At 48.9% G+C, this 55,761-nt stretch overlaps 1 protein-coding gene across 1 annotated transcript; it reads right to left on the reverse strand.

Annotated features, from left to right (window-relative positions):
- Nucleotides 1-28,182: 28,182 nt before the first annotated feature.
- LOC142258970 (uncharacterized) lies at nt 28,183-47,070 on the reverse strand. The gene is made up of 6 exons (XM_075331513.1): nt 46,747-47,070; nt 46,566-46,663; nt 44,154-44,303; nt 43,845-44,024; nt 43,443-43,578; nt 28,183-32,197 (listed from the first exon to the last, which is right to left on the reverse strand). The coding sequence occupies exons 1-6, from the start codon at nt 46,877-46,879 to the stop codon at nt 30,522-30,524; spliced, it is 2,373 nt and encodes a 790-aa protein (XP_075187628.1). The 5' UTR covers nt 46,880-47,070; the 3' UTR covers nt 28,183-30,521.
- Between the last annotated feature and the right edge of the window lie 8,691 nt (nt 47,071-55,761).

The following is a 55,761-nucleotide window of genomic DNA, read 5'->3' on the forward strand; positions in this document are numbered from 1 at the left end:
CCTTGCTCAACATTTCGCCTGCTACTATGCGCCCTTGTCGATCCCTGTCCCCCATGGTCCCATGCCTGCTGCGTTGGTGATGATGAACGTCTGGACCTTGGTGATGTTGTTGTCCCTTGCGCATATGAATCCTCCTGTAGTTCCTCCCCTTCATGTTGTCCCACCCCCTGACTCCGAATAGTGTTTAGCGTGTGCTCCAGCATGTAAATGACTGGAATCGTCATGCTGATAATGGCATTGTCAGCGCTAAACATATTCGTCGCCATGTCGAAACTGTGCAGAAGGGTGCATAGGTCCTTGATCTGAGACCACTCCATCAGGGTGATCTGCCCCACCTCTGCATCTCGTTGGCCCAGGCTATACGTCATGACGTATTGCACCAGGGCTCTGCGGTGCTGCCACAGTCGCTGTAACATGTGGAGAGTTGAATTCCAGCGTGTCGCCACATCGCATTTCAGGCGATGAACCGGCAGGCCGAAAGACTTCTGGAGCGATGCAAGTCGCTCTGCTGCGGCGCTTGAACGGCGGAAGTGAGCTGACAGTTTTCGTGCCCTGTTCAGAAGGCCATCTAGGCCGGGATAGTGTGTTAAAAATTGCTGCACGACAAGGTTCAACACGTGAGCCATACAAGGTACGTGTGTCACCTTGCCCAGGCGAAGTGCCGCACCCAGGTTTGCAGCATTGTCGCACACGGCCTTACCAGGCTGCAGTTTGAGTGGAGACAACCATTTATTAAACTCGGACCGCAAAGCTGACCACAACTCCTCAGCTGTGTGACTCTTATTACCAAGACATGTCAAGCTAAAGACCGCCTGATGCCGTTGCGCTCTGCTGCCAGCATAGTAATGAGGGGTGCGTGATTCCTTCTGCGCAGTGAGAACGCTGGTGGCCTGACCAGGCAGGCTTGGGGCGGAGGTGGAGGACCCAGATGAGGTGGAGGATGCAGAAGCAGTGGCGGAACTTGGACAGACAGAGGATTGACACACAAGTCGTGGGGACGGCAAGACTTGTGCAGCAGACCCTTCACCATCTATCACCATAGTTACCCAGTGCCCAGTCAGCGACATGTAACGTCCCTGTCCATGCTTACTGGTCCAAGTATCGGTGGTGAAATGCACCCGTTCACACACAGAGTTTCTCAAGGAAGCGGTGATGTTGTGTGCGACATGCTGGTGTAGCGCGGGCACACCTTTCTTAGAGAAGTAGTGGCGACTAGGCATCTGGTACTGGGGCACAGCGACAGACATAAGGTCTCTAAAATCCTGTGTGTCCACTAGGCGGAAAGGCAGCATTTCGGTAGCCAACAGCTTACAGAGGGATAGAGTCAACCTCTTAGCTTTGTCATGGGTCGGAGGAAGTGGCCTTTTATTTGACCACATCTGAGGGACAGAGATCTGGCTGCTGTGTGTAGACGGTGTTGAGTAGGGTGTCCCTGGAAAAATGCAGGTTTGTGAGGAAAGTGCAGGCGGAGACATGATGTTGCCTTCATCCAACGTTGGTGCTATCGATGTCTGAGAGAGCTGTACACACTCACTTGTTTCCCCTTCCAAACCAACTGACGACCTTACAAGCAAACTGCCTGTTGCGGTTACAGTGGTGGAAGTTTTGCGTGGAAAAACAGGTGTGGCAGCTGTCCCCACAGTCCTAGAAGATGAAGAGCGCGCGGATGCAGTGGAAGGGGCGGGCGGTGGATGGTTCGCTCCGCTAGGCCGCATTGCAGCACGGTGAGCTTCCCACCGGGACTTATGATATTTATTCATGTGACGATTCATGGAAGAAGTTGTCAAACTGCTGAGCTTTTGACCTCTACTAAGAGAATCATGACAAATGTTACATATCACATGAGTTGGGCGATCTTTTTCGATGTGAAAAAAGGACCAGGCTAGGCAAGGCTTAGAGGCCATGCGACCTGTTGATCCACCCCGAATAATGCTCATAGGCAGAGTGGTGGCTGAGGATGCAGTTGTAGACGTGCTACCAGTGCTCCGACTCTGTCCAGGAAGGCGCAAGGTAACTTCGTCGTCGGTTGCATCCTCCTCCACCGCCTCTGTTGACCTCCTCGAGTGCCTGACTGGGGGTTGACAGTAGGTGGGATCTAGAACGTCATCATCAATTGTTGTGTTTGCACTCCCCTCCCCCTCAGACCGAGCCTCTTCTTGCCCTGACGGAATATTTAAGTTGTCATCCCAATCGGGTATCTGCGTCTCATCTTCATCAGTATGTTCCTCATTGTCTATAACCACAGGTGTTACAGTTTGTGACAAAGGGTCAACATTATGCTCAGAAACTTGGTCCTCACGGCCTGAATCTGAGTCACAAAGGTTCTGGGCATCACTGCAGACCATTTCCTGTTCTGTACTCACTGTAGCTTGGGAGCAGACCTCTGATTCCCAGGCTATAGTGTGACTGAACAGCTCTGCAGACTCAGCCATCTCAGTTCCACCATACTGTGCAGGGCTGATGGAGACTTCAGAGCTGGGAGAAATCAAGTGTGATTGGGATGACAACTCAGAGGACTGGTGTTTTTTGGATGCGGTACTTGAAGTGGCTGAGAGGGCACTTGTTGGACCACTTGAGATCCATTCAAGCATTTTCCTTTTTTGCCCATCATCTACCTTTCTTCCTGTTGTTCGTGTCCGTAAAAAAGGGAGCACATCGGATTGTCCACGGTAAGTAGTAGACATCTTACTTTTGCTGGTAGATGGTCTATCTTCAGCAGATGATAATGGAGCTTTGCCACCTTCCCCACGGACAAAACCTTTTTTGCCTTTTCCACCACGCCTCTTCCCCTTTCCACCAGCATCTGTCATTTTGCCACTCATGTTGATTGCGACAAGATTGTGGACTGAAAATGTGGTAGTAAAAATTGAGAGGTGGTGAAGATTGCAGTGGTGGTCTAGCTTTATTAACAGCAGAATAATAAAGAATAAATATCCCTGACAATGCAACTTAGTTATAATTAGTTGGAGTGTGCAACGCAGGCAGACGTGCTGCAAATGTCTTTGCACTAGTGGGACTATAGCAAAGTCCAATAGCCACGTATAGGATGCCACTAGGTACACTGAGTGTTTGCTAGTATAATGGCTTGGTTAGAATGAGTTGTAGTGTGCAACGCAGGCAGACGCGCTCTGCAAATGTCTTTGCACTAGTGGGACTATAGCAAAGTCCAATAGCCACGTATAGGATGCCACTAGGTACACTGAGTGTTTGCTAGTATAATGGCTTGGTTAGAATGAGTTGTAGTGTGCAACGCAGGCAGACGCGCTCTGCAAATGTCTTTGCACTAGTGGGACTATAGCAAAGTCCAATAGCCACGTATAGGATGCCACTAGGTACACTGAGTGTTTGCTAGTATAATGGCTTGGTTAGAATGAGTTGTAGTGTGCAACGCAGGCAGACGCGCTCTGCAAATGTCTTTGCACTAGTGGGACTATAGCAAAGTCCAATAGCCACGTATAGGATGCCACTAGGTACACTGAGTGTTTGCTAGTATAATGGCTTGGTTAGAATGAGTTGTAGTGTGCAACGCAGGCAGACGCGCTCTGCAAATGTCTTTGCACTAGTGGGACTATAGCAAAGTCCAATAGCCACGTATAGGATGCCACTAGGTACACTGAGTGTTTGCTAGTATAATGGCTTGGTTAGAATGAGTTGTAGTGTGCAACGCAGGCAGACGCGCTCTGCAAATGTCTTTGCACTAGTGGGACTATAGCAAAGTCCAATAGCCACGTATAGGATGCCACTAGGTACACTGAGTGTTTGCTAGTATAATGGCTTGGTTAGAATGAGTTGTAGTGTGCAACGCAGGCAGACGCGCTCTGCAAATGTCTTTGCACTAGTGGGACTATAGCAAAGTCCAATAGCCACGTATAGGATGCCACTAGGTACACTGAGTGTTTGCTAGTATAATGGCTTGGTTAGAATGAGTTGTAGTGTGCAACGCAGGCAGACGCGCTCTGCAAATGTCTTTGCACTAGTGGGACTATAGCAAAGTCCAATAGCCACGTATAGGATGCCACTAGGTACACTGAGTGTTTGCTAGTATAATGGCTTGGTTAGAATGAGTTGTAGTGTGCAACGCAGGCAGACGCGCTCTGCAAATGTCTTTGCACTAGTGGGACTATAGCAAAGTCCAATAGCCACGTATAGGATGCCACTAGGTACACTGAGTGTTTGCTAGTATAATGGCTTGGTTAGAATGAGTTGTAGTGTGCAACGCAGGCAGACGCGCTCTGCAAATGTCTTTGCACTAGTGGGACTATAGCAAAGTCCAATAGCCACGTATAGGATGCCACTAGGTACACTGAGTGTTTGCTAGTATAATGGCTTGGTTAGAATGAGTTGTAGTGTGCAACGCAGGCAGACGCGCTCTGCAAATGTCTTTGCACTAGTGGGACTATAGCAAAGTCCAATAGCCACGTATAGGATGCCACTAGGTACACTGAGTGTTTGCTAGTATAATGGCTTGGTTAGAATGAGTTGTAGTGTGCAACGCAGGCAGACGCGCTCTGCAAATGTCTTTGCACTAGTGGGACTATAGCAAAGTCCAATAGCCACGTATAGGATGCCACTAGGTACACTGAGTGTTTGCTAGTATAATGGCTTGGTTAGAATGAGTTGTAGTGTGCAACGCAGGCAGACGCGCTCTGCAAATGTCTTTGCACTAGTGGGACTATAGCAAAGTCCAATAGCCACGTATAGGATGCCACTAGGTACACTGAGTGTTTGCTAGTATAATGGCTTGGTTAGAATGAGTTGTAGTGTGCAACGCAGGCAGACGCGCTCTGCAAATGTCTTTGCACTAGTGGGACTATAGCAAAGTCCAATAGCCACGTATAGGATGCCACTAGGTACACTGAGTGTTTGCTAGTATAATGGCTTGGTTAGAATGAGTTGTAGTGTGCAACGCAGGCAGACGCGCTCTGCAAATGTCTTTGCACTAGTGGGACTATAGCAAAGTCCAATAGCCACGTATAGGATGCCACTAGGTACACTGAGTGTTTGCTAGTATAATGGCTTGGTTAGAATGAGTTGTAGTGTGCAACGCAGGCAGACGCGCTCTGCAAATGTCTTTGCACTAGTGGGACTATAGCAAAGTCCAATAGCCACGTATAGGATGCCACTAGGTACACTGAGTGTTTGCTAGTATAATGGCTTGGTTAGAATGAGTTGTAGTGTGCAACGCAGGCAGACGCGCTCTGCAAATGTCTTTGCACTAGTGGGACTATAGCAAAGTCCAATAGCCACGTATAGGATGCCACTAGGTACACTGAGTGTTTGCTAGTATAATGGCTTGGTTAGAATGAGTTGTAGTGTGCAACGCAGGCAGACGCGCTCTGCAAATGTCTTTGCACTAGTGGGACTATAGCAAAGTCCAATAGCCACGTATAGGATGCCACTAGGTACACTGAGTGTTTGCTAGTATAATGGCTTGGTTAGAATGAGTTGTAGTGTGCAACGCAGGCAGACGCGCTCTGCAAATGTCTTTGCACTAGTGGGACTATAGCAAAGTCCAATAGCCACGTATAGGATGCCACTAGGTACACTGAGTGTTTGCTAGTATAATGGCTTGGTTAGAATGAGTTGTAGTGTGCAACGCAGGCAGACGCGCTCTGCAAATGTCTTTGCACTAGTGGGACTATAGCAAAGTCCAATAGCCACGTATAGGATGCCACTAGGTACACTGAGTGTTTGCTAGTATAATGGCTTGGTTAGAATGAGTTGTAGTGTGCAATGCAGGCAGACGCGCTCTGCAAATGTCTTTGCACTAGTGGGACTATAGCAAAGTCCAATAGCCACGTATAGGATGCCACTAGGTACACTGAGTGTTTGCTAGTATAATGGCTTAGTTATCAGTTGGAGTGTGCAGAGGACAAGAGGGTACAGTGGCAGGATTGTGGTGCTCTGGGTAGAGGAATGGAAGACTGCCTTTCTATTCCCTCCTAATGGTGAAATGCAGGTAGGAAATCCCTGACCTGGGCTACACAGACGCTGTTGCTGTTTGCAGGACCTGTCACCTATGGCTCTCTGACCCTGCCGGTTGGAGCCCTTAAAAGGACTGCTATAAAGTGCTCTCCCTAAGCTGTCTAACGCTGTGTATGCAGCGCATACAGCTGTATCGGCTATAGGACTCAGGAAGACGGAGCTGCGACAGTGATGTCTGACACCAAAGACGCAGAAGGCAGATAATGGCGTCCGTGAAGAAAATGTCCGGTTTTATAATGCAGGGACATGTGACATGCAGATCCTATCACACATGCCGTTGCTTCTCTGGCTCAAAGTCCACTTAGCTGTGTGTGTGTCTGGGATTGGCTGACATGCTGGCCCGCCCCACAAGACGCGCGCGCTTAGGGAAGGAAGACAAGAAAAAAAAAAAAAAAAAATGGCGATCGCCATTATAGAAACAGCAGTGATCTGAAGGCGCTGTTCACGCACACTATACACTGAAATGTGATAATAGTTTGATTCACAGAGTGACTTACACTATTACAGCAGAAACCAAGCTATGATTTAGCTGTTTTTTGGCTGCTAGAACCGTTCTCGAACGTTTCTAGAACTACCGAGCTTTTGCAAAAAGCTCGAGTTCTAGTTCGATCTAGAACATGCCCCAAAATCACTCGAGCCGCGAACTGGAGAACCACGAACCACGAACCGCGCTCAACTCTACTCACCAGTCCTGAGGTATAGGTCCATAATTTTACCTGAAAAACGGGGTAAACATCAACTGTTCAACGGGTAGCCGGGAACCACTACCAACTTATTCTTTCTTTTCTTCTGCAGGTGACGGTGCAGGGGGGTGGAGACATGGCTGCCCATCGACCACCATCCATTTCTTAATGTCCAGGGCAAACCACTCCTGCTCTCCACAGTCTCGGGTTTAACTCACCATTAGTGTTGAGCCACCCCCCTAGTGTTCGAGTTCGATTCAGTTCGTCGAACGGCAGCTCCGTTCAGTGAACGTTCGACGAACACCTTCGAACCCCATTGAAAACAATGGCAGGCAAACACAAACACATACAAACACATAGAAAACACCTTCTAAGGTGTCCAAAAGGTGACAAACAACTCACAAGACACCACAAACACATGGAAAAGTGACAATGACATATACTCATGCGAAAACAAAACAGCTGGACGAGTAAAAGTAGGAGAAGACAGTTGCAAACTTGACAGGTTGATTTGCATCAAGCACATTCAAAAATACGCCAGCCTTAACTCTCCCCAGGATGACACAGGGGTAGCAAAGTCCTTGCTGAACCATCAGAGCGATAAAAGAGAAAAAAACATCAGGCACTCACCAGTTGTTGCTTGTGCAAGTTTTGTTGTTTTATTCGTGCAGGTTACAAGTGCATGGAGTGGAGGGGAGGGAGCGGACGCTACACACGTCCAAAGACGACGGCGGCCGTTTCGCACCTGTCTGGTGCTTCAGCTGGTCAAGCACCAGACCAGCTGAAGCACCAGACAGGTGCGAAACGGCCGCCGTCGTCTTTGGACGTGTGTAGCGTCCGCTCCCTCCCCTCCACTCCATGCACTTGTAACCTGCACGAATAAAACAACAAAACTTGCACAAGCAACAACTGGTGAGTGCCTGATGTTTTTTTCTCTTTTATCGCTCTGATGTTCATATGTCTATTCACATCAACGGCACCGCAGAGCATGTGCACCTTTTTCGGCCCAGTATAGGATGTTCTGAAAGTCTTTTGGTGTTGGGGCAGTGCCCTGAACTTTTCTCCTTTTTCGCATGAACAAGTCCTTGCTGAACCATGACTTGTTCATCTTGGTGAACGTTAGTCTGTCCACATTGTCACTGAACAGACGCGTGCGCTTATCTGTCAGCACACACCCAGCAGCATTGAAGACACGTTCCAAAAGAACGCTGGCTGTGGGACACGACAAGATCTCCAAGGCGTAAGTGGCGAGCTCAGGCCATTTTTCCAGATTGGGAGCCCAAAATGAGCAAGGCTCCAGTTGCAGAGTCATGGCATCTATATTCACTTGGAGATACTCCTGTATCATCCTCTCCAGCCATTGACTATGTGTCAGACTTCTTGTCTCTTGTGGCCTTGCAAAGGATGGTCTAAAAAAAATCATGAAACGATTCCATAAAATAGCTGTTATCACCACATACGGTGTTGCTGGTACGGTTTGACTGATGATGACTCGACAGTCCCATGGTTGCCAAGTTACAACTGTGAGATTCACTCTGTGCACCACTGGTGTTTAGTGGAAAAGCCGATCTAAGATTGCATAACAGCTTCTGCAGATACTCCTGCATACGTGCGTCCCTTTTTATGGCTGGAATTATTTCGGCAAATTTTGACTTGTGTTGGGGATCTAAGAGTGTGGCAACCCAGTAGTCAGCATCTTACCCCAACCTCGAACAACCGAAATTTGACCAAGGTCTCCCTCATCTGCTGAGTCTTTCATGCCCATTGCCAGTTGGTCCTCCATTTCTTCCTGGGCTCCTACACCTTCCTCAACAGTTTGGCTGCTACCATGCACCCTTGATAATCCCTCTCCCCCACAGTCCCATGCCTGCCGCCTTGGTGATGCTGAACGCCTGGACCTTGTAGATCTTGGTATCCCTTCCACATAGGAATCCTCCTGTACTTCCTCCCCTTCCTCTTGTCCCACCACCTGACTCTGAATACTGTTTAGAGTGTGCTCCAGCATGTAAATGACTGGAATTGTCATGCTGATAATGGCATTGTCAGCGCTAAACATATTCGTCACCATGTCGAAACTGTGCAGAAGGGTGCATAGGTCCTTGATCTGAGACCACTCCATCAGCGTGATCTGTCCCACCTCTGCATCTCGTTGGCCCAGGCTATACGTCATAACGTATTGCACCAAGGCTCTGCGGTGCTGCCACAGTCGCTGCAACATGTGGAGAGTCGAATTCCAGCATGTCGACACATCGCATTTCTAGCGGTGAACCGGCAGTCCGAAAGACTTCTGTAGCAATGCAAGTCGGTCAGCGCCACCGTTTGGACTGCGGAAGTGAGCAGATAGTGACCGTGCCCTGTGCAGAAGCCCATCTAGACCGGCACAGTGGGTTAAAAATTGCTGGACAACAAGGTTCAACAAGTGAGCCATACAAGGCACGTGTGTGACCTTGCCCCGGCGAAGGGCCGCACCCAGGCTTGCAGCATTGTCGCACACGGCCTTCCCTGGCTGCAGGTTGAGTGGAGACAACCATTTACTAAACTCGGTCTCCAGAGCTGACCACAACTCCTCAGCTGTGTGACTCTTATTTCCCAGACATTTCAACGTTAAGACCACCTGATGCCGTTGAGCTCTGCTGCCAGCATCGTAAGGAGGTGTGCGGGATTCCTTGTGCGCAGTTACAACGCAGGTGGCCTGACCAGACATGCTTTGGGAGGAGGTGGAGGACTCAGACGAGGTTGAGGAGGCAGAAGCAGTAGAGTAACTTCTACATACAGAGGATTGACGCACAACTCGTGGGGACGGCAAGACTTGTACAGCAGACCCTTCTCCATCTCTCACCATAGTTACCCAGTGCCCAGTCAGCGACATGTAACGCCCCAGTCCATGCTTACTGGTCCAAGTATCGGTGGTGAAATGCACCCTGTCACACACATGGTTTCTCAAGGAAGCAGTGATGTTGTGTGCGACATGCTGGTGTAGCGCAGGCACACCTTTCTTGGAGAAGTAGTGGCGACTGGGCATCTGGTACTGGGGCACTGCGACGGACATAAGGTCTTGAAAATCCTCTGTGTCCACCAGGCTGAAAGGCAGCATTTCTGTAGCCAATAGCTTACAGAGGGTGAAAGTCAACCTCTTAGCTTTGTCATGGCTAGGAGGAATTGGCCTTTTACTTGTCTACATCTGAGGGACCGAGGGCTGGCTGCTGTGCTGAGATAGCGTTGAGTAGGGTGTCCCATGAAAACTGCTCGTCTTTGAGGAAAGTGCAGGTGGAGACATAATGTTGCCTACATCCAAAGTTGGTGCTCTCGATGTCTGAGAGACCTCTACACCAGCAGCTATTTCCCCTTCCAAAACAACTGACGACCTGCCAATCACACTGCCTCTTGCGGTTAAAGAGGTGGAAGGTCTGCGTCGTAAAGCATGTGTGACTGCTGTCCCCACGGTCATAGAGGGTGAAGAGCGTGCGGATGCACTAGAAGGGGAAGACGGTGGTTGGCCCACTCCGCTATGCCGCATTGTAGCACAGTGAGCTTCCCACTGGGACTTATGCTTGTTATCCATGTGACGGTTCATGGACGAAGTAGTCAAACTAGCGAGTTTTTGGCCTCTACTTATAGATTGGTGACAAATCTTACAGCTGACATAAGTTGGGAGATCCTTTGCGATGTCAAAAAAGGACCAGGCTAGGCAAGGCTTAGAGCCCATGTGACCTGCAGAGCCATCACGACTTGTGCTCAGAGGCAGAGTGGTGGCTGAGGATGCAGTTGTTGACGTGATTCCAGTACTCCATTTCTGTCCAGGAAGGCGCAAGCTAACCTCGTCATCAGTCACATCCTCCTCCACCGCCTCTGCTGACCTTCTCGAGTGCCTGACTGTGGGTTGACAGTAAGTTGGATCTACAATCTCATCATCAACCTGTGTGTTTGCACTCCCCTCATCCTTAGACCTAACCTCTTCCGGCCCTGACTGAATAGTTAAGTTGTCATTCCAATCAGGTATCTGAGTCTCATCATCATCAGTATGTTTCTCATTGTCTCCACCAAGAGGAGTTACAGTTTGGGAATGAGGGTCTACATTATGCTCAGAAACGTCTTCATCAGGGCCTGAATCTGACTAACAAAGTTTCTGGGCATCACTGCAGATCATTTCCTGGTCTGGACTCACTGTAGCTTTGGAGCAGACCTCTGATTCCCAGGCTATAGTGTTACTGAACAGCTCTGCAGACTCATCCATCTCTGTTACCCCATACTCTGCTGCGCAGGTGGAGACTTGAGAGCTGGTAGAAAGCAAGTGCGATTGGGGTGACAAATCAGAAGACTGTAGTTTTTTGGATGTTTAAGTTGAGGTGGAGGAGAGGCCACTGGATGGAGCACTTGAGATCCATTCAAGCATGTGCTTTTTTGTGCATCATCTACCTTTGGTAGAGTTGTTCAGTTCCGTATAAAAGGGATCACATCTGATTGTCCATGGAAAGTAGTAGACATCTTACTTTTGCTGGAAGATGGCCTTTCTTCAGCAGATGTTACTGTAGCTTTACCACCTACCCCACGGACACAAACTTTTTTTCCCTTTCCAACACGCCTGTTCTCCTTTCCACCATTCCACCAATTGGACACTTAAAATCTCGTAGCAAAAATGGACAGGTGGTGTAGATTGCAGAGGTGGTCTAGCTTTATTGACAGCTGAAGAACCAACACTGACTATCCCAGACAATGAAAATATGGCCCAAAAAATGGCAGCACTTTTTGCAATTAAAATTGCGTAGCAAAAATGGACAGGTGGTGTACAATGCACAGTTGGTGTACCTTACTTGACAACAGAGGAACCCTAAGTTAGTATCCCAGACAATTTTAGTATGCCCCTAAAAGTGTCAGCACTTTTTGCAATTAAAATTGCATAGCTAAAATGGATAGGTGTGTAGAATGCACGGGTGCTGTAGCTAGCTTGTCAGCAGAGGAAGCCTCACTTTCTATCCCTGAAAATAAAACAATGCCCCATGGAATTGCCTGAGCTGATTTAGCCAGATGCTGTGATATAAACAAACCCCTGCACAGCGCTGGCACAGACCTGCCTAGCAAAAATGGCTATGAACAGCTGTAATGTAGCCCTGAAAAGGGCTGAAATTACAAGTAGTCTCTAATCCCTAAAGCGATGTGTAGCTTGCACTGTATGTCTATAGCGCACACAGCAGCAGCGGGAGCGGTGACTGTCACCCACTCGCAGCAGAGAGATAATGGCGGCAACGGGGAAAATGGTTGGGTATTATAGGGCAAAGACATGTGACATACTGTCACGCTCCCCGTGTCCCAGCACCGCTCCTTGCCCACTGATCCAGTCCATGTGTTCACCAGTCATGGCTGCCGCTCCCGCTCATGCTCTCCTGTGTCCTGCTCCTGGTCTTATGAGTCTGACTGTGAGTCTTAGCCACATCGTTCTGTATAGGACCAGGCCGCGCCCACTCTCCTGGTCTGATAGGCCCAGCACACCTGCAGCAGGAAATGACATGAGGCTGTGCTGGGTATATAAGACTGGCCTTTCCATGTGGGCGGGGCCTGATCAACGTGTCTTGTAGCTAGTCTTATGAGCTAGGTGCTCAGGTCCCCTGGTACCGTGTCCTACTGACTTTTTGTCCTTGCACTCTGGTACCTGTGCCTGTTTACATTACTGTCCGAAAGAACTCTGTGACTTTGGTGACCTGCTTATACTTGTCCCTGCCACGTCAGTGCTCCGGCTGCCGTGTGCCCTGCCCTCCGGTGGGGTGCAAGGTCCAGTGGATCCACCTCCTGGGCCCACCAGTACTCCCGGCCCTGACAGATTGATCAGGCCATGGATCTCGCTGGAGCACAAACATCGGAGCTGGCTGAGCTGCGCCAGGAGCTGGCACAACAGCGGGAAACCCTGAACCGGATGCTGAAATTCATGACGTCCGTGGACCACCGGTTGTATACGCTGCAGACTGCCGTCTCGTCCACGCAGCAACCAGTCTCCAGGTCCGAACCAGTTTCTTCCACGGCCTCGCAACTTCGCCTCGCTGCTCCGCCTCGCTATGCAGGGGATCCCAAGTCCTGCCGCGGTTTCCTGAACCAGTGCTCTCTGCACTTCCAGTTGCTCCCGCACTTGTTTGCCTCAGACCAGGCCAAGGTGGCGTTCCTGATGTCACACCTGGAAGGCGAAGCCCTGGCCTGGGTTAACCCCCTGTGGGAAAACGAGGATCCAATGATCACCGACATCCAGGAGTTCCTGCGAGCCTTCAGAGGCACCTTCGACGAACCCGGACGAACTACCGCAGTGACCTCTACACTCCTCCGGCTACGCCAAGGGACCCAAACAGTCGGCCAATACGCCATCCAGTTCCGCACGCTCGCTTCGGAGCTGGGCTGGAACAATGAGGCCTTAACAGCGGCCTTTTGGGAGGGTCTCTCTGGTCGTATTAAAGACGAACTAGCCGGCAGTGATGTCCCTCACACCCTGGACGCTTTGATTTCCCTGGCCACCTGGATTGATCTTCGCTTTCAGGAGCGTACCAAAGAGAGAGTCCGGGAGAAGCGACCACCTTGCCATGCCTTGCCCTCGCAAAGACCTACCGTTCCCTCGTCCCTGCCTTTCCGTGACTTATCGCCAGAACCCATGCAGGTGGACCGTCTGACCCAGGCCAAGCAACGCCGTGCAGAACGGCTCGCCCGGGGCCTGTACTTCTATTGCGGAGACGGGTCACATATGCTACGTTCTTGTCCGGAGAAACCTGGTAGACCCGAGGTCCAAGGGGAGGTGGGAACCGCCACCCTTGGCACCGGAATCCCCTCCGTTCCAGTTACACAGACTGTCCAGGTGACGACGGAGAAGATCAGGTTCACAGCAGAGGCCCACATTGATTCTGGGGCAGCGGGTAATTTCATACACCAGTCTGCAGTGAACCGATACCAGGTACCTGTGATCCCGCTTGCCAAGCCCCTCTGGTTCGCCTCCGTGGATGGTAAACCACTATACGAACCTGTCCGGTATACCACTGAACCCGTGAGACTCCAGGTTGGCACGTTGCATACTGAGACCATTGCCTTCTATGTCATCCCAAGAATGGCTCCTGAGCTCCTGCTGGGTCTGCCCTGGCTTCAACTCCATGACCCTGCCATTAGTTGGAGCTCTGGCGCTATTACTCGCTGGGGGCCCTTGTGTCATGACCACTGCCTACAGCCCGTTCCTCGGCCCCTGTCACCTGAACCTGTTATGCCGCAGGAAGAGGAAGAGGTGACGACGCAGTCCAGTGCCGTACCACAACTCCTGTCACTTGTACCTGTGGTGCCACCGGAACCAGAGGAGGCGACGCACTCCAGCGATGTTCCACCGTCCCTGACAACTGAGACTGTGATGCCACCGGCTACCGAGGAAGAGACATTGTCCTGTATCCGGTCCGAGGCGCCCGATCCGGTCGTCCAGGACTCCAGTCCTGCTTCTGACTGTCTCCCCCCACTTCCCGTTGCCCCCGTTGCCACTGCTGGTAGATCGGCTAGGCGTCGTGTGGCCAGGAAGGCGGTACAGGATCAGCGGTCCTTCCCCGCCTTTGTGTTGGATCCTGGTCCGGTGACTCGATCTGGAGTGCCCCTGGGGTTCTGTGCACGGAGGGGGGGGCATAGAGGGGGGGGTACTGTCACGCTCCCCATGTCCCAGCACCGCTCCTTACCCACTGATCCAGTCCATGTGTTCACCAGTCATGGCTGCCGCTCCCGCTCGTGCTCTCCTGTGTCCTGCTCCTGGTCTTATGAGTCTGACTCTGAGTCTTAGCCACATGGTTCTGTATAGGACCAGACCGCGCCCACTCTCCTGGTCTTATAGGCCCAGCACACCTGCAGCAGGAAATGACATGAGGCTGTGCTGGGTATATAAGACTGGCCTTTCCATGTGGGCGGGGCCTGATCAACGTGTCTTGTAGCTAGTCTTATGAGCTAGGTGCTCAGGTCCCCTGGTACGGTGTCCTACTGACTTTTTGTCCTTGCACTCTGGTACCTGTGCCTGTTTACATTACTGTCCGAAAGAACTCTGTGACTTTGGTGACCTGCTTATACTTGTCCCTGCCACGTCAGTGCTCCGGCTGCCGTGTGCCCTGCCCTCCGGTGGGGTGCAAGGTCCAGTGGATCCACCTCCTGGGCCCACCAGTACTCCCGGCCCTGACACATACACAGCCTATGACACATGCCCTTGCTTGTCTGGCAAAAATCCACTTTGCTGTGTGTGTGTGTGTGTGTCTGTGATTGGCTGACAGCCTGGCCCACCTCACTGTACACGCGGTTAGGAAAAAAAAAAATGGCGATCGCCATTCTTTCAGCACTCAGCAGCAGCACTGATCTGAACCCCGTCCCCCCGCACACTATATGCTGAATTTCGATAATATCATAATACCCAGTGACTCACAGTATTACAGTGAAAAGCCAGCTAGTAACTAGCTACGCTTTTTGGTGATCGAACCGTTATCGATCATAACTCGAAGTGCCAAACTTGAAGCAAATCATTAGAGTTTGTCAAATGACTTGAACGCCGCCTAAAATCACTCGAATTTGAAATTGGTGAACCGTTCGAATCGAACATTGCTCAACTCTAATGTTGACCTTCAGGAATGTGAAGATGACCTGGTCGATGATGAGGTAACTGATCCAACATGGACGGGTAACATGGATTGTGAGAGCAGCAGCACAGAGGAGCATGTACCCATAGTCCGCAAAAAGGCTGTAAGAGATAGGGTTTCGACCACTGCCAGAGGTCAACAAACTGTGCACATGACACCATCACCTGTGTCATCTCCGAGTCATAGGGTCCATGCTGCGATTGTATGGGAGTTTTTTCCAAGAGTCCTTTGGACCAAACGGTTGCCATTTGTCAAATCTGTCAGACCAAGCTTAGCAGAGGCAGAAATACTTCCAGCTTGGGCACCTCCAGCTTGAGAAACCATATGATAGCCAAGCACACCACTAGGTGGTTGAAGACTCTACGTAAAAAAAACATGATTTCTAGACTCAAAACACTGCCACTTCCCCTGGGCTGCCTGCTTCCCAAATTCGTGTGCAAGAAGGTGGAGCTGATGCCTCCTTCTCCCAACCTGATGTTGGCCACACTCAATCATCATCGACCACATCCGCTTTGTTGTCACAGCGTTCCATTCAGTTGGCCATACCACAGACCTTCGAAAAGAAGCGAAAATACCCAGTTATGCACCCAAAGGCACAAACCATACCTACACACATTGCACGATTGATAGGCCTTGAGATGTTGCCATATCGGCTTGTGGGAACAGAGGCTTTCCGTGACCTTTTGGCAGTGGCAGAACATCGATACTCTGTGCCTAGCCACCACTTTTTTGCTCGTTGTGCGGTCCCCGTGCTCCACAATCACGTGTCCATAAACATCAAATGGGTTCTCACCAACGCCATAACAGGGAAGGTCCACTTAACCACAGACATGTGGACAAGCAGAAGTGGACAGGGACGCTACATTTCACTGACGGCACACTGGGTGAACCTGGTGGCGGCTGGTACAGAGTCTGAGCCGGCAACATCCGTATAATTCCCACACCCAGAATAGTGGGCCCCACTTCAGAGTTTCAGTTGCCTCCTACACAGCAACAACTCCCTCCTTCTCCTACTTTTCATCTGGCTCCTGTGCATCCTGCTTAACATCCGCCGGTGTTGAACCGTCGACATCATTCCCCAGCTGGGATCTCGGCAGCACTGCCTCGGCTAAGCGGCAACACACTCTACTGAAGCTCATCTGTATCGGTGACAAATTGCCCACAGCACCTGAGCTTTTGAAAGCAATAACTGAGGAGACAGATGAATGGCCTGCACTCTTGGACCTCTAGGTTGAAGGCTCTAGGTAAAAAAACATGATGTCCAGACTCAAAACACTGCCACTTCCCCTAGGCTGCCTGCTTCCCAAACTCGTGTGCAAGAAGGTGGCGCTGATGCCTCCTTCTCCCAACCATCCATACTACCATCCAAGGATGGTAGTATGCAATAATGGTCGTAATCTGGTGGCAGCTTCAAAGCTTGGAAAGCTTGTACACATTCCTTGTATGGCCCATGTTGTAAATTTAGTAGTTCAGCACTTTCTCAAAAAATACCCTGAGATACCAGACCTACAGTGCCTACAAGTAGTATTCAACCCCCTGCAGATTTAGCAGGTTTACACATTCGGAATTAACTTGGCATTGTGACATTTGGACTGTAGATCAGCCTGGAAGTGTGAAATGCACTGCAGCAAAAAATAATGTTATTTCTTTTTTTATTTTTTTTTTAAATTGTGAAAAGTTTATTCAGAGGGTCATTTATTATTCAACCCCTCAAACCACAAGAATTCTGTTTGGTTCACCTAAAGTATTAAGAAGTATTTCAGGCACAAAGAACAATGAGCTTCACATGTTTGGATTAATTATCTCTTTTTCCAGCCTTTTCTGACTAATTAAGACCCTCCCCAAACTTGTGAACAGCACTCATACTTGGTCAACATGGAAAAGACAAAGGAGCATTCCAAGGCCATCAGAGACAATATCGTGGAGGGTCACAAGGCTGGCAAGGGGTACAAAACCCTTTCCAAGGAGTTGGGCCTACCTGTCTCCACTGTTGGGAGCATCATCCGGAAGTGGAAGGCTTATGGAACTACTGTTAGCCTTCCACGGCCTGGACAGCCTTTGAAAGTTTCCACCCGTGCCGAGGCCAGGCTTGTCCGAAGACTCAAGGCTAACCCAAGGACAACAAGGAAGGAGCTCCGGGAAGATCTCATGGCAGTGGGGACATTGGTTTCAGTCAACACCATAAGTAACGTACTCCACCGCAATGGTCTCCGTTCCAGACGAGCCCGTAAGGTACCTTTACTTTCAAAGCGTCATGTCAAGGCCCGTCTACAGTTAGCTCATGATCACTTGGAGGACTCTGAGACAGACTGGTTCAAGGTTCTCTGGTCTGATGAGACCAAGATCGAGATCTTTGGTGCCAACCACACACGTGACGTTTGGAGACTGGATGGCACTGCATACGACCCCAAGAATACCATCCCTACAGTCAAGCATGGTGGTGGCAACATCATGCTGTGGGGTTGTTTCTCAGCCAAGGGGCCTGACCATCTGGTCCGCATCCATGGGAAGATGGATAGCACGGCCTACCTGGAGATTTTGGCCAAGAACCTCCGCTCCTTCATCAAGGATCTTAAGATGGGTCGTCATTTCATCTTCCAACAAGACAACGACCCAAAGCACACAGCCAAGAAAACCAAGGCCTGGTTCAAGAGGGAAAAAATCAAGGTGTTGCAGTGGCCAAGTCAGTCTCCTGACCTTAACCCAATTGAAAACTTGTGGAAGGAGCTCAAGATTAAAGTCCACATGAGACACCCAAAGAACCTAGATAACTTGGAGAAGATCTGCATGGAGGAGTGGGCCAAGATAACTCCAGAGACCTGTGCCGGCCTGATCAGGTCTTATAAAAGACGATTATTAGCTGTAATTGCAAACAAGGGTTATTCCACAAAATATTAAACCTAGGGGTAGAATAATAATTGACCCACACTTTTATGTTGAAAATTTATTAAAATTTAACTGAGCAACATAACTTGTTGGTTTGTAAGATTTATGCATCTGTTAATAAATCCTGCTCTTGTCTGAAGTTTGCAGGCTCTAACTTATTTGCATCTTATCAAACCTGCTAAATCTGCAGGGGGTTGAAGACTACTTGTAGGCACTGTACTTACCAAGGTACGACGTATTAGCGCCCATTTGCACAAGTCATCTCCCTCTTTTGCTGGCCTGGCAGTGCTGCAGCAGTGCTTACACTTGCCTTGTCACAGACTAATATGTGACCTCCCTATGAGATGGAAAGATGGAATTCAACCTATCATATGTTGGCCAGTATCCATGAGCAGCAGAGGGCAGTATCCCAATTCCAGCTGGAACATGCCCATCAGACACAGCTGCCAGATATAAGTACTGCAGAGTGGATTGCAGACATTTGTCAGGTCCTAGAGAATTTTGATTACTGTACCAACATTGTGAGCAGTAATTATGCTCTTATCAGCATTACCATTCCACTGATTTGTTTATTGAAACGCTGTCTGGATGGTCTGACTGACCAGTGTTAATGCACCCGAGGTGTCTGTGGATCCAGACTTCACAATGGTTGCTAGTAATCCGCAGAACATCGGGCCAACTGTGTCAGGCCACCTTCGGTTAGCATCATGAGGATGAGGAGGATGATGAAGAACAGGAATGGTTTGAAGTTGGTAACCAAGGAAATGACAACTGAAGCTTCAGGGCTGTCCAGCATGGATGGCCTGAGGAGGAGCAGGATGAGGAGAGACAGACTGAGGAGGAGAGGAGGTTTAGGGAGACAGAATGTATTCTTAGCAGTGACACACAAAGTTTCCAGTTCGGAGTGTGGCACACATGGCACAGTTCATGTCATACTGCCTTTCTCAAGACTGTCAGCTAGTCCACATTTTCACAGACAACAAATTCTGGTTATGTACCTTCCTTGACCCACGCTACAAAGACAAATTCACTTCGCTACTTGTTGAGGCAAATAAGGATTGTACTACGGAAACATTTAAGAGGGCTGTAGTAGACCAGTTGATAAAACCATTACCATTAGATAATGCTGGCGTCAGAGGTAGCGTGTCATCTCACGCAACAGGATTACAAGAGAGGGCTATAAATAGTACCGTGTTTTTCCAAAAATAAGCCCTCCCCCAAAAATAAGCCCTAGAAGGGATTTTCAGAGCAAGGCTTAAATATAAGCCCTCCCCGAAAATAAGCCATAGTCCCGGATCAATAATGAAGTGTCCGTGCAGCTAAAAAAGGATACAAATACTGCAGGACACTTCATTATAGACAGCGGCACCCGGCAATTACACTCACCCGATGCTGAGCGGCAGGACCTGCAGTGATCACACACCCGCACATCAGATCTCTCACACACACACACACACAAAATCAGATATCACTCACACACCAGATCTCACACACAAACATCGGATCGCACACACAGTCAGATCGCACACATAATCAGATCGCACACACAAACATCGGATCACACACACAAACATCGGATCGCACACACATCGGATCGCATACACACTCACCTCATCCAGCAACACCGATGTCTTCTCGCGGGCAGAAACCTGAGAGGCTGTGCGGTGGATCGCAATGAACAGGACCTGCGGCGGGACACGTGACTGTGTGCCTGAGATCGGTTGTGTGTATCTGTGATCGACTGTGTGTATCTGTGATCGGCTGTGTGCCTGCGATTGGCTGTGTGTATCTGTGATCTGCTGTGTGTGTGATCTGCTGTGTGTGTGATTTGCTGTGTGTGATTTGCTGTGTGTGTGATCTTCTGTGTGTGTGTGATTTGCTGTGTGTGTGATCTGATGTGTGTGTGATTTGCTGTGTGTGTGATTTGCTGTGTGTGTGATTTGCTGTGTGTGTGATTTGCTGTGTGTGTGATTTGCTGTGTGTGTGATCTGCTGTGTGTGATCTGCTGTGTGTGTGATCTGCTGTGTGATTTGCTGTGTGTGTGATCTGCTGTGTGATTTGCTGTGTGTGTGATTTGATGTGTGTGTAATTTGATGTGTGTGATCTGCTCTGATTTGCTGTGTGTGTGTGATCTGCTGTGTGTGATTTGCTGTGTGTGATCTGCTGTGTGTGTGATTTGCTGTGTTTGTGCAATTTGCTGTGTGTGTGATTTGCTGTGTGTGTCTGCGATCGGGCTGTGCGTGTCAGCCAGCAGCAGGGGAGAACGGCGTGCAGCAACCACCGGAGATCACAGGAGGACCTGGGAACCACGCAGACGTCAGGGTCTGGTGAGTATGAGTCTCCTGGGAAGTGGGGGGGTCTGCTTTTTTGGGGGGTAAACTTACCCCCAACCGTGTTTCTCCAAGAATAAGACCTCCTCCAAAAATAAGCCCTAGTGCTTTTTTGGGTGGCAAAAAAAATATAAGACAGTGTTTTATTTTTGGAAAAACACGGTAGGAGCAACACAGGCAGGGGACTAATGTGCCAAAACTGGTCCATTTTCCACAAACCGTCAACTGCGAATCAGATAACGGCTGGGGGAACTATGACAAGGAGGGAACACTTAAGTAAGATGGTGAGGGAGTATGTAGGTGACCATATCATCGTGCTTTCAGAGTCTACAGTTCCATTTAACTATTGGGTTTCCAAGCTCAACACTTGGCCAGACCTCACCTTATACGCTTTGGAAGTGCTAGCTTGCCCTGCTACGAGTGTGTTGGAAGTTCTAGCTTGCCCTGCTACGAGTGTGTTGTCTGAGCGTGTTTTCAGCTCAGTGGGGCCAATAATAATAGATACTCGCACACGACTATCCAAGGAAAGTGCAGACAGTTTGACAATGATCAAAATGAACCATAGATGGATTTCCCCAGAGTATCTCAGGCCGCCTGTTAACAAGACCCAATAATAACTGTAGCCCCAAAATTTGTATTTCTTAAGTTCAAATAAGTTCCATTGTTTCTCATTGAAGACTATTTTGTCTTCTATCATCTAATGAGACCGCATGACTAATCTAACTTGTTATGCTGCTGCCATGTAATTGTTCGGCCCAATCACCCAGGGCAAGGCTTTTCAAGCCTTTGTACATTATGCACTGGCACAACCACTGTTGAGGCTACACTGTCTATAACGATTGGTCAGGCAGTCTCTATTTGTGTTCTTTATTGATGCTGTGCTCCATGGTGTGTTACACATGTCCCACTGAGGAATCATATTTTTTTTTAGCATGTTATGCACTGTTGTAAATCCTCCCAATTTTAAAAAAAGCAATTGAGAGTACCTTATGATGTGTTCCATGGTGTCTGAACAATTCCCCCCTGGGGAAACAGAATCTTTTGAAATTCTTGGTGTTAGCTAGTGGAATAAAGCCTGAGTTCCAGAGTGAAACAACTGCCACTTCCACGGTGCTGCATGCTTCACAAACTGCGGTCTAGGAAGCAGGCGATGATGCCTCCTGCTCCCAACCTGCCTTTGGCCAGATGCAAATGTAGCGCAGAGGTAACCGGTGTAACGGGAACAGGAAGAATTCAGTCCACACAGTAGCTGCGGTTTAACTGGTATTTTACTCACAAGTGAGCTGCAGCCCGACTGGTCCTGGTATTCCCCACTGGGGCCTCAGGATTCCCTTTGTCACAGTGCCGGTTTCATGACCTGGTGAGCTTCTTCCTTGCACCCGTCGCTAGTTGGTGGGCCCCTGTAGCATAAAGCATTTTAGGGTCCCCTCCTGATTTCTCAGTCGTGTCCGTATGCAGGCAGTGTGAACCTTTTCTAGACTGGATGTCTGTCCCAGATCCCTGGCTCTCCCTTTACTGTTGTGCTCTGGATTCTTGTAGTGGTGAGGAACCGTGACGATTCCCTTACCTGGTCGACTTATTAGATGAGCATAAAGTCTCTGTCTGAACTAGGAATCTGCACCCTGCCGATGCCCAGTCCTGTGAGTACTCTCTGTACTCTCCCAGCGACTGTACTCCTTTTAGCCCCGTTAGCCACTACACACGTACCGTCTGGCTGCATGTCGACTTCAGACGTCCACCTCCATCACTGTCCTTCGTCAACTGTTCACTCCACTGTCTGGCCCCTCCCCCTTTCCTGGTTTCTGACTAGCGGGTCTGGATAAGTCTCCACTATATGTGGCTATCCACAGGTCCAGCCCTAGCCTGTTACCTGGTCTGTAAGGGAAAAAGGGTCATGTTTGTGTGTGTTTGTCTGGTGTTTACCGGCATTGGTCTTCCAGAAACCCGATAGCACTGCATCCATTACTAGATGCAATATCTTGTGGCACCTGACTGGTCAGGGGTGCCATATTCCCCCTTGGTAAATCCTAGCACGTCCTCGGGCTGCGAATACAAGCAAATACCACATTTTTAATGCATGAAAACGTTCGGGCCTGGTGTAACTAGGGAACGTGTCAAGGTTGTGATGGCCGGTGCCCAGTTCCGTGACCCTGGGGGTCGCTTTTTAAAAAGAAGGGAAATATTTACAGGCGATAATAAAATAAAAATAAAGAGTTTTTGTCGTGACGCCACTTGCGGCTATTTAGTGGAGCCGCCGCTGCACAGTTCTCACTACTGGGGCTGATGTTGCTGGCAGCCAGAATGTTGGGCCCTCCACAAGTAGAGCCAGGCCCCAGAGGATGGAGGTTCTGGGTGTTTAAAGAAGGGAGACCACACGAGGGGTTTCTGAATAACCGGTTCTCTTTACTCACTTCGGATGGTGGATGGTAACTGGTACCCGGAGGACGGCTGATGTTCTCCTCTGGACCCCTTAATCCCAGTGACAGTGGTAACCTGGTGGCTTCTTTCCCCTACACCTCTACTGGTTGGTGGGTCCCTGTGGCTTGGAGCATCTGGGGGGTCCCCTCCTGGTAGTCTCTCAGTCAAAGCCTGTATGAGCGGTAGTGTGAACCCTGTGGGGATGGAGTATCTGGTCCTGTTCACTGGCTCTCCTGTTGCTACTTGTGTCCCGAACTTCTAGGTTTGTGAGGTTCCTGATGGTCCCCTCCCTGTGCAGGTATTTGTCAGGCAGCTTGAAGCGTTCACCTAACCTAGGGCCCTGTGCCCCGTCGGTGCTTTGGGTCCAGGGGTACCTTGCTATACCTTCCCTGGCAACCACTCTCCTGTGTGTCGCCGTTACACGACTCAGTCTCCAGCCACGTCCGTTCCCTTCACTGTCACAAGAGACTCTCTTGCCTGTCTCAGCGTCAACTCCTGACTGACTTTTCAAATGTCCCTGTCAACTGTCTATCTTGCCCCTCCCACTGGTTGTTGTCTAGTGGACTGGATTGGCTCCACCTCTGGGGGGCCATCTACTGAGTCCTACCCTAGCTCATCACCAGTCTTGGGAAAGGGGGAAAAACTGAGCTAATATATGTGTTTAGTTGGTAGCGGCACTGGTCTTCCAGGTCCCTGGGAGTTGGCCCTGCATCATTGACAGGATTAGTTACAATCAAGTCCAAGAACATACATTGGGTGCATGACACTTAACCTATAAATTCACAACCACTCCATATAAAGCCAAATAAGGCAATGGAACAAGAGAATCATACAAGAATAAATATTTTATTAATCATCATCAAAATATTAATAAAATCAAAAACAAAGGAATTCCCATGAGGGACATGCACATGTCTTACAGATAAATATACAGGACACCACATTCATGGTATAAGTTCAACTATAAATGCCTGGTTACCAAGCAATATGCAAATATTGTCCATTTTATAAATGCAAAAATACTTATACGTCAATGTTATATACCAATCAATCATGTGTCAAAAACAATCATTAAATTGCTTATTAAAATGATGTACATAAATATATTGCACAATAATTATAAATATATTGCACTATCACTATGACTAATATATTGCACTGCCGATGTAAAAAATATATTGCACAATAGTTGTAAATGTATTAAACTGTGACACATATAAGGCACTGCCGAAAAAAATGCCCAGAGTGAAATTTGTAGTGGGCCCAATATATTGAAGGTACTGTACTATCAATTAGTGGGGCACAGAAATTTAGCAATTATATAGCCAAAATGAATACCAAGGTTGTAAATGGCTATTTAGCTCTTCATAAATTACACATCAATCCAGACCATTAAATGACATACCAGTTCAATAGTATTGAGCCCGATACAACTAAAATATTACACTATCAAATAATTGCACACATATCTGAGCAAATGTTTTAACCAGTGTATCTGCCAGAAATAAATAACTGGCTATTTAGATCGTTTCACACGCCCCCTGGAAGAAGCAGGGGTGAAACGATCGTAGGGTGGAGGGAAGAAGCAGGTGTGAAACGATCGTAAGGGTGGAGGGAAGCACATGTCTGCAGCTTTGTTTACCACGTGTATCATCTAAGGGTTTTTTTTTCGGCAGTGCCTTATATGTGTCACAGTTTAATACATTTACAACTATTGTGCAATTTTATTTTTTACAATGGCAGTGCAATATATTAGTCATAGTGTTAGTGCAATATATTTATAATTATTGTGCAATATATTTATGTACATCATTTTAATAAGCAATTGAATGATTGTTTTTGACAGATGATTGATTGGTATATAATATTGACGTATAATAAGTATTTTTGCATTTATAAAATTGACAATATTTGCATATTGCTTGGTAAACAGGCATTTATAGTTGAGCTTAAACCATGAATGTGGTGTCCTGTATATTTATCTGTAAGACATGTGCATGTCCCTCATGGGATTTCCTTTCTTTTTCATTTTATTAATATTTTGATGATGATTAATAAATATTTATTCTTGCATGAATCTCTTGTTCCATTGCCTTATTCGGCTTTATATGGAGTGGTTGTGAATCATTGACAGGATGCAGTACCTTGTACTGCCCTGATGGTCTCAGGGGCGCTACACAATCATCATCAACAACATCAGCTTCGATGTCCCAGCGTTTTTTCCATAAAATAGACATTACTGAATCATTTGACTACAATTTGAATAGAGGGCCACTGGAGCCGGTGGTGTTGGTGGAGGAGGAGGGCAAGGCCAACATCCCAACGGGCACATTGTAGCTGACCTTTTAAAGTGCTGTTAAATATGTCCCAAAAAAGGAAGTGCGAGACGGACACCAAAATAATGTATAAATTAGAGCCCTTTCTAATTGAAAAAGGGAGAAAAATTCTAAAAAACTAAACGTGTGAACATATGCAAAAGTGTTTTTTTTTAGGTCCGGGCTTGATTTTATGTTTTGTTAAAGTGATTAGGCACTACAAACTGTTTCTTATCAATTTCCCCTCTTTTAATTTGGTTTGAGAGCTGTAATGGCGGTAAAAGCTGCGTACTGCTTAGACCACGTTATTCCAAGATACTAGAAATGCAGTCAGGCACCTTCTACAGGCTGTGCCCATACTATTTATGCCTTTTCCCATCCATTTCAGCCTTTTCCTCAGTCACCACAGCTTGGCGTTAGGTCCAACGTGAAATTATTCGGGTTTCCCATAGACTTACATTGCGTATCGAATATTCACGAATAGTCGAATAGTGGCGACCTATTCGTCGGATATTCGCGAAGTCGAATATTTTGGTATTCGATAATCCCTAAACTGTATCTAAAGTCTGAGTGAAAAAGCTGATCCCGAACTTCAACGGGTGCACTTATCTCTATTTGTGGGTAGCCTGACAACAAAAATAATCCCTTAGATATCAGACATATAAAATCCTTTTGTTTTTTTATTACAATTATTCTTTGTAAAAAGATCATTTTTTATAACATTAAGAGACCAATTTATATAGGGGCCACTCTTGATTGATGAAGTGGTGCATGACTCGCCATGAAACTAGAGCGTTTGACGAGTGACATGTGCCTCCTTGTGTCATGCTAGAAAGATTACTTCCTTCAGGGATTGGAGTGAGATTTCTGGCATAAGGGAACGCCACAGCTTATCATGAATTAAAGTAGATGTGCTGTCATGCCCCCCTCCCACCCAAGCTCTGCCAATTTTGGAGTGAAAATGCCAAAAGCCACCAAATACTAACACAACTTTCCGAATTTGAGACTTTTCAGTGCTTTTGTGACCATTTTTTTGGCATATACAGTGCCTACAAGTAGTATTCAACCCCCTGCAGATTTAGCAGGTTTACACATTCGGAATTAACTTGGCATTGTGACATTTGGACTGTAGATCAGCCTGGAAGTGTGAAATGCGCTGCAGCAAAAAAGAATGTTATTTCTTTTTTTATTTTTTTTTTTAAATTGTGAAAAGTTTATTCAGAGGATCATTTATTATTCAACCCCTCAAACCACAAGAATTCTGTTTGGTTCCCCTAAAGTATTAAGAAGTATTTCAGGCACAAAGAACAATGAGCTTCACATGTTTGGATTAATTATCTCTTTTTCCAGCCTTTTCTGACTAATTAAGACCCTCCCCAAACTTGTGAACAGCACTCAAACTTGGTCAACATGGGAAAGACAAAAGGAGCATTCCAAGGCCATCAGAGACAAGATCGTGTTGGGTCACAAGGCTGTCAAGGGGTACAAAATCCTTTCCAAGGAGTTGGGCCTACCTGTCTCCACTGTTGGGAGCATCATCCGGAAGTGGAAGGCTTATGGAACTACTGTTAGCCTTCCACGGCCTGGACAGCCTTTTAAAGTTTCCACCCGTGCCGAGGCCAGGCTTGTCCGAAGAGTCAAGGCTAACCCAAGGACAACAAGGAAGGAGCTCCGGGAAGATCTCATGGCAGTGGGGACATTGGTTTCAGTCAATACCATAAGTAACGTACTCCACCGCAATGGTCTCCGTCCCAGACGAGCCCGTAAGGTACCTTTACTTTCAAAGCGTCATGTCAAGGCTCGTCTACAGTTTGCTCATTATCACATGGAGGACTCTGAGACAGACTGGTTCAAGGTTCTCTGGTCTGATGAGACCAAGATCGAGATCTTTGGTGCCAACCACACACGTGACGTTTGGAGACTGGATGGCACTACATATGACCCCAAGAATACCATCCCTACAGTCAAGCATGCTGGTGGCAGCATCATGCTGTAGGGCTGTTTCTCAGCCAAGGGGCCTGGCCATCTGGTCCGCATCCATGGGAAGATCGATAGCACGGCCTCCTACCTGGAGATTTTGGCCAAAAACCTCCGCTCCTCCATCAAGGATCTTAAGATGGGTCGTCATTTCATCTTCCAACAAGACAACGACCCAAAGCACACAGCCAAGAAAACCAAGGCCTGGTTCAAGAGGGAAAAAATCAAGGTGTTGCAGTGGCCTAGTCAGTCTCCTGACCTTAACCCAATTGAAAACTTGTGGAAGGAGCTCAAGATTAAAGTCCACATGAGACACCCAAAGAACCTAGATAACTTGGAGAAGATCTGCATGGAGGAGTGGGCCAAGATAACTCCAGAGACCTGTGCCGGCCTGATCAGGTCTTATAAAAGACGATTATTAGCTGTAATTGCAAACAAGGGTTATTCCACAAAATATTAAACCTAGGGGTTGAATAATAATTGACCCACACTTTTATGTTGAAAATTTATTAAAATTTAACTGAGCAACATAAGTTGTTGGTTTGTAAGATTTATGCATCTGTTAATAAATCCTGCTCTTGTTTGAAGTTTGCAGGCTCTAACTTATTTGCATCTTATCAAACCTGCTAAATCTGCAGGGGGTTGAATACTACTTGTAGGCACTGTAGCTTTGATGATTGGGGACCAGAGCGTCTTAAAAACTTCCACATATCTAGGATGCATAATCTGATTCAATTCTCCTCTCACTATTTTTGTGTGAATTGCCTACAGGTCTGCGCCAACTCCAAAGGTTTAAAGGCAAAATTATCACATCTAGTCAATAGAGAAAACTAGACATGAAATATATTTTACAAGCATTTATTAACAAAACAACAAGATTTGAAATGCAATTATATACAATGTGATATATTTAAGAGTTCCTATCTCCAATCTGGGGCTGCGCTTTTTAATAAATAAAGCAATGGGCAACCTCAGATTAGTGAATTATCTAAATATAATCCAGTATCAAAACTATTCAAAAATATTCCTAAAGGCTCTCAAAAGGGCTAACAGTGTGCCAGCTAAAAAAGAAAATGAATACTCAGTGCTCCCCACGCCATAATCCCGGCCACCTCTAGGCAATGAAATCAGCGCCAATGAAGAGGTCAGCGGTATTATATGCTTGAGGAGCAGTGAATATTCATTCTCTTTAATATTGGGTACACGTGATCACCAATCCTCTGGCTTACTGCAGTGGCTGGGAGATCACGTGTGTCTATTAGAGAATGAATATTCACTGCTTCCCAAGCCCATAATCCCGGCTGTGGGGAGCAGTGAATATTTCGGCAGCTTAAGTGTAACTGGAAGCACATGGCAGTAATGTCATGCGCTGCGCAGCTTACATGCTAAAGTCACTTGCCAGCATCAGAAGAGAACACCGTGCACAGGGAGAGCGGAGGGATGGGGAGTATAATCATTTATTTTCTTATGTGTGCAGCGTGATAGCGAAATATATACAAGAATGGGCCCGAGATGAGGGCCATATATACAAGGATGGGGATGTAACGACCGGATGCCGGTCATTATGACTATTAAGGTACGATGGCACTATGGAACACCCAGGGACACAAAGATGGTGAATAACAGTTTTCTTTATAAGTCTAAAAAAAATTTACAAAACCAGTTCTCTTACAACTTATGGGCCACAACAGCCTGGAATAAAAAAAAATAACAATTTATGCAACTTGGAGGACTTCAATTGTCGGTCTTTAGAGATGAACTGGACTATATTCCCCCCACCGGCCATACCGCTCCCTCCCCTATCTATTAATGGGGCTTACCCGAGTGCACTACTACAGATAACAGCACGTGATCCCTCCAAGGATATAATCTTACAACCACCTTCCCTTATTTTTACAATTCAATCAGGGTACCCGGCCAACTTCCCATATACAGTAAGATACAAGTGAATTTATGTACATGTACCGCTATGCAATACTCTGTACCTCACTGCCCCCAGACAGTGTGATGAAGCAAAGGAAGAATAGTCTGTTATTATCAGCACAACACAGCTTAACTTCTGATAAATTTCGGGTCAGAGCAAATGCCTCCGGATAAACAAGCAAGCACAGCTCCTTGTCAGCGAACAGTTTTTCAAAGAATAGTCTTCCTTCAAAGTGTCCTCTTCCTATCTGTCTGTCCCTAACTGACTATTAGTACACCGATCGGTCTAAGGTCAGTTGATACTCACAGAAGTCTTCCACCCAAGATGGCGTCGGTCTCCCTCAGACTGCTTCTGATTCACTCTTAGATGAGCTTATCCAAGCACTTTCTGGAGAAACGTTCGCTCAGATGAATTCCCCTCGTCAGGGGCCGTACGAGCTCCAAAGAAAAAAACAGGCAATCCTATTTGTCCAGAACACAGGAGTTCAACAACCTTCATCCTCTCTTGCAGCCTTCTTCCTGTCACTCTTTTCTTGCTTGTGCAGTCTCCAGATCTCAACTGAACTTTTAACTGTCTCTGTTTACGTTACCAGGGAAACCTAATGTAACCCCTTACTGTCTAGCAGTGTGACTGCCCTTAAGTGACAACTTTTGGCCATGTAAGTTATAGCATATATATATACACAATACTTCATTAACAAACAAGTTTATCTTATGTACATTTTCACCCTGTTACAGAGACATATATACTAAGACAAGAGCCATATATATACTCGGATGGGGATCATATATACCAGGATGGGATAAAGATGGGCAACATATACCATGATGAAAGACCTATATACGAGTATGGGAGACATATATACCTGGAAGGGGCCCAGTATGGGGGACATTAGTACAGAATTAGGGGATTTTATCCCCGTAACAGTGTCAGCAGCAGATCCTACCCATAACAGTGCTTCATGACCACATTTTTTTAGTTAGGTTTTGAAGGAGGAATATAGGGAAAAAACTATGTCTTATGGTTCAAAAAATACAATAATTTCTAAAAAGAAAGAAAATGGTTCTCTCTCTCTCACCAATTCTTACTTGAGCAATTGTAGCCGATTTTTGGATAAAACCCTTTGAATTATGGTACTTCATGATGGTTTCTCCCGTGTGACTCATCTGACAACAGGACCTGATTAATGATAAAAACATTTGGCAAATTCTGAACGCAAGAATGGCTGCTCCTCTCTGTTTGTTTTCTGTTGGTCGGCAAGACTTGATTTAAACATTTCAATTATTCACGTGAAAAAGGTTCCTTCCCTGTGTAGCTTCTTCATATGTTTAACAAGATCTGATTTCTGAGAATTACATTTTCCACATTCAGAACATAAAAATGATTTATTTTGTGTGATTTTTTTGATGGTAAACAAGACTTGATTTCTTAGTAAAACATTTACCACATTCTGAGCATGAAAACAGCTTCTCCCCTGTGTGAGATCTTTGATGCACAACAAGTTCTGATTTCTGAATAAAATATTTCCCACACTCTGCACATGAAAATGGCTTCTCCCCAGTGTGACGTCTTTGATGCACAACAAGATATGATTTATGAAGAAAACATTTCCCACAGTCTGAACATGAAAATGGCTTCTCCCCAGTGTGAGATCTTTGATGCCGAACAAGTTCTGATTTCCGATTAAAACATTTCTTACACTCTGAACATGAAAATGGCTTCTCCCCGGTGTGATATCTTTGATGCACAACAAGATATGATTTCTGAACAAAACATTTACCACATTCTGAACATGAAAATGGCTTCTCCCCTGTGTGACATCTTTGATGCCCAACAAGTTCTGATTTCCGAATAAAACATTTCCTACACTCTGAACATGAAAATGGCTTCTCCCCTGTGTGACATCTTTGATGCACAACAAGATCTGATTTCTGAATATAACATTTACCACATTCTGAACATGAAAATGGCTTCTCCCCTGTGTGACATCTTTGATGCACAACAAGTTCTGATTTCCGAATAAAACATTTCCTACACTCTGAACATGAAAATGGCTTCTCCCCTGTGTGACATCTTTGATGCACAACAAGATCTGATTTCTGAATATAACATTTACCACATTCTGAACATGAAAATGGCTTCTCCCCGGTGTGACATCTTTGATGCCCAACAAGATCTATTTTCTGAATAAAACATTTCCCACATTCTGAACATGAAAATGACTTCTCCCCTGTGTGATATATTTGATGCCTAACAAGGTGTGATTTCTGAATAAAACATTTCCCACATTCTGAACATGAAAATGGCTTCTCCCCTGTGTGACATCTTTGATGCACAACAAGTTCTGATTTCCGAATAAAACATTTCCCACACTCTGAACATGAAAATGGCTTCTCCCCTGTGTGATATCTTTGATGCCTAACAAGGTGTGATTTCTGAATAAAACATTTACCACATTCTGAACATAAAAATGGCTTCTCCCCTGTGTGACATCTTTGATGCCTAACAAGATATGATTTGAAATTAAAACATTTCCCACACTCTGAACATGAAAATGGCTTCTCCCCTGTGTGACGTTTTCCATGGTTAAGAAGACTTGATTTACTAGTAAAACATTTACCACATTCCAAGCATAAATATGGCTTCTCTCCTGTGTGATATCTTTGATGGTGAGCAAGGGTTATTTTCTGAGTAAACCATTTTCCACATTCTGGGCATGAAAATGGCTTCTTACCTGTGTGAGATTTTTGATGGATATTAAGATGTGATTTTCTGGTAAAACATTTCCCACATTTTGAACATGAAAATGGTTTCACCCTTGTAGGAGCCGTTTCATGTTCCATTTCCCTTCTGTAACTTTTATTTTGCTTACAATTCTGTGATAAATCGGAATTTTGGACTTGTTTGAAAAGATCTGATGATGAAGCTTTCAGAGGAAGGGCTGGAGGTATATCTGGGACAGCAGCATGCTCTTCATATGTATCATGTGTGATACTTTCTTCATCTATTTTAAATTCTGAAGATAATAGATTTCCATCTGAACTCTCAATACAGTCATCTGCTAAAAATAAACACAATGTTATTATTTTTTAATATTATCTTGAAAGTACATTTTTTTAAACCATAACATCAGATATTAAATTAGAAAAAAATGTATTCTGAATCTGTTGTCCAATTTCGACATCTAAAGGCTACTTTACATGGTACGCTCTATCGTGCGATAGCACGAGCGATCGTACCCGCCCCCGTCGTTTGTGCGTCACGGGCAATTTGTTGCCCGTGGCGCACAAACTCATTAACCCCCATTACACGTACTTACCTCCCGCACGACCTCGCTGTGGGTGGTGAACATCCTCTTCCTGAAGGGGGAGAGACGTTCGGCGTCACAGCGACGTCACACAGCTGCCGGCCAATAGAAGCGGAGGGGTGGAGATGAGCGGGACGTAAACATCCCGCCCATTTTTTGAAAATGAGCGACGTGTCAACGATCAACGATAAGGTGAGTATTTTTGCTCGTTCACATTCGCTCGTAGCTTTTACATGCTACGATATATCAAGCGATGCCGGATGTGCGTCACGGAATCCGTGACCCCGACAACATATCGCCCGATATATCGTAGCGTGTAAAGCCCGCTTTAAGGCATCGCTAACGATATATCGCTGAGGTCACGGAATTCATGACGCACATCTGGCATCGTTAGCGACGTCGTTGCGTGTGACACCTATGAGTGTTTGCTAACGATTGCAAATAGGTGAAAAATCGTTTATCGTTGGCACGTTGTTCATTTTCCAAATATCGTTGATATTTGTGATTGCTGGTTGTTCGTCATTCCTGAGGCAGCACACATCGCTATGTGTGACACCCCGGGAACGACGAACAACAGTGTACCTGCGTCCGCCGGCAACGAGGTGGAAGTGACGTTTATGCGTCTGCTCTCCGCCTCTCCGCTTCTATTGGTGGGCTACTGTGTGACGTCGCTGTGACGGCGCACACAAACCTCCCCCTTAAAAAAGAGGTTGTTCGCTGCCCACAGCGACGTCGTTAGGAAGGTATATCCTTGTGACGCCTCCTAATGATATTGTTCGCCACGGGCAGCGATTTGCCCGTGATGCACAAACAACGGGGGCGAATGTGATCGCTAACGATAACGCTAGTGATACCAAAGCGTGTAAAGCGGCTTAATTGTAGTGATGGGCGATCCCCCAGATGGTCGGAATCGGGGAGACTCGTCGGATCATTTTGTAAAGGTCGAGATCGGGATTGAGATAGCACGATCTTGCGTTCGATCACCGATCTTGGACATTACAGTTATGGGATGGGGCGGGGGGGCTGTAAAATAAAGAATACAGTTAATAATAAACATTGTCATTATACTTAAAGGTCCGGCGACGCGTCCTGCACTCTGTCTCCCGCAGCTTCTGCTTCCAAGTATGATCATCGCGGTGTCCTCCCGGTAACCAAAGGACCTCCTGTGATGTCATAGCCATGTGATCAGTCAGGTGGGAATGTTGTATTATCTCATTGGCTACAGACTGGGTCACATGATTATGACATCATGCAAAGGTCCTAAAGTGTCAGCATGCTCGCCGGTACACGGTGCTTGCCCGAGCATCTCAGTACTCAGTAAACTCGGCGACCGCCGTGTACCGGAGAGATGCTCGGGCACATGCTCGGCACTCCCTCCCTGCACGTTGGCGCTCTTTACAGAGTTAGCCCACATGCAGGGATTGGCTGCCACAGCCGGTGATGAATAGTGGCGTCGGGAATCAGTTGATTGGAGATCACTGTTACTATAGTATAGTAACCGGTTCGTTAGCTTACTATGACAATGTTGGCAGCAGTGACATCACCGCTTACCAACCCGCAGCCTCTGATCACTCATTGAGCAATTAGACAGTGCGGGAGCAGCAGCGCTCTTCCTCCCCCGTGCATTCTAACATAGCAGAGCTAGATCGGTGACAGAAGACCAGGATCGTGGAGGGGTGAGAGGGAGTAATAAAGATGGAGTCCCTAAGTATGTCTGTTTATTTATTTCTAATAAAGTATTTTTTCTCTGTGTGGTATCTTTTTTTTTTTAACCCTTTATTGGAGATTCTTAATGGCCGGATCAAACTTGCCTGATATTAAGAATCTTGGGCTTAACACCAGCTGGTAGAACAAATCTGGTAGTAACCCCTTATTACCCAGCCTGCCACCCACCACCAGGGCCGCTGAGGAGTTGGATACAGCGCCAGAAGATGGCGGCGGCTGCGGACTGCAATTTGCAGCTTGGGGGCCCAGAAAGCTTGGGCCACCCTGCGCTGTGGATTCCATTCCCCAGCTGCCTAGTTGTACCTGGCTGGATACAAAAATTGGGCGAAGCACACATCTTTTTTTTTTTTCTAAGTATTTCATGAAATTCATGAAATAATTAAAAAAATGGCTTCCCTATATTTTTGGTTCCCAGCCAGGTACAAATAGGCAGCTAGGGGTTGGGAGCAGCCCGTACCTGTCTGCTGTACCTGGCTAGCATACAAAAATATGGCGACGCTCATGTCATTTTTTTTTCTTTTTTGGCAAAAAAAACTTTAAAAAAAGGGCTTCCCTGTATTTTGATTGCCAGCCAAGATAATGCCAGGCAGATGAGGGTAGCAGCCTGTAGCCATCTTCCTTATGTGCGCTGAGAATAAAAAATACTGCGAAGTGCTACGTCATTTTTTAAAATTATTTACTTTTATACAAATATATATATATATATATATGTGTGTATATATATATATTTTATTTAGATAGATAGATAGATAGATATGTATATATATGTACATATATAAATATATGTACATATGCATATATAATATACACACACACACACACATATACAACTCTGGCAAAAATTAAAAAAGACCACTGCAAAATTTTCAGTTTTTCTGATTTTTTCTTTTCTTTATATTTTTAATTAAAATGTAAATTGCTCTTTTATTCTATAAACTACTGACAACGTCTCCGAATTTCCAACCAAAACATTTTGTATTTATTTTACAACAATTAACATTTTACTCAAAAATATACCTATGAAGAGAAAAACTGAAGATTTTGCAGTGGTCTTTTAACTTTTGCCAAAGCTGTGTGTGTAAATATATATATAATACATATTTTTATAAATAAAATGTACACAATATATAGATGTATAAAAATAAATAATTTTAAAAAATGCCGTAGTGCTCCGTGGTATTTTTGATACTAAGCGCAGATGAAGCGGACGGCTACGGGCTGCCACCTCCACCCCATCTGCCTGGCTTTACCTGACTGGCAATCAAAATACAGGGAAGCCCATTATTTATTTATTTTTTTAAAATTATTTAAAAATAATAATAATAAAAAAAAAATGGGTGGGTTCCCGCTGTATTTTGATCGCCAGTCAGGTACAGCCAGTCAGCTAGGGGCTGGGATTCTCGGCAGCCCGCAGCCGCCCTTGGAAATGTCGCATTGTTCCTTCATCCAGTGACCCTGGTGGCGGTGGCACGCTGGGTGATAAAGGGGTTAATATCAGTTTTGTATTCTCAGATGGTACTAAGCCCGAAATTCATGGAGTCACACCAAATTAGACATGGCCACCATGAATTTCTAGTAAACAGTACAAAAAATACAACACAGAGAAAAAATTTTTTTATTAGAAATATAACAAAAAAAACATTTAGAGAATCCATCTTTATAATAAAAAAATCCTAAATCTGACGTAATCCATAGGTAGAGCATTGTCAGTTTCATCACTCTGTACAGACACAGTCTATACACAGTGAGAAGCAGAGAGCATTGTCAGCTCTGCTACATCGTTCTGTACAGAGCAAGAAGCAAACTGACAGTGAGGGGATGATTGCACTTGCGTTTCGCATAGGCATCACCCCACACAGACTGATCTCAGAACAAGAGCACATTAGCTGCATGGAAACGCATGCAGCCGACCCGCTGCTGTCCGGAGATTGAGTGCCGTGATACGATGCGACACTCGCACAGTGACAGTCAAAGTTCAATCTAGTCTATGAGCCATGGACTTGGGTGAACCCTGACGTCACCGCGAATACGGCCGAAAACAGCCGATGACTGCCGAGTGACGAGCAGTGCAGTGAATACCCCCGGAAGTTAAGAGGACCTTTGAAAACATCATAGTCATGTGACCAGTCTGTAAGCCAATGACTGTACAACATTCACACCAGCTGATCACATGGGTATGACATCAATGAAGGTCATGTAAGTCCAGTGTTAGTTACCGGGCGGCACAGCAATGATCGGACGGACGCGGAGGCAAAAGCGGCTGGGAGACAGTCTGCAGGATGCGTCGCGGGACCTGTAAGTATGATCATAATGGTTTTTATTTTAATAATGTGCTTTCTTTTTACAGCCCCTGGACCGATCTGTAACACGAGCTTTCCAGGAAAGCTTGTGATCAGGATCGTGCACACGATCACTATGTGATCAGTACGATCCCTGATCTTTACAAAATCGGGATCGCCCATCCCTATCTAAGAGTTATGTACCCCCCACGACAGCAGTCGGGCTGCTCGGATCCGGAGTGGCTCGAGGGGTCTCCGGACCCGAGGGGGTCGTGTGGTGACTCAAACTAAAAGGGGGGTATTTACAGGGGACAGTTTTAGTAAGAGTTCGTGACGCAACCCACGGTGTGTGGTAAGGTGGAGTACCACCACTGCCGTTGGGAGCACCCGGTGGCGATGGCATGGCAGCCAGGTGTTTTAACCCCTCCGTGGGTAGGGGAGAATGTCCTGGGGCTCGGTGGTTATGATAATGGGGCCGTCGGGGAGGAAAGGGTCACTGCGTACGCACTCAGTCCAATAATGCTGACACCGACAACTTGTAAACCAAAGTCCTGAGCACTGATGCAACAAGGCTGGAGCACGCTGGGTCCGTGCCCGTTGGTGTTACTTGTTAGCCTGTAACTTTTTTCCGTAGCACCTTCATTCTAAGTGGCCCCTGTAGTGTGAAACTAGTCAGGTCCCGCTCACCAGTATGGCTAACGGAATGAGCTTGCTCTCAGGGTTCACGCTTGAGATTTTTTGGACAGTATTTGGGAAGTCCTATCCCCCTCATTGCGCTAGTACCCAGATTTTGGAGCGGGTGGAGGACGGCTCTTGCAGACAACGTCCTCGTCGAGTAAATTACCAGGATGCTTGAAGCTACGTCCCAGCCTAGGGTCCGCGTAGGCCGCCGCCTCCGTGGCAGTACCGTGCCCCTTGAAACGATCCCCTGCGACCGGGGTTCCATCTCCCACCAGGCCAGACCAACGTCTGCTACCTGGGATTGGTACAAGAGCCCAGCTCCACTGCGTGTCCTCTCAGTGCAAGAGTCACAGTACCCTGTGACGACCTGATAGGCCAGGGCGTCACATTCCCCTTTGGTTTAACGTAGCTCGTCCCCGAGCTACAGGACACCAGAAATTTAGTTTTTATTTTTTTCAAACTGTTTAAAATGGATAGAAAGGGTTAACATTTTATTTACAGGTTCATTCCACGCAGGGGAGGCTCGTCACTTAAACGTTACAACTGTTAAGAGTTCATCTGCCAACAGGGGGACGCTACTGGTTTTAATGGGAGCGGAGACTCAACCTACTCCTTTTCAGCCCCTTCCTGTGACAGTCCAGTCCCAATGTCCCGGATCCCAATAACCTGCCACCCAAACAACCTGACCTCAGGATACCTATCCGTGGGTCCGTGACCAGGTTAAGGTCCCAGGTGATGTGTCAGATGACTCTGGTTGGCACAGGAGGTGAAACTATATACAAGACACAAGTTCGTGTTGGTCACGCCAGTCCTGTGACCGTGGTCCATATTTACTTAACTATAGAACGAACAAAGTCCATGTACCGGGTGTACACACTGTAGAGAATCTGGCTGAAAATCAGGTAACTTCTCCGTTCATTTAAAATTGGTTAATTAAGACACTCATTTGCTAGCAGTTTCTATATGAAAAATAAACTGTGAAAAACAATAAACAAAAACACTGATACCTAACAGTTCTATGGCTTCGTAAAACTACTGGTATTATTAACATTTTTAAACACTCATAACTCTTACATGGCCTGGTACCGCAACCATTATCGCGGACGCCCGGCTGCAGAGGCCGGCATGACTTTGCCATCACTCAAAACGTGCCGCTCTACCTCCAGGGCATACCAGCCCCAGTCTTTCAACTTCTGTTGGTCAGTGCGGGCAGCAATCTCCCGTCGTCGCTGGTGCGGTGTTGTCATCTTCATCTGTAACTTCTGGTGGTGTCGTTTCCAGAAGTGGGCGTCAGCGTCCAGTCTCAACTCCCTAGCTGGCTCTAGCTTTAAGTGAACTTTTGCGGCCCCAACAGCCGATGAGACGCCGCGTGGCAGTGGAACCGGTGTAGCTCCAGGCTCCACTTCCGCCTTGACGGACTGAAGAACTGAATGCTCCGCAGCCGGGGTTGCAGGGTCCGGGTGCTCCACCACTGAGGACAGGCCCGGAGATGCGGCCGAGTCTGGTCTGGCCGGGGTCCGGATGACCGCTGTAATGACAGGGATGAGGGACAGCACGGTGGTTTCTGCAGCTGGAGCTCTGTTCAAAGGCACCGAAAGTTCCGCTGCCGGGGTTGGCATGGGCAGCTCGGCGTCCGCCGAGGACGAAGTAGGTGACGGTGGAATGCTCGCCGTAAGCGGGGGCGGTCCGGATCCCTCAGCTTGAGTGGCCGGATTAGGGTAATCGACAGGGACTGGGTAACCGCTTATCATCTCTTCTCGTGGGACTTCCATCTCAGGGGCTCGCACAGACATCGCCAGGCTCCTCATCTCTTCCCTCCAGTGGTTCAGTATCAACAGAAACTGCGTCCGCATTCTCCTGCACAAATGCTCCGTCTCTTCCTCTATACAAGTCGCGGCCCCGGGAACAGCACGTTCCGGTGACCAGCTCCGCTCCGCCATCTTGCCTCTGTGTGGTCAGGAACGTTATGGCAGAGTCCTGGTGTCCCTGGTTCTCTTTCGCTACATTCCGGCACGCCCACTCGGTTTTCTCCCAGCACTCTTTCACGCGCTATGGCCCTCTGGGAGCTTCCGGTTCCTGTTTCTCGCTGAGGACGAAGGGCGGGGCTTCTGCTTTGTGCGCTTTCACGGGGAAGATGGCGTTTTGGCGCGGAAAATGGTGGAAAAGTGGCAGAATTGGTGGGATACAGAATTTTGACTCGCAGTTTTCGGTTCTAAGGCGCACGTCATGCAGGTAAGTGGGTCCTGCTCGTATCCTGTTTGTGACGCTTTTGAGGTGTACCGCCCCCACGACAGCAGTTGGACGGCTCGGATCCGGATCCGCAGTGGCTCTAAGAGTCTCCAGACCAGAGGGGGTCGTGCGGTCACTCAAACTAAAAGGGGGGTATTTACAAGGGACAGTTTTAGTAAGAGTTCGTGACCCCACCCACGGTGTGTGGTAAGGTGGAGTACCACCACTGCCGTTGGGAGCACCCGGTGGCGATACTACTGCAGCCAGGTGTTTTAACCCCTACGTGGGTAGGGGGGAATGCCCCGAGGCTTGGTGGTGATGATAAGGGGACCGTCGGGGAGTAAAGGGTCACTGCGTACTCACTCAGTCCAATAATGCTAGCACCGACAACTTGTAAACCAAAGTCCTGAGCACTGCTGCAGCAAGGCTGGAGCACGCTGGGTCCGTGCCCGTTGGTGTTGCTTGTTAGCCTGTAACCTTTTTCCGTGGCACCTTCTTTCTAAGTGGCCCCTGTAGTGTGAAACTAGTTGGGTCCAGCTCACCACTATGGCTAACGGAATGAGCTTGCTCTCAGGGTTCACGCTTGGGATTTTCTGGACAGTATTTGGGAAGTCCTATCCCCCTCGTTGTGCTAGTACCCCAATTTTGGAGCACGTGGAGGACGGCTCTTGAAGACTCCGTCCTCGTCGGGTAAATTACCAGGACACTTAAAGCTACTTCCCGGCCTAGGGTCCGCATACCCCATCGTGCTTTGGCCCCTGCCCGGAGATGGCACAAGACCGCCGGACTGCCCTCTGTGGCACTACAGTGCCCCTTGAAACGATCCAATGCGACCAGGGTTCCAGCTCCCACCAGGCCAGACCAACGTCTGCTACCTGGGATTGGTACAGAAGCCCAGCTCCACTGTGTGACCTCTCACTGTAAGAGTCACTGCACAACTGGCATGCTCCTAACACTTCTGACCCTCCCTTACCAACTCTCCAAGTGGGTGGCCCTATTCTCTTCAGGTTGCCCAATGGGGGGTGTGTTGGGTGTGGTGCAGATTGTTCCCAGGATTTGTATAAGCCTGCTCTTAGCAACACCGATGGACAGGGACCCATAACCAAGGCGGATGCAGGTGCCATGCAGAAGGGCAGATTGCACACTACTTGTTACTCTGTGACGACCTGATAGGCCAGGGCGTCACAGTTACATCTTCGTTAATTTGAATCTCCCATTACTAGCACCTGTTCTCTGGAATGTGCTACATTAAATAATCTGATTGATTGTCACAATGTGACTTCAGGATAATGAGGGACAGGGGGCTCCTATACAGTCCCTCACGCTATGGGACCCTAAGCTGTTCCTAACCTCTTGATTACCCCTGAAGATGGAGATGCCCGAGTCCCGTGCCTTACTATTCTCCTGACCAAATCTAATCTGTTATCCCCCCGGGGAAGTTATGGGGCAGGAATATGATGGAAACACAGATTAAGACAGATGAAACACATTGCAAACTCACAGAAATAAAGAGTAAGAGACTAAGGAAAACAGCAAGAACAGAAAGGCAGCAACAAAAAGACAACAAGGGTTAACACCACAACAGCTCACAGTAATAATATACAACAACCACCTGTAAGTCTGGGTCACAACACCTCACCAGAGCAGTATAGGTAACCTATAGTTGGCATTAATGAAATAGTCCAGCGAGCATATACAGAAGGGGAGCGATAGATACTTTCTCCTCTACAGCATGTGATCAAAGACATTAACAAGCTGCCCAGCAGAGAATAATTCTTGCTAGCCTGCCCAAGCCTGTGGTTCCATGCCTGCGTCTCCCTGCGCTGCTCACAGATATCAGAGAAGTGAACATGCAGAGTACCAGAATCTATAATTGCCACAGATCCTGACACCGCCATGACAGTTGGCAAAACCTGCAAAAATCTCCTTGTCACATTGATCCACAACATTGACGATTTCAAAGAATTTTTTATCAAAGACGAACATAAAATAGTTACAGACAGATGCCGGATATTTAATGGGGTTGTCTGGGACTGTAACGTTGATGGCCTATCCTTGGGCTTTATAACCAAAGCAGGTAGCAGGGTCTTGCAGTCTGTGCAGATAAACATTAGGGCTCCAACTCATCAAGACCGGCAATGGACACTGACAAATGACATCATGGACTGGAGTTGTACCACCCCGGGGCTCGGCCGGCTGCCGAGCCACTCAGATCCGTGCTCGTCGGTGGGGTGGCTCAAGCTCCTCACGGACCCGGGGGTCCCGTCCCTCTCCGAAAAGGGGTGGTTTGTTTTGGGGATTTGTGTTAGAGTTCGTGACGCCACCCACGGGTTGTGGTGAGTAGATGGACACCACCGCTGCCGTTAACTAGGCTCCCGGGAACGGTGTGGTGGAGCTTGGTGTTAACCCCTCCGTGGGTAGGGGGTGATGGTCCCGTGGCCCAGGGAGAGAGTCGCTGATGTGGTGCTGGTGTAAGGCAGTGTTGGTGTGGTGCGGTGCGGCGCTCGGCCCGAGGGCACTGGTGTACTCACTATGACAAACACGATGGAGTCTCTGGTAAACCAAAACAAGATGGTGGACGGTGCCCGCAGCCGGCTGCGTTTCTCTCCTGTTGTCGGGTTAGTGGTGGTCGCCTTTCTCCTGCACCTGCTGTTGTCAACTTTGCTGCCTTCGCTTCAGCGACGGTAGTCCGCTCCCCAGCTGTTGGTGTGCTGGGGAACCCGTTTGCCTGCAGACGCTGGCCCTTTGGATCTCTAGCCGTGGCGGTGGCTCTCTATCCCTATCGTAGGGCTGTTATCCTCAGTGAGGCCTTGGTTGGGAAAGGACCTTGGGTCCAGACCGCAATCAGTCAATTCGACTCGGTCCAGTGGCTTCTGGGCTTCGTACTGGGTCTGAGTACCCCTTCTGGTGCTCCGGTTTCCAATCGGCTTCCCGGTTCGGTACCGGCGGGTCACCACCCGTCCCCGGTCCCTACGATTCCACCGGCCGTAATCCCGACTCCTGCAGACGGTCATCACCGTCTGCCTTCTGGCCACAGGGTGTCTGGGCTCCTACCCAGACCCCTGACAGAAGTTTTACTCCAAACTCGCTCTCCCTACTCCTCTCCTTCCTCTCCCTTTCACTGTCAACTCTCTTCTGTTTTTCCTGTCTCAGGCCATCAGAACTCGTCGGTGGGCGTGGTCAATCGCCTGGCCACGCCCCCACCTGGTGTGGACCTCAGAACCTGAGAGAGGTGACTCAGGGTTTTTGGGTGGCTGTTGGTACCCTTTTTAGGGGGGGGGGGGGGTGTTGTGTATGGGACTACCTGGGACGACCTGGCTAGTCCAGGGCGTCACAGAGTGAGATTTCTGGCATAGGGAACGCCGCAGCTTGTTATGAATTAGAGAAGTGGTGGCATCACTCACTTCTACTGGCCAAGCTCTGCCCATTTTGGCAAAGCTGGTTAAAATTGGCGTGAACACACACACCAGCCTTTGGTCACATGATGTGATGTAAAAAAGGTCCTTAAGCAGTCCTATAATTGGCATATAAACACTGGGGCTGCTAGGATTATGGAGGCCCTGTGAAATTGTCCAGTTTGCTCTCCCTTTCCCTAATACCAGTCCGGCATGCCAGCCTGTGTCCTGTTCAGTTCATTTAGACTCGTGCAATTAAGAGACCTTTGGTTACATCATGTCACATGACTTTGAAATCATCAAAGGTCCTTAAACAATCAACCTTAGAATACAACTGATGTAGTCCATAAGAGAGTGGGGTTCCTCAGAAATTGCGCAGTTTGATTCCTCCCAACTCCTGACTGTAACTAGGGCTTATTCTTGGAGTAGAGCTTATATTTCAAGCATTCTCCAAAAATCCCATAAAATCATGTTAGGGCTTATTTTCAGTTTAGGTCATAATTTCAAGGAAACATTCATGAACCCTCTGCAGGTGTTTAAGTTGCCTTCATAACAACATAGAGAAGACACTAGAAGCAAACAGCAGAAGAAGCAGAAGCAAAGAAAATACAGCTGAAAAAAACAGAGCAGAAAGCCTAAAAATGTAAACACAAAATTAGTGCAGAAAGTACATGAGTAGATATCTCTTACTGGATAGAGCTGGAGGAGACACATCCTGAGGAACATCGGGATCTTCTTGTTTACAGTCCTGTGGGAGAAGAGGATGGGGACATCTCTCTGGTGTTGTCCTCTTACTGGATAGAGCTGGAGGAGACACAAACATGGACTGAATTCATCCCTTACATACAGATAATTATAGGCCGTGTGTATTTAGTCCTGTCTATTACCTGGTGATGTGAGGGGCTGGGGAACCTCCATCATGACGTCCTTGTACAGATCTTTGTGTCCTTCTAAATACTCCCACTCCTCCATGGAGAAATAGACGGTGACGTCCTGACACCTTATAGGAACCTGACACATACAATGATACCGTCACCCCCGATCCCTTCATAGCGTTACTGTATAATGTCCCAGCATTCCCAGCAGTGTCACCTCTCCAGTCAGCAGCTCAATCATCTTGTAGGTGAGTTCTAGGATCTTCTGGTCATTGATGTCCTCATGTATCGGGGGGTGAGGTGGAGGCCCCGTGATTGGGCTCAGGGGTCTTCCCCATCCCTCAAACACAGGGGGCTGACAGCGCTCACTAGAGGTCTTCTTCACTACTGTGTAATCCTGGTTATGGAGAGACACAGTAATAAATCTCACTCCAGACATTTCCAGAGTCCTCACCTCTCCAGTTCTGTCCATCTGTTATTCCCATAGATAAGAATGATGTAATGTGACGTCATCAGAATCTCTCACCTCTCCAGTAAGCCGGAAGAGGATCTCTAGGGTGAGGTGTAATATCCTCTCCGCCATCTTGTCCCTGTCCATATCCATCCTTGATGAGTCAATCAGGAGAATTCTCTTATATAGAAGATCTCCACTGAGAGGATCCGATATTGTAGGACCCTGAATGGGGAGAAGATGACGATGTAACATCATAAAGAATCCGCTGTAATAATACAATTTTTGGAGATAACCTTTCACTAGATAGGGATGATTGACGCACTGCCATGAGGAGTCCAGACTAACTCTGCTGCCTCATTACAGTGAATGGATCTTTTGGGGGTTTCATCTGAATCATGTCATTTGAAGAATTACATGTAAACCTGTCATGCTAATAGGTTGAGGAGAAGGGATGTAGCCTCACTGCGCCCTGAACCAGGCTTATCCAGAGGGGCATCATTAAGTGCCTACCCAGTCATCACCAGAAACTCTTGAGATTGGACTTTGCTGACAGTAGGCACCAGTTACCAATGTGTTCCACCAAGAGGCTGTGTTTCATGAGAAAGATGGAGTGGGAACCACTGCCTCTAGGCAAGAACAGGAAGGATAAACCCTGTCACTTACTCTGACCAATCCTCAGCTCCCCGATGTCCCAAGACAGATTCTTTCATGTCGTGCGACAATTACGTATTTTACCCTAATCGCAACCGTGTCTAATGAGCAGGGCAGGAGGAACACTAGTCCTGCTTTATGATAATGACACAAAAGGAAAAAGAAACTGCATTCCCAAACAACAAGTGGTAAAAAAGGGGGATGGAAGAGAAATGAATAAAAAGGGAGATGATCAATAGGAAGACACCAAAGAAAACTTCCAAGCAGCAATCTCCAGGATCAAATTCAAAACAATTTCTCTTTCCATGGCTCTCACCTTCATGCCAGCACCATGGAAAAGCAAGTTATCCCTGGCAACTACTGAGGTAAAGTGGTGAGAACTTATACCAGGGAGGAGTGCAAAAATCAGAACAGCAGAGACAACTCAGGATGGTAAGCCAAGAAAGACACCAGGGTCCGCTTAACCCTAGCAGCACCAGCACAAGGTTCGTCTGCACAGCTAAGTGGAAAGCAAAGCAGATCCAAGTAGTGCTGGCTGGCGCGTTGACCTTCTGACCCATGGGATAGGGGCGACCTCTCTCTGTCTGATAACCTGGTGTCGAAAACCTGATGTAAGTGTTCAGTGTAGAGAACGGGATAAATGTGATCCAAAAGTCACAGTCAGATGGAGAAGTCACATCTATGATCAGCTCTAATCCTGCTGTGGTGCCACTGAGGCATCAGGCGCCACAGGGTACTGCACCTCAAGTAGGGTTTCGTACTTATCCCGAGTCCAAGGAGGGTCGGTACCGGTTCCACCAACACACATACACACAGTTACAATGGGTTTCCCTCCCCAATGGGGACCGTGCCAGGGTTGGGTCACAGTAGGAGGTCACTACAGCGGTGAGTTTACAGGACGCCACCGCACCACGGGCTCCCTGATCCACAGGAGCTGGGACCCAGGGTCAGGGAGAAGGAACCACCAGGGGGAGTCAGCAGCACACAATGGGAAGAGAAGGTTAACCTAGTGATAGTAGTGAACCAGCCGATGGCAGCGGCTGGAGGCAACAGCTTGGAACACACAACACATCTACAAAGGAGGGAACAGCTGTAGACACGGAGCAGAGCGGATGTGCCGCGAGGCAGCTCTGTGGGCCAAGGTGTTTAAACACGGTCACTGGGGAGAAGCAGGCGGCTGTTTCCACAGGACCTGCGCTGTCGGGGTACAAAACTCTAGGGCAGATATACTTCACGTTGTCTACCAACTCTGCAAGGGTCACAGGAATGACTAGAAGAGTCACCGGATCTGTCCCACCGAGTCTGCAGCCAAATAGCATATAGGATCCAGAGCTGAGGTCTTGGACCAGTCCCACATCGGAATCGCGCTATCAGCATACAGAATGGGACACTTTACTGACACCAGGATCCCCAAGTGATTCACGCCACGGGGATCCAATACTTAGCGCAACAAAGGAGGAAGGGCTCAGACTGACATACACCAGATCTGACCTTCCACAGAATTGGTATTGGCTGGAGTCTATCGTGGTGGAGAACGGTACTCTGGGGCAGCGCCTGAACTACCAGTGAGTAAAAGACCTGGAAACGCAGCCCCTGTCTCTGCCTCTTCTTTTCCGGCACCCAGCGCTGCAGCGCCAATGGGGACCACCACCACCCCCGTTCGTCTTCAGTCATCCTCCCTGAGGTAACCCCACTCTGCCTGTGATGAGCGACACCATCCCAGCGGCGACCTTCACCACCAGCCCCGGAGAGGATAAAACAAGACTGAGCACAAGATCTTAACAGCCGTCTACACATCATAGGGAGCTTTCATAACACCTTCTCTCTATCTACCTGATGATCCTGAGGAACATCGGGATCTTCTTGTTTACAGTCCTGTGGGAGAAGAGGACGGGGACATCTCTCTGGTATTGTCCTCTTACTGGATAGAGCTGGAGGAGACACATACAGGGACTGAATTCATTCCTTACATACAGATAATTATAGGCCGTGTGTATTTAGTCCTGTCTATTACCTGGTGATGTGAGTGGCTGGGGAACCTCCATCATGACATCCTTGTACAGATCTTTGTGTCCTTCTAAATACTCCCACTCCTCCATGGAGAAATAGACGGTGACGTCCTGACACCTTATAGGAACCTGACACATACAATGATACCGTCACCCCCGATCCCTTCATAGCGTTACTGTATAATGTCCCAGCATTCCCAGCAGTGTCACCTTTCCAGTCAGCAGCTCAATCATCTTGTAGGTGAGTTCTAGGATTTTCTGGTCATTGATGTCCTCATGTATCGGGGGGTGAGGCCCCGTGATTGGGCTCAGGGGTCTTCCCCATCCCTCAAACACAGGGGCCTGACAGCGCTCACTAGAGGTCTTCTTCACTACTGTGTAATCCTGGTTATGGAGAGACACAGTAATAAATCTCACTCCAGACATTTCCAGAGTCCTCACCTCTCCAGTTCTGTCCATCTGTTATTCCCATAGATAAGAATGATGTAATGTGACGTCATCAGAATCTCTCACCTCTCCAGTAAGCCGGAAGAGGATCTCTAGGGTGAGGTGTAATATCCTCTCCGCCATCTTGTCCCTGTCCATATCCATCCTTCACGGGGCAATCAGGAGAATTCTCTTCTATAGAAGATCTCCGCTGAGAGGATTTGATATTATAAGGACCTGAATGGGAAGGAGATGAGCAGATGATATGGAAAATTAATTCAGATACAGGAGGTGAGATATCATCATAGCCATATAAATACAATGAAAAGTGATCAATTATTCATATTGTACCTAGAATGGGATCAATGAAAATGTTGGCTCATCAAGAAAAAAACAATTCCTCACTCAACTCCATTGATGCAAAAATACCACTAGAGATGAGTGAAACTGAATTTTGGCTATCAGTACAAACTCCGACTTTTCCAAGAAAACTAAGTTCGAGTTCAGAGTTCGGGGGCTTTATGAATGTAAACCACTCTCGGAGTATCGCGGTGCTCGGGTACGCTTGGTGCTCAACCCAGTGTGAGTCACCTGCAGGGTTTGATCGGCTTGCACTGGGGGTAACAACAGAATGATCGGATGTAGTGTGCACAAGCAAAAAAAAAAATGGAAAAAACCAACCCTCCCCCAGAAGTGATCTGTTTATGGCTGCATGTGGGTGGAGACGTGAACTGCCCAATTAACCCTAGAAAGCATATGTGACGCCCTGGCCTATCAGGTCGTCACAGGGTGTTGTGCAATCTGCCCCTCTCCACAGTATCCACTCCTCCTTCGTTATGGATCCTGGTCCTTTGGAGTTGCTAACAGCTTAGCCAATCAAAATCCTAGAAACACTTTATACCGTACCCACCAGACACACCATTGGGGGGCCTGAAGGGAATAGGGCCGCCCAGATAGGGTGTTGGTGAGGAGAAAGTGAGAAAGTGACACTTAGAAGAAAGTGTGAAACGGGAGTGGAAGGAGAAGGAGGTGTTGGTGACTCTCTAAGAGGGAGAGGTCACCGGCCTGGAGCAGGGCTCCTGAAGTTACTAGGTGGCAGACGTTGGTCTGGGCCTGGTAGGAGCTGGAACCCCGGTTGCAGGGGAACATGTCAAGGGGCACGGACTGCCGAGGAGGGCAGCCGGCGGCCTTGAGCCATCACCGGGCAGGGGCCAGGGCATGACGAGGTATGTGGACCCTAGGCCGGGAAGTAGCTTCACGCGTTCCGGTAATTTGCCAGACAGTGGTGAAGACTTCAAGATTCATCCCCAACCCACTCCAAAACCGGGGTACTAGCACACCGATGGGATAGGACTTTCCCGATACAGTCCAAAGAAATCCTACGCGTGAACCCTGAGAGCAAGCTCACTCAGTTAGCCGTACGGGTGAGCGGGATTCGAAAAGTTTTATGCTTTAAGCCCGCTTTACACGCTACAATATATCTTACGATGTGTCGGCGGGGTCACGTCGTAAGTGACGCACATCCGGCATCGTAAGGTACATTGTAGTGTGTGACAGGTACGTGCGATTGCGATTGAACCTTTAAACGTTCATCGCATGCATGTCGTTCAATTCCTAAAAATTGAACGTCAGATTGTTCATCGTACCCGGGGTAGCACACGATGAACGATGAACAGATCTTACCTGCGTCCAGCTGCTCCCGGCCAGCAATGCGGAAGGAAGGAGGTGGGCGGGATATTTACGTACCGTTCATCTCCGCCCCTCCGCTTCTATTGGCCGGCTGCGACGTGACGTCGATGTGACGCCGAACGTCCCTCCCACTCCAGGAAGTGGACGTTCGAAGTGTGATGGGGGTTAATCGTTTGTGCGGCACATTCAACAAATTGAATGTACCGCACATATGATGGGGGCGGTTATCGTATACGAAATCGTAACATATAAAGCAGGCTTAACTGTCCAACTAGAGGAAATCAAGTGCCAAGGAAAGGCCACAGGCTTACAGCAACACCAAGGGCACGGACCCAAGCGTGCTCCCTCCAAGCTGCAGTGGTGCTCAGAATTCTGGTTTACAAGCTGTCTGTGTTATTATTCCTGGACTGAGTGAGTACACTGAAAGCCCCCTTTTCCTCTACTCAATGGCACCCCAATCACCAACAATCCAACGGGCCCCGGGGCACAAACCCCCTACCCACGGAGGGGTTAAACATCCTGCTGCTCCACCATCGCCACCGGGCTCCCCAACAGTAGCAGTGGTCTCCCCCATTACCACGCACCATGGGTGGCATCACGAGCTTACACATCTCCCCTGTACATATCTCCCCCTCTCTTCTTTAATTCAAGTGTCCGCGCGAACCCCCAGGTCCGGAGACCCCTTAAGCCACCGCGGCTCTGGATCCGAGCGGCTCGGCCGCTGGAACGGGGGCGGTACACTTTCAAAAAACCTGGCGTCACGAACAGGATATGAGCAGGACCCACTTACCTGGGTGACGTGCGCCTTAAAAGCCGAAAACTGCGAGTCAAGATTCTGTTTCCCGCCAATTCTGCCATTGTCTGGCATTTTTTCACGCCAAAACGCCATCTTCCCCAAGAAAGCGTGCAAAGCCTAACCCCCGCCCTTCGTCTTCCCAGTGAGGCCGTAACCGGAAGTTCCCAGAGGGCCACGGTCAGCAAGGGAGTGCTGCGAAAAGACCAAGGTGGCGCGCGGAGATGTCGGTTCCAGATGATGGGAGTGTGGCGGTGCTGCCTCCGCCCGACCAGGGTAATGATGGCGCAGCGTACGCCGCTCCAGTCGCAAGAGGCAGCGGCACCGGGACCTGAAGCAGTTGTCCTTATAATGCCAATAACATTGCCGTATGTATGCCTGGCTCCCACAGTATGACGGCCGATCAGATGCGCTGCAAGGATTTAAGAGGAAAATCTGTAATGTTCTGGATATGTATGCCTTAAACGGGTGGCAGCGGGCCTCAGTGGTACTGGGACAGCTGACCGATGCTGCCGAGCTAGAAGTGGAGATGTGGACTGAAGCAGACCGGACATCAGTGACCGCCATTTTCAGGAGACTGGGAGCTGCATTTGAAACCCGCACAGAAGCGGAGCTGAGAATGAGGTTCTACAGCTGCAAGCAATGGCCCCAGGATAGGGTGACGCCCTGGACTAGCCAGGTAGTCACAGGTAGGCCCTTGCACAAACACCCGTGCCCTAAAAAGGTGTCATCAGCCACCCTTAAAACCCAAGTCACCTCCCTCAGGATTTGATGTTCACACCAGGGGGGCAGAGCCAGGTGGTTGGCCATGAACACTGAGGCGTTCACAGCTCCTGAGGCAGGAAAAACAGTTAGATTAGTTTGAGGAGTGGAGGAGTGAAGTACAAGGGCAGAGGCAGACTGTGCCCAAGTCTGCCCCAGTCTAACTCCGGGTGTCTGGCTCGGAGCCCAGTCACCTCTGGCTAGGAGGCAGACGGTGGCCTCAGCCTGCAGGAGGCGGGAAGACAGCTCGGTGGAACCGTAAGGGACCGGGGACAGGATAGTGGCCCGCCGGTACCGAACCCGGGAACCGACTGGAAACTGGAGCACAAAGGGGGTACTCAGACCCTGAAACGCGGTCCCAAAACTACCGGACCCCGTTAACTGATTGAGGTCTGGACTTTAGGTCCTTTCCCACCCAAGTCCCGACTGAAGACAACAGCCCACCGACAAGGGATAAAAAGCCACCGCTCAGGCTAAGAGATCCAAAGGGCCAGCGTCTGCGGGCAAACAGGCTCTCCCGACACATAATGCCGGGGAGCAGGCTCCCGTTGCTGAAGCACGGGTTATCCACAGCTACACAGAAGGTGCAGGAGAAAGGCGCAGACCACCAACCCGACTGGGGGACCAGACGCAGCCGAGCGCGGGGCGGTACACATCAACTCTTCTGGCGTCACGAACAGGATACTATCACCTACCTGGTGAAGTGCGCCTTGAAGTAGAAGTCAGTGGTGACCCGTTGAAAAATTTCGGAATCCACCATCTTGCCACCATCTTTTGGCGCGAAGATTCCCGCCAAAGCCTTCTTCCCCGCGAAAAGAGCGCGAGAGTTGAAGCCCCGCCGTGCCGAAAAGCGAAACTGCCCAGCAGAAACGGAGTGCCGCGAAAAAACCAAGGGGGGGCGGGTGAAGACCCCGTGTCATGTGACCGAGAAGATAAAGGGCAGGGACTCCATGACTCTGCCACCTGTTTGGTTCCTGGACCCCGAACAAGCAGCATGTCCGCCCTGTCTAGCAAGCACGCAACCCCGGAGCCTGCGCCTGGCACAGCGGCGTGGGTGGAAGCCCGGACGGCTGTGATGTGCTGCCGCTTGCAGGCCCAGGTGATGCTCCTGATGGAACGATGGGTTGCCGAGATGTAGGAGATAGCTGCAGCCGTGAGAGTGTGTGAAGTGGAGGCAAATTTTGGAGAGCGGGTAAGCGACCCACGCCCCTGAGTTCCCGAGGGACCGGCCAAAGTGGCTGAGGGACCCGGTCTGCCCCCGCTCTCCATGTTGCTTCCCTCCCCGCTTGTGTCGGTTGCCGCTGCTCCCCCGCTCGGTCCGCTGCCCCCGACATCGGCAGCGGAGTCTGTTCCATCCGCCTATGAGGACCCACCTGGGGAGGCAGCCTGCGGGCGGCCGCTCGTTTGTCCCGCACCGATTCCACTCCCATGGAAGACCAGCTCCCGGACGGTGCCCGTTCCCGAAGTGGACCCACCGGTCCCGGAAGTGACCGCGCCCCGATTGCCCACGGCCCCGGCAGTCCGCCCGGCCAAAGAGGAGGTGGATCCCGGCCGGAAGTGGGCCCTGCAGGAATTTCTGGCCGTTCCCAGATCCCAGGCCTCGGCTGAGGCGTCGCGGGGTTGCCGCTGTGAGGCAGCACAGCAGGCCACGACACTGCGGGGTCCCCCAGCTCTTAAGGTGTCGGTCGTAGCCGGTACGGGGGAACTCCAGCAGGGCCCAACCCCTGCGCAGAGGGAGCAAGCAGACGCTACATACTGGGAGCGGCAGCCGAACCAGATGGGCTGGGAGATCGCTGGCCATGAGAGGCAGAAAGCGGAGGTGCTGGCCTGGACCATCAAAGAAAAATAAAATCTTTGCAGCGCCACCTATAGGGTGCGGGGTCCGACCCGGGAAGGCCAAGTACGCCAGTTCGACCCCCGCCGTGGATGGGGGTTCATTTTTGAGCCCGGCCTGGAGGCTGAGATCTTCGTTTCCCGGCGAGATGTGTACCCCCACGTGCCGATGGGTCACCCGGACCGTGACCTGGAAGACGGAGAGCTGGTCACGTACACCCGGCATTGCGGGGAGAGGGTATGGTTCGCCCTTGACGTGAAGAGGAGGGTGAGCCGCAGTGTTCCAAGGTGGCCCCAGTCCCCTTCCCCGCCATACAGCTCCACTGAAGAATGTTGAAAAGGTAGCGGTTCTCGGCTACCATGTTCCCGTCCCCGTTGGGACTTTGCAGTTAACCCCGTTTTAAACATAGACAAGGCCGAGAACTTGCAGACCACCCAATAACTTTTGGGCTTTGTAAAAAGCCCCTGGAACACCTTTCATGTCTACGGTTTCCGGAGAGGCTGGTTGGACGAAGGGCCTGCTGTAGAGTCAGCCGAGGTCCTGTCACCATGGCAACCGGTGATAACCCTCCGGGTCCAGGGGTCCCCTGGACATGGGACCTCTGAGAGACTGCCGGGTATGGAACTTTGTACCCGGCCCGTTGTGGGCAATACCCGGACCCGGACCCGATTCCTGGACTGGGGAAGAGGGGTGCTGACCTGTTCTTAGAGGCAGCATCAAGGGGTAGGTTTGCTTGGGTGGGCAAATGAAAGAACCCGTTCCCGTTTAATAAAAATGTTTTATGTTTGCAACTTTAAAGTAACATGCCCCCCGTAAGGGATGATTTCCACACTTGCTTATAATGTAAATAATGTTATTATACTTGTATCTGTTTTTCCCATTTATCTTTTGCAGTTACAACAAAAATAAATCGGTGGTGGTCGGACAGCCCGCGGACGGTCTGTATTAAACCAAGGGGGAATGTGACGCCCTGGACTAGCCAGATAGTCACAGGTAGGCCCTTGCACAAACACCCGTGCCCTAAAAAGGTGTCATCAGCCACCCTTAAAACCCTAGCCACCTCTCTCAGGATTTGATGTTCACACCAGGGGGGTGGAGCCAGGCGGTTGGCCACACCCACCGAGGAGTTCACAGCTCCTGAGGCAGGAAAAACAGTTAGATTAGTTTGAGGAGTGGAGGAGTGAAGTACAAGTGCAGAGGCAGACCTGTGCCCAAGTCTGCCCCAGTCTAAGGGCGGCTTTGCACGTTGTAACATCGTACGTGCGATGTCGGTGGGGTCAAATCGAAAGTGACGCACATCCGGCATCACTTTCGACATCGTTGTGTGTAAATTCTAGATGATACGATTAACGAGCTCCAAAGTGTCCTTATCGTATCATCGGTGCAGGCTCCGACTTTTCTATAATTACGCTGCCGCGACAGGTACGATGTTGTTCCTCGTTCCTGCGGCAGCACACATCGCTGTGTGTTACGCCGCAGGAGCGAAGAACATCACCTTACCTGCCGCCGCCGGCTATGCGGAAGGAAGGAGGTGGGCGGGATGTTTACATCCTGCTCATCTCCGTCCCTCCGCCGCTATTGGCCGCCTGCCGTGTGACGTCACTATAACGCCACATGACCCGCCCCCTTGGGAAGGAGGTGGGTCGCCGGCCAGAGCGACAGTCGCAGGGCAGGTGAGTGCATGTGAAGCTGGCATAGCGATAATTTTCGCTACGCCAGCTATCACAAGATATCGTACCTGCGACGGGGGCGGGGACTATCGCGTGCGACATCGCAGCATCGGCTTGCGATGTCACAACGTGCAAAGCCCGCCTAACTCCGCGTCTCTGGGTCGGAACCTAGTCACCTCTGGCTAGGAGGCAGATGGTGGCCTCAGCCTGCAGGAGTCGGGAAGATGGCTCGGTGGAACTATAAGGGACCGGGACAGGGTAGTGGCCTGCCGATACCGAACCGGGGAACCGACTTGAAACTGGAGCACAAAGGGGGTTACTCAGACCCTGAAACGCGGTCCCGAAACTACCGGATCCCGTTAATTAACTGATTGAGGTCTGGACTTTAGGTCCTTTCCCACCCAAGTCCCGACTGAAGACAACAGCCCACCGAAAAGGGATAAAAAGCCACCGCTCAGGCTAAGAGATCCAAAGGGCCAGCGTCTGCGGGCTCTCCCGACACATAATCCCGGGGAGCGGGCTCCCATTGCTGAAGCACGGGTTGTCCATAGCTACACAGAAGGTGCAGGAGAAAGGCGGAGACCACCAACCCGCCTGGGGGACCAGACGCAGCCGGCTGCGGGCACCGACCACCATCTTTTTGGTTTACCAGAGACTCTTGTGCATCTGTAATAGTGAGTACAACTGTGCCCTCAGGCCACGCATCGCCCTGCACCACCAAGCACCGATACCTCACACCAAACAGGTCCAGGGGACATCTCCCCTGCCCACGGAGGGGTTAACACCAAAGCTGCACAACATCTCCCCCGGGTGCCTAGTGAACAGCAGCGGTGGTGTCCACATTCAGCACAACCCGTGGGTGGCGTCACGAACTCTAACAACAAACACCATGGCCCCAGCCGTAACCCTAAACCCCCTTCAAAGCGCCAGCCCCTTTCAGAGCGAAGTAACTCCCGGTCCGGAGGCGCTCGAGCCACCGATAAACGAGTCCGGATCCGAGCGGCTCGGCTGCAGCCGAGCGCGGGGCAGTACAATAACATCCGAGATTACGCCTTGAGATTGCAAGCAGCGCTGCGGACCCTGAGACTGACCAACGATATCGGAGAGCCGGAAGGGAACAAGGTGCTAGTGGAGCAGTTCCTAAAAGGCCTCGGGTCGGTGGAGGACCGCAAGCAGCTCCGGCTATAGGCTTTGGAGCACCCTGCTTTGCACTTTGCTATCCTGAAAGAACGGGCAATCAAGGCCCTACAGCCCCCAGAGGCTCCTGACTCCCCACTCCTGGTTTGGCAGGCCGATGCCTCCCCAGCACAAGTAAAGCCCTCTGCCCTGGCCCTGCCTGCAACGACTCCCTTAACAGCAACTGGGAGAGTAGTACCCGATTTATCTACCCAAGTGCAACAACTAAGGATGTCGCCTGGATTCTGGAAGCCATGCAACTGAAGTCAAAGACCATCCCGTCGAGAGAGATCCAACTGGCGGATTGCCCAGAGGACGTCCCCTCGATGAGAAAGCGGACCTCAGCGTACAGAGAACGAGGCGGTGACCAGTATGATCTACCTGTTTGTTATAAATGTAACAAGACCGGCCACTACGCACGAAGCTGTCCTTTAAACGGGCAGCCCCTGGGGCCAAGGGCCAATCCCCAGGAATAAATTGCCAAGGCCCAGCAGACTGGAGAGAGCGGTATGTCAGGGGACGGCCCATCGTCTCTATTACATTGGATGGGATCCCTACCTCTGCACTTCTTGACACCAGCTCACAGGTAACAACTATCCCTTATGTACTCTATAAGAAGTTCTGACTTGATGATGACTTGATGCCCCCAGACGACGGTTTGACCATCTAT

Source organism: Anomaloglossus baeobatrachus (genome assembly GCF_048569485.1).
Source record: "Anomaloglossus baeobatrachus isolate aAnoBae1 chromosome 5 unlocalized genomic scaffold, aAnoBae1.hap1 SUPER_5_unloc_2, whole genome shotgun sequence".
In the NCBI taxonomy this organism is placed as follows: Eukaryota; Metazoa; Chordata; class Amphibia; order Anura; family Aromobatidae; genus Anomaloglossus; species Anomaloglossus baeobatrachus.

Excerpts from the sequence above, each read along its gene's own strand:
- LOC142258970 (XM_075331513.1), bottom strand. The coding sequence starts at position 46,879 with ATGTGTCAGGTTCCTATAAGGTGTCAGGACGTCACCGTCTATTTCTCC. Across the intron at positions 46,664-46,746 it reads CCAGCCACTCACATCACCAG|CTCTATCCAGTAAGAGGACA; the intron begins GTAATAGACAGG and ends TGTCTCCTCCAG. Across the intron at positions 32,198-43,442 it reads GTCTCCTCCAGCTCTATCCA|CAGATGACTGTATTGAGAGT; the intron begins GTAAGAGATATC and ends GTTTATTTTTAG.